Consider the following 72,089-nt stretch of genomic DNA (forward strand, 5'->3'; position numbering starts at 1 on the left):
CGCCCTGATACGGTTTCAGGCGATCTGCATGGACAACCATCATCTTCCCCTGGGGTTTTGCTTGAAGTCTGTAAGTGACATCTGATAACTTGTGGATGATAAGGTAAGGTCCTTGCCATTTCCTCTGGAGTTTTGGTGACAAGCCCTTAGTTTTGGCTGCGTTAAAACACCAGACGAATGTCCCCACCTTTAGGTCTCTCTTACCAGCAGTCTTATCGTAAGTCATCTTTTGGTGTCTAGCGCTCTTTTGCAGATTCTTCCTTGCCCTTGCATGAGCTAAGCCCATGCGTCTTCGAAGATTTTCCGCATAGTCCGTCTGCAGTTCGTCCTCGGTCTGCTCGTCTTGAAGTACCTCTGTCGTGAGGTCTATCGGCAGACGTGTCTCACGCCCAAGCATCAGCATGTTGGGCGTCTCGCCTGTAGAGTCCTGAGGGGCAGACCTGTAAGCAAGAAGAGCTAATGGCAATTTTTCATCCCAGTCACGCTGCCTCTGAAGTGGATTGATCATCAACGATACCATGGTTATTAGAGTTCGATTGAATCTCTCAATCAAGCCGTCAGACTTCGGATTGTAAGGTGTCGTACGGGTCTTTTCGATGCCTAGAATCCGACACATCTCCTTGAACACTCGGGACTCAAAATTTCGGCCCTGATCAGAGTGTAACGTCAAGGGAACTCCAAATCGGCACACAAACTCTTGCACGAACTTGTTTGCTACCGTCTCTGCTGATTGGTCTGCTATTGGGTAAGCCTCCATCCACTTACTAAAGTAATCCCCAACGACAAGGATGTATCTATTCCCCCGTTCCGTCTCCGGGAGAGGTCCGACTATGTCCAGAGCAACTCTTTCCATTGGCATTCCTACTGGCCTTTGTTGTAGCGGTGCTTTCTTGTGAGCATTGGGAGCTTTCTTGCTGGCACACATGTTGCATGTTCTAACCACTGACCTGATGTCCGCATCCATACTGGGCCAGTAGAATCTCATGCGCACCTTTGCGATGGTTTTATTCATGCCGAGATGGCCTCCTGTGGCACCACCATGCAGTTCTCTGACAACTGCTTTGCGATGACTTTCCGGTAGGACTCTGTGCCATCTCACCTCGCCTCCATCGTCTGATTCCCATCTTCTGCACAATACACCACTCTTCAACTCCAGCTGATCCCATATTCGCCAATATGTCTTCTCAGTTCCAGGTTTGCCTATCATCTCTGACCAGTCTGGTCTTGGGTCAGATTTCTCCTTACGTTCTATGATCCACTTCATGGATGAGTCTTCCAACTGTGCAGCTTTTATGTCTGCGGTGGTAACATTCGGCTGAGCAGTCACAGCCTTTACTTCTACTGCAGGAACGTAGTTGCTGTCAGATACACCATCGGCTCTCAAGCTCGATTCAGGTTCTGAAGAACTATGACCCGCTTGTCCTTTGTCACTTTCCGGTAAAGGGGGTGCTCTCAAGTGTGAAACTAGTCCAGTCGAGCCCTCGAGATTACATTGCCGGCAAGTCCCACATGGACGTCTGGAGAGACTATCAGCATTCGCGTGGGAGCGACCTGCCCTATGGACAATGGTTAAATCGTATTCAGCTATGACCTGAAGCCAACGGGCCATCTGTCCTTGTGGATCACGGAAGTTGAGAAGCCATTTCAGTGCCCCGTGATCAGTCCTGACTGTGATCTTACTGCCGTACAGATATTGGCGGAATTGCTTAAGAAAGACAACTATGGCAAGCAACTCCCTCCTCGTCACACAGTAGTTTCTTTCTGCTTTTGTCAGAGTCTTGCTCGCGTATGCGATCACCCTTTCCTTCCCATCCACCTCTTGGGATAAGACCGCACCAATGCCGACATTGCTTGCGTCCGTATCAAGGATGTACTCCTTTCCAGGGTCTGGATACGCCAAGATTGGAGCCGACACAAGGTGGTCTTGAAGGATCCTGAAGGCTTGCTCACAGTCATCTGTCCAAATGAAATCTCGTCCCTTCTCTGTCAACTGATGTAGAGGGCGTGCAATAGACGAGAATCCCTTGATGAATCTCCTATAGTACGAGGCAAGGCCAAGGAAACTCTGCACCTCTTTCACACAGGTAGGGGTTGGCCAATCCTTGATGACTCTTATCTTGTCTGGGTCTGTCGATACCCCTTCTGATGACACGGTATGCCCAAGATATAGAACACTTCGACGGAAGAGGAAACACTTCTTTGGTTTCAGTTTCAGACCAGCATCCCGCAATCTTTGAAACACTGTGGCCAGACGTGCTAGCTCTTCATCAATTGTTCTCGCAAAGACTATGATGTCATCTAGATACACTAGTAAGATGTTCCAATGGAGTCCAGAGAGAACACGTTCCATGAGGCGTTCAAAGGTTGAAGGTGCATTACACAAACCAAACGGCATGACTCGCCAAGAGTACAGCCCTCCTCTGACAACAAATGAAGATTTCTTCCTCGCGTCATCGTCCATACCAACTTGCCAGTATCCTGAAGCAAGATCCAAGGTTGAGAACCATGTTGAACCTGCCAAAGAATCTAGGGAGTCGTCAATGCGTGGGATAGGATACGCATCTTTGATTGTCACATTGTTAAGTTTGCGATAATCCACGCAAAACCTCTTAGTCCCATCTTTCTTCCGCACTAGGACAATGTTCGATGCCCAGGGACTATCTGATGGTTCAATCCGACCTGTCTTTAGCAGATTCTGCACTTGTCGATCCACCTCATCTTGCTCCTTGGGAGGAAACCGTCTTGGGCGTTGTCGAATAGGTGATGTGGTGCCCGTTTCAATGTGGTGCTGAATTAGGTTTGTGTACCCGATGTCTTCGTCAGACTTGGAGAAAATGTCTTGGTAATCACTCAACAGCTTCGCGATCTTAGAGTGAAATAGTGGATCAACCCCTTCCAAACTTTGTTTCAACAAATCGCTCAAGTGTTCAGGGACTTCGACTTCCTGTTGTCTCTCAAAACAGTCTGTGTTGACTTCCTCCACATCACTTGCTTCTAAAGGAGTGAAGTACCCAGCAGCTGTTCCCTTTCTGACCACACACACTCTCTCTCCTGGGTTGAAGACTCTAACAGGTACGATATTACCTTGTGCCGATGCTACTACCCGTGCCACAATTACTCCCTTGCTTACTATCTCACTCTTCTCATTTGGTTCCACCAGTCCGAGACCAAGCTCCTCAGGTCGCCCTCTCACTAACCCCGAAATCAAAGCTTCATGGCCAGGAGGTATGCTTGTCGTAGAACTAACAACCACTCTCCTGCAAATTCTGTCGCCATACCTGCTCTTGCACTGGATCTTCTCACCATTAAGTTCCAGATGCATATCTCGGAGGTCTACGCGGGCTTGTGTTTCCAACAGGAAATCCATCCCAAGGATTCCTTCTAGATTCCCTGTATCACCAAACACAACACGTGATGTACAAACACTGTGCCCCACTTTCACTTCCATGATGGCACTGCCCATGGTTTCCATTTCACTCCCATCGGCATTCCGTACATCAGCTTCAAATGAGCTCAAATTCGGCCTCTGTCCATGTGGTATCCTATAGTACATAGATGAGGAGAGAATTGTGTCAGTTGCCCCAGTATCGACCAGGAGTAATGCTTTAACTCCTCGTACCTGTACGTCGACATAGAGTCCACCTTTCGCACACCCTCTTGGAAGAAATATTGTGTGATCACCTCCTTTAGATGTCGTGGTATTCCTTTGTCCCGTTCTGATTGGCTGGAACCCTGTACCTCCTACTGCCTCCTCTCGGGTTCCAGAGTTGGCTGGTTGTCGTTTCCCGAGGAGGTTTTCTCAGCAGCCCGTTTAGGACAGTTTCTAGCAAAGTGTCCAAACTCGTGGCAGTTGTAACACTCTTGACTTCGACCTGAGTTCTTCTGTCCACTACGGTTGCTACCTTCCGATTTTTTCTCTGCGTGTTCTCTTGCTTGCTTTCCTATTGCGTCTTTTAGCTTCTTCATTTCCTCCCAAATCAGGGACATCGAATCCTTCTCCTTGTCATCTGCAACTCGTGCATGCTTCAAATAACTTCGACCCCTGCCATTGCGTTGCTCCTCTAACCTCAAGAAGTTTTCTGTCGCTAATGCAGCTTGAATGGCTTCGTCCATGGACACGGGCCTGGCCCGGAACACACCTTCTCTGATCGCCTGGTCCTCAATAGCCTCTGTGAAATGTGTTCTAGCCAGACGGTCCTGTGCTTCTTCAGAGAGCTCTGGGTAAGCTAAAGTTGACATTTCCCGTATCACTTGTCCGAGTTCTTGCAGTGATTCCTTAGGTCCTTGACGCTTGAACCGTAATTCGAGCAGATAATTTTCTGCTAACTGCCCTGGTCCAAATCGTTTGTCCAGAAGCCGCACCAACTCCTTGTACTGCAAGGAAGAATCATCCCCAAGTACCTTCACTGCCTGACCTCGAAGACTCGCCGCCAAGAACACCTTAGCTTCCGCATCTTGCCAATTATTGGCTTCTTTGCACGCCTCAAAATGTTTGAAATAGTCCCTCCAAGATGTCTTCCCGTCGAATTTCTCTGGTAGAATATTTGGCTTGGAGAGATTCCTCAGTGGCATGCAATTCTGTCTGAATTGAGGTGATTCGGAACCATGTCTAGTATTATCTTTTCGAGTGGTTGTGACAACATCGAGGTTCATTTCTTCCGTTGCTTTACCAAGCTCTGGGAATCCTCCCTGACCGACTCGCACTCCTCCATCTACATTTACCCTTCTCCGTGAACGATTATCTGTCGTTGAAGTTGCTTTAGGCATCCATCCTGAAAGCTGAATATCAGCGAGATCGTCTGTTACCCTTTTCACCTTGTTCTGAGAATCAGGTACGGAGAATGCCGATTGCGGCAAAGAGGTTGGGGGTGTCACTTTGCCATCTGCGGCCACTCCTAGTGTCAATTGTTCAATCTGCAGTCTGAGCAAACGGTTCTGTTCTAGCAACAAATCGTTTTCCTCCTTCGACTGTTGTAGGTTGTCTTCACTTTGCTTCAACTCCGTTGTGAGAACGTCAAGCTCATCCTCAGCTGAGACTTTTCCTGTCGCCATTTTCTTCCACTTAGATTGTCGTATAGAAACTAAACTCAACTATTATTCTGTAGGCGCTGTAGAGTGATACAATAGCCGCTTGGTAGGCGCAGTATCAAAAGGTATACCTATATGTAGGCGTCATGTAAATGCTATATACTGAAGAACCATTTAACACGCTCTATCTATCAGTATCTATGGAAGTAAAAAGCTATAGTCGTATGTACGTTATACTGTATCTAAATGACGTAGGCGCATAAGTCCTTCATTTGAGTACACATTGATGTATTCGGTATTTGAATACTGTTGAATTGCACTTTAAGGCGCTCTGGTTACAGGCGCTACTGAAACTGAGGCACCCACATCCGAAAATCTTTATGTGGAACTTTATGTAACGCTATGCTACTATACCTTGAAGGCGCATTAACAAATTTAGTGTCTTTTTTTTTATAGCTTGCCTTAAGAGCCGTTCACATTATTTAACAATACAGTAGGCGCTTATCTCTCGACATGTCCAATATGGCTGCTCTTCATATAGAAGGCGCCCTATTTCTCTTCAACCTGCATTCTATAGGCGCCACATAACTATGCAACACACTATAGAGAGCCAGAACGAGGACTTACAAGAAGCCGTGGGGGCCTATAGCGCTCTACACAAAAGGCGCACTAAACTGAGAAGGCGTATGTAGCGCTCTACATAGGCGCTCTATATACCTCACTGGAATATACAAATATATGCGTGGCGAATATATCGTACATATACTACAGTAGTATAGGCGTAACCTACTTCCACAGGCGCTCCTGCAGAAGGTGACACATGCGCTCTACTGGTAAGGCGCAATATAACCTATGCCAACACGTCACAATACTGGCAGGCGCACGTAACTAGGCGCCGTGTCATCTAGGCGCGTCTGCCAGGCGCCGTGTTGTACTCGCACTCTCCCGTTGTTAGGCGCTACTAGGCGCACTCTGTGTACATTGAGATATGGTAGGCGTCAGTGTTACTGCGGGCGACACAGGCGTCGATGTAGGCGATGTTGCCGACGTCTTTCTGACATCTTCGGCCGTAATCGTAGACTAATATAGATAATGAGTATCTGTATACCGTTGTTGCATCCCACCGCTGCCACCAAAATGTAACGTAACCGTATCTTCTAGTTTCTCTCTCTCTGAACAGTCAGTAGACAGTATCTTATATACGATGTATTCTATGTAGGCTCTACGGTCACGGCCTTTACGTTAAAAATCACGCCAACACACCACGCCACATCATATTCGCAGAATTGATCACACTAAATCACGCGAATCATAACGAGTTCATGAAGATAAAGAACTTTATTACCGTATAATGACGATCCAGTCGACACAAAGTGGGTGTGAAGCCGACGCCTAGCACCTAACACCTACACACGTAACCCTATGGTAACTCGTAGGTGACGATTAGTCTGCCGGAGAGAATTCAGACAGCACGTCCGTCCGCTGTAGTGAGCGCTCAGCAACTCTCTCAACTACGCGGACGCGCTCGCAGATATACCCATAGCATACTACGAGCGCTAAGCGCGTCCGCCCTTTACACATGTACTATAATTAGTTGCCGAGCGCGCACGCCCTTCCAATACACGTACACGTAAGCTATATACACAACATACTTGTACGCAATCTACTTAATCGTCATTTCATTACAGTATTATAATAGGGAGAGAATTCCTATTTCGTCATAAATGATTATGATGGCAGCTATATAATGGCAACACTTAATGCTATACCGTTTATCAACATTGCCATGACGTGTACTGATAGGCTTATCCGTATGCGAATGGAAACAGACAGGATCATACTGAGTTCATATAGTCAGACAACTACGTAATACTATTTTATGCGCCAATGCAGGCCTACATACGCTTGTGTGTTCGTAAATAATGTCCACAATATATATATATATTTTTCAACAACCCCGTTACATGGTAGACCTTTAATAGGTCTGGAAAAGTCTATCTTCCTCACGAGGTGAATGCAATAGTGTGCCTATATTAAGAACGATATAGATGAGTACCACCATTATGATAGGGCCTTTCAGAAATTATTCTTTATCTGTCAGTGGTGGATCCTGAGGGATCGACGCGCGCTCGGTGCGTCCCCTCTTTATTTTTTGTTAAAACAGAAGAAATAAAAAGAAAAATATGGGGCGCTTGCGCCTCCTTTAATTGCTTTAAAGGCGCCTCCCTTTACGGAATTTCTGGATCCGCCCCTGTTTATAGTAGGTCTTTATGTACATAAAATTGTAGGTATAATAATAGGTCTATCATCACATGATCATATTGCGAATTATCATGCGCCATGCAGTGATGACTAAAGTGGGGCATAATAATTTAAGCAGTATATAGGCCCTGATAAAGTCATAGGCCTATCCTGTCATTTATCTATCAATATCATAATTTATTATTTCTACCTGGCACGTACGAAAATTTATCCTCTTTTGGCATTTAATAGATTAGCCTGGTTTTGCTCCTTTTTTTTTTCTTTTTTTCTTTTTTTTTTTTGGTTGCGCCAAATTGAGGACAATGTTCATATTCTATCATATAGACGCGCGTGTAGTAAGGTGATCCAGGAATTCCGTAAAGAGGAGGCGCCTTTAGAAAATTAAAGGGTGCATCATACCCCCTTTTTTATATCTTTAAAATATATATAGGGGGGGCTATTGTTTAAAAAGATAATAAAGCGGTACCAATGTAATCAAAAGAAATGGTTTTGGCAGTGAGATATGAGGGTTCAGATATGTCACCTTTTGTGAAACAATTACACCATGAAATTTAAACGAGCATGTCATTTCAAGAGGAGTGATTAGAATAAGTTTATTTGACGAAAATTGTCTTCGAGATTGCTGAAATGTTTTCAAAGCGAGACAAAGTGGCCCCATAAAGGCGAGTCCCATCTTTTATTCGAACGTAGCAGTTGGTTTTGGGTAGATCTATCTTAGCCAGAATTGTGACAGTTTTTATCAAACTTTGAATTCCTTTTAGAATGGTAGATCTATAGGCCTGCATGGTCTTTTTGCATACTTCATTTTTATATATAAGTGGTTTCTTTCTCGCAAACACCGTTGAAAACCTGAAGCCCAATCTCAACCAAAACTAGTAAGACAAAGGTAATAACATTACAGCAAATTGAAAATAACAAAGAAAGAGATTGTATTTACTTTTATATACCGTGTAAAGATTCTCTAGGAATCCTATGTGAAGAAAAAAAGTGTTAAATGCCAATGGTGAACGTATGAAGAAGAGAATTCTACATAATTTTGATTTGAATGATCGTGGAGTGTGTATGATCGAGACCTCGCCCCGCCTAATCAAGATGATTTTGACCTTCGGCAGAGCTGAATGTGTGGGGTCCAGTCGGGTCGATTCGGGGATTTTGCATGCCGCTTGTGCGGCGCTCTCATACATACACGTTGGGCATCGTGTTGTACGTGCACTGTAACGCCATGAGTCGATTTAGCTTAGGTAGGATTGTGCGTCTAGAGTAGCTCCCCCTGCAACACGTATGTGGAGAGGAAACCCACAAGGCGTGCATCTGTGAGTAGTAAACCACTTGTGGCCTATCATCTTTCCAAGATGGCAGCGAGCAGCAAACCCAGCAGCGATGTGGGCTGGTCGAAATGGCAGATTTGCCTGGCTGTTGGAGCCCCGATAGCTGTTGCTGGCTTGGCTTACGGAGCCTACTATCTCAGTAAGGGAAAGCCGAAAAGCTCAGACGATTCCAAGGAAAATGAAGGGAAGAAAGCTGATGGAAAGGTTGCCAGTGGCGGCGAGGGAGATGCGGGACAGAACAGCGTGGAACAGGTACGAAACCCCGTCGGCCCAGAGTTGCATCATGTGTAGTGGGCATGGCCGGTCTATCGAAAGTGGGCTAGACCAATACTAGTATGCTAGTGATAATGCTTGACATGATAATGACCCATTTATGCCTAATTCTAACGTAATTCTACCAGTTGCCTCTGAGCTCACCAGCTTTAGGCAAGGCTAAGATGAGGGCTCTTTCTGACTTAACGACTGCACTGTGTGCCAGATTGTATTTCAGTCCGGGAAACCCGCTCACGAGGCCTGCCTGCTCCCCCGTACGAGCACTCCTCCGCCTCACGAGGCACCCGGAGAGCCTCATAACGCTCCCGGGGAGATTAATTGAGAGATACTCATGTCATGAAGCTCGACCTGTTCACTTTTTATTCATCTCACACCTGACATAAATTGTCGCAACTTTTCATGGTGATTTTTTGTTACACACATGTCCACTATCGATGATGAAAAGAAGAAAAATTCTTTTTTTCTTTACAACAATCGAGTTTTTATCAACCAATGCACAGCAATCCATCGAAACACGAGCACCAGCGGGTTCGCTCAATGCAAGGCTGCCGCACCTACATTGTAGTGGCCTGATCTGACTAAATATTTTCGGTGCTTTTTTCTGCGGCTCTCGCCTCTCCGTGCACAAATCGTCCTCGTGACGCTGAAGTCTGACATCTTTTTACAAAAATTTGTGACGAGAAAAATAAAATCAGTAACATTGTTAGGAGTAACCTGATCAACATACATGTATGGGTCAATCCACATCAAATCAATGTTGTTAACCCGACCCCCTTCAATTTTCTTTAAACAATTATTGTCTTTGCATTATTTTTTTTTGGGGGGGGGGGGGGCAAGAATAAAGTGTAATGATGTTGGTAAATGTTACATTATAAATGTCTGAATGTCTGCGACATTTGTTTTTATTATTTGATGAAAATAGTGATTCGCCCACAGCCTGTCGTTGTGAATATTTTTTTGTTCCGGAAACAAGTTTTACAACAGATGAGACCATTTCCTGTGAGGATCTTTGATTACCTTTTCATATTTGTTTTCATTTGTTTAATACATTTTTTACATGTATTACATGTGCGTTTCACCCAATGCAGACCCCAGAGGAGCAAGCCCAGTCTGCCAAGCTGCGAGGGAACAAGTACTTCAAGGCAGGCCACTACGAGCAGGCCATCAAGCTCTACACCCAGGCCATCGACATCTGCCCCAAGGACAAGACCAAGGAGATCGCCACATTTTACCAGAACAAGGCGGCTGCCCAGGAACAGATGGTAAGGGGGTGGGGGGACTTTGCGGTAGGAAGGGAATGCAAGCAATGAGTGCCATGTGCAACAACATTCATTCACAGGACGTTTTGTTAAATGTCGAATATTAAGGTGGGCCTCATCAATTTGGTGTTAAACGTTTCCTTGACATGTGCTATGTGACAATTGCTCCTGGGCAATACGTGAACACCAAGCGAAACACAAATTCTACCCACAAACATAAACGTACTCCTATAATCCTAATCCTCATATCAAGCTAAACATAAATCCCTATCACAACCCTAACACTAAGTCCTTGGATAAAAAAAGACTGAAGCAATTGTCATGTTCCCTTGTAGAAGTTAGAACCCTGCATTGCTCACATGGTATGGCATAATAATCATATGGATGTTAATGCAAATTTTAGGGATAATCAAGATTTCCAATGAGATACTGATGTCACTCACTTCACATCACTCAAACACTTCAGAAATATCAATGCTTACGTATTAACCTGTCTTCCCATTTGTTATGACGTTTCCAGCAAATTTGTACAAAGGCTAAAACTATGAGGACCTCCAAATTCCAAATGCCGATAACAATGTGCTCAGCTAGTATGAATACATAGTGGTAGCAGATACTGCACAGATTTCTTCATGCATCTTATACATTGAATTGTCCGAAGTTTTCAGTTTGAGTGGAAAGAAGTGCATTTGATGTTATAACTCCAAGATATTTCATGGATGCAAAACCCAACACCCTGATACAAATAGTGCGTACAGTACCATGTTATTGTCATTATTATTTATCCATCCATAGAGAGAGCTCCTTTGCTACATGTACTTCCTTCCTCTCCTACAACTTTTTAGGAGCTTAAAGATAATGACTTCATTTCCTAAGTAAACATTCCTTTGTTGTAGCAGTAAGATTGGTGATGAAAATTCATGCATTCTTTTTGTAAGTTTCCTTTGTACTAAAACAGACCCCCCCCCCCCCCCAATCAAAAAAGAAGAAGGTCAACATGTGTCAAATGTTAGGCCTACTGACGGTACAGATATGTTTTGAGCAATGCTGTAAGATATCCTGTCTTTCCCTTACATTGTATGTGTTCCTTTCCCCATCATGTGTACAGGGTAATAGAATGAAAAAGGCATAGAAATGTTGGGCAAAGTAGTTAATACAATATATACAGCATTTATATATGTATGGTATTTGACAACATTGTCAGTGATCATAAGAGCAAAGGTCTTTTTTCTCCTCATCCTGAAGATAACAGTGAGCTTTAAATCTGCAGTATGAATGCTACATTGTAGGACAATGTCTCTTCCTTCATTAGACTGTGGAAACAACTGTCTTGCACATGTGAAGAACACCATTCACAATCGTATGCCTACTGTAAAAATGGGAATTTTTGCAGTGTTGAAATTTTTTGCGCATTTTAAGCAACAAAAAGAAAATAGTGCGAAAATAAAAGCTGAGCTCGCAAATATTTCTGCTTGCCACTTGTTCCTGTAGTTGATGTGTTGATTGCGTGGAATTAAAAACACGCAAAACTCTTCTTGCCTGGCCGAGCCCATAAGATTAGTCATGCAAAAATATCCACTTTTACAGTATTTGTGTATTAGTGTCTTTGGTGTTTGTGTTGCAGATCTATACAAGTAGCTTGCTATTGTGTTTTTTAGGGAGCAAGCTGCTAAGCATGATGCTATTAAGAAATGATAGTTACCTAGCTACTTATTTATTGTAATTTTCTTCTCTCACACAGAAAAATTATGCACAGGTGGTGGATGACTGCAACCAAGCCTTACAGTTGAACAACAGATACGTCAAGGCCCTGTTCAGACGGGCCAAGGCATTCGAGATGATGAACCAGAAGATACAGTGTCTTGAAGGTAAGCTCACATGGCTAAACTTTAACCAATTCCATACTGAATTTTGAAATGCTGTATGACTGGTGGGCTGTATTGACTCGTGACCTGTATAATAAGTGGAAGTCAATAAGCCCCGTTTACAGAGCGAGGCTCGGCCGTGGCTTGGCCGCAGCCGAGCCCGCCTTCATTTCAGTGTAAATGCAAACTGGGCCAAATGCGCAGCCAATTTTAGTCTGGCTTCCAAACCCTCTGCCCGTACTATTTTGTTATTCAGGATATTAACCCCCTCAACGTCGAAAACTAGTATAGTTTAAGGTGATTTTGTCCTGTAAAGGATTTTTCCTTCGGCAAAGGCCTTTGCCCGAACGGCGACTTCGTCGACACGGAATCCAGTTGGCAAAGGGTCTAAAAAACAGACTATACCAAATTGCGTTTGTTTACAAGCAGAGTGCCACTACGACAAAATATTGAAAGGTTTGAATTAAAAGCGCGGCCGAGCTCGGCAGTGTAAAGGGACAAAATTGCAGGGCTTGGCCCAGCAATTGAGGCTGGGCTCGGCCGCGGCTCGGCCCAGCCCTGCACTGTAAACGGGGTCTAAGTTTGATGTGCACCCTTTTGAGGTGCTGTTTCAGTCTTTGCGAGTGTCTGCTTTCTCAACATAAGAATTTGTTGATTTGAAGAAACAACACTGATACCAACCATCAACATCTCTTGTCAATGATTACTGCTAACATGTCTTCCTACTTACACATTTTGCGAGATCTGTGGAATGTATTGCACAGAAAGTGGGATACAAAGAGACTGTTATCATTTCTTCCTGTTGCTTTCCCTGTTATCACAAACTGCAGATGCCACGGCAGTGTGCCTCCTAGAAGGGTTCACCCACCAGCAAGGCATGATGTTGGCTGACAAGATGCTGAAGGAGATTGGCAAGGAGAAGGCTCATGAGAAATACCAGGTTAGTATCTTCCAGTGGTTAGACTGAAGTGTAGAAGCTGTTTGCGAACAATAAAGCTCTTGAGAAGTACCAGGTCGGTATCTTCCAACGGTTAGACTAAAGTGTGAAAGCTGTTATTTTTCCATACAGTTATGGCTTATGCAAATGAAGAGGTCACAAACATTTTTGTGAGATTTTTTTTTCACGATTTTACACTGAGGCTATCGTAATTGCATTGATGCCTGTCCATAAATTTTATGTGATCAAGATCTGGTGTCAAAATTAGGGATGTTTTGATTTCATCTCCTGGAGGTGGATGTCACAGTAATGATGTCATTTAAGGAACTGCACATGCTCCAGGTTCTGCAGCATGTCCAACCCCAGAATTGCTACTACGTCTTCCAGGGATTACACGGCCACCTAGATTCAGCACGTGAGTTACGTCATCACTTGACCCACCAATCGCCAGCCCGCTGGAGGGGACGGGGCCGTGATATCATCAATGGCAGATCCAGAGGGGGGGCGCAGCTGGCGCACGCCCCCCCCTTATTTTTCTTTAAAAACAAATGAAATAAAAGAAAAAAAGAAAGAAATGAAACCGAAAGTGGCACCAGAAATATAGTTACGCCCATCCTTTACAGAATTCTTGGATCTGCCCCTGCATCATAGCAGTAGTGTACGTTGTATGAACGGCGTGCACTGAAAATCGAAATAGGTGATAACACCGTGGATGTGACCAGTGGACTGCAGCAATTTGGAACTACTCTTGTATGATAAAGGTGGCCACGTCCACACAATCGAAAAGTCCTTAATATTGGGTGTGGCCAAATTAGATGCCCAACAGTGTTTTGCAAAATTCAAGAAAATAACAGCCTTGGAAAAAATATTAAAAAACATTTTTTACAGTGTTGTAGTCTTACATCCTGTCACAGCTGTAAATCAGTCAGTATATCTGGCCAAGTACAGCGTAAAGGGGATGTGGGAGATAATGCGAGTGTGAAAATGTTTACTTGTTTCTTACATTCGTCGAATACCAACGTCCATGACAGCCAATAAAGGAAGGACAAATGGTTTGTCAGCCATTGCTCTGTAAACAAAGCTGTGATATTTAGGGACTTTCAATGTTTAAAAACTGGAGTACATTTGGCAATTGAATGTTTGAAGGATGGCTTAGCAGGTTGTATGTGATGCTACTATAGTACCTGAATATCATTGATTTTAATCTCTGACCCTCAAAACTGGCCTTCAACCATCTTCCCATGAAAAAATAGATACTTCACAATTTATTTTTCTGCTTCACATGAAATAACATATCCTCAATGAACTGTCTAAGTAGAATTATGACCAGGAATTGTCATTTATGTAAAAACTTTCAGTGATTTTTTACCTAATGGAACTTATACTATGATCATCATGAGTTGGCTTGGTAATACACTTGTATCTTAAAATGTGAATCTCGTGGTTGGTACTGCCCATGTTGTAGGAGAGGGTTCCATGTCTGCCTTCCGGACAGTTCATCCGGTCTTACTTCTCCTCCTTCTCCAACGATGGCATTTCAAACACCACGGACGAGGACTACTGCTCCTCCGAAGACTTCTCAAGGTGAGTGATGTTTTAGCATCGTCCTCTCGTGCCATTTTGAAGACTTTCTGGAGGAAAGCTATGAGGGTAGGTCAGGTTTGGCTGGAAAATTAGTACTTGATGAACCAAAATACCTATCTGATCATTCAGTAAATATAACACACATACATGTTCACTTTTAACAGACCACTCCAGTTTTGATGAAATCCTTGGGACCATCAATTTTCTTTTATGTCAAAATTGTGTTATAGCCTGACAATACACACATAATGTAAGCATAGAGTCCGAACTCTGTTATCTGGCCATGTCGGGACTGGCGGCCGTCAGGATTGAAGTGATCTGGCCATATGGGAGAAACACTGTTTATGTAGAAATGGCATTTTCACAAGCATAGGTCTTGGTGTCTCACTCCCAAAGAATGCTGGCTGCTATCCTGTTTTCAAATATTGGTAGCTTCCTTTTGGATGTGACATGCATCCAACGTCCTCGCCAGGCGTTTTACGCGTGGCGGGCGCGCCACGCGTAAATTGTGGCAGCCAAGTTTGCGCCACGCGTAAATTGTGGCGACCAATTTTGCTCCACGCGTAAATTTGGACTACCACGCGTAATTTTCTGAGTTTTTGTTATCTTCCTTCCCCTTTTTGTAATGTTTCCCATTTAAAACAAATATATCTTATGCAGTTTCCTTCGAACACATGCTCGACAGTTACTTGCTCGGCGCTCGCTTTAGCGGCAAGATCGTCGATCGTGTGCGATGTACCCGCATCGCACGCGGTCCATTACCGATTCCACTTTGCTTGCCAGCATACGCAGGTGCACAGTGAGCGCAGTATCATACCACGTTTGCCGAGATTCCGGTGCAGAAAATTTACGGGCGCTTCTCTCCGATCACTGTGAGTTGCCACTGTTACTACTAGGTGTTTCAAAAAACATTTCCCACTTTTGATCATTAATAGTGCAAAACCTATTCATCCGATAAAACTGTCATTAATATGAGTAATAGTTGAATAGTGTACAATTTTGTTGAAGGTAATTTGAATGTGAAAGCATAAATCAGTTTCATTAGATCTGAGATTGATTTTGAAGTAAGGTTTCAGATTTTGGTCAAATTTTAACCCTCTGTACAAAAATTGAACTTTGCACAGGAACCAATGATGTGTATATGAGTGTGTGCTGACAATGGCCCTGAACAATGGACATGCCTGAACCACCTGTTGACTAGGCGTCAGTCTCGCGCTCCCTGGCACATAATGCTTAATCAATAATTCATGTGGATTGCCCTGGGCACTGCTAGTCTGAATTCATGCACGGTAAAGGGTAAAATGTATGCACATGGAAAAAGTAAGCACATGTTTCCATGTGCTTGCAAACACCACATTTCATTCCAGCTGGCTATCATTTTCAAATTTTGCTTCACATATCACTAAATTTGGGATATAAATAAGCATAAATGATCTAAAGTTCCTCATTTTAATACAATTGTCTACTAATTAGATAGTTGACAAATTTTTCGCTTTTTTTGATAAAAAGATATTATTTTTGGTAAAGAGTTCAGCAGCATTTATCATTGGGGCGATTTGTTTCACAGAGATTTATTTAAGGCTCCATATACACAAGTGTATAGTCCAATTGATTTCTTTGCTTCGTGTCACCATGTTTACGATAGAACAGAAGGTATTCATTGTAATTTCGTTTTTCAGAAGTAAGGAGAGCACTGTCGCGACTCAACGACAGTATTGGCAGGCGTTTGACTTTACACAGATACTGCTAGAGGCTGAATAAAGACTAGTTGTGATAGTGGAATTTCTCATGAATGAATAATGAAGCATTCAAACCCTGGCCATTGTTCAGGACCATTGTCAGGGTGTTAACCACACACTCCCATACACACCCATTGACCCCTGTGCAAAGTGAAATTTTGTACAGAGGGTTGAAAATAGAGCAAAATCTGGAACCTAAACTGTGAAATTAATCATGAATTTCATGAAACTGATTCATGCTTTCATATTTAAACCACCTCCAACCAAACTGTACACTATTCAGCTATCACTCATATCAATGACAGTGTTATCTGATAAATAGTTTTTGAATTATTAAGAATCAAAAGTGGGAAATGTTTTTTGAAACACCTAGTACACGTGTACGTGCGCAATCCCCGGAGCGGCAGATCGCAGATCGAGCCATTTGCGAGTGATCCAGCAACCAAAGCTGCCAATGTTTGGAAGCACAAACTAGAATTGTACTCAGCAGCTCTAAAATTCGTTTTTTTTTTTCGTACGTTTCAACCTCCTTTTTTTCGGATGTTTGCCTTTACTTTTGGAAATGAACAGCTTTATCAAACAATCGGCTCAATAAAAGATGCTAAATTAATTAATGTCGGATGACCTCTTTGACGTTCAGAAATGAATAACAATAATACTCAACTCCGTACGATGATTAAACAAATGTCTGATGTTTGCTCTTATGGCTCGAAAGTAGATAGCAATAACATTCAGCTCCGGAAGATGCTAAAATAAATGTCGAATGTTTGCTTTGACGTTCAGAAATGAATAAAAATTATATTCAACTCCGTACGATGATGAAATAAATGCCGGATGTTTGCTTTTACGTTCGAAAGTAAATAGCAAGAACATTCAGCTCCAGAAGATGCTAAAATAAATGTCGAATAATCCCTTTGACGTTCGGAAATGAATAGCAATGATATTTAACTCCGTATGATGATTAAATAAATGTCGGGTGTTTGCTTTCACTTTCGAAAGTAAATAGCAATAACATTCGGATCCGGAAGATGCCAAAATAAATGTCAGATGACTGCTTTTACGTTTGGAAGTGAATAGCAGTAACATTTGGCTCTGTACGATGCTGAAATAATTGTCAGATGATTCATTTCACTTTCGGATGTGGGCAACAGTAACATTCGGCTCCGTACGATAATAAAATAAAATAATGTCGGATGTTTGCTTTTAAATTTGAAAATGATTAACGGTATCAATCGGCTTAGTTAGACGCTAAAATAAATAACGGATGTTTCCTTTCACGTTCGGAACTGAATAAGGATAACATTCTGCTCTGTAAGAAGCTAGAATGAATGTCGGTTGTTTGCTTTTACATTTGAAAATGATTAACGGTATAACATTCGGCTCTGTGAGGTGCTAAAATACTTGTAAATATTGGATGATTGCTTTTACAATCAGAAATGAACAACGGTAACTTTGGGTTATTTACAATGCTAAAACAGATGTCGGATGTTTACATGTTAATGTCTACAAAATAATGCTCCCACTTTCTCATTTCAAACGTAAGTTTTGACCACCTAAATAGGCATCAACTTTTATAACAATCTATAAACCTATGTTAAATCTTAGAACTCAGAATAAGCCATACGTTTTTATATATAGGCTTTATTTTATTTCATTTGATTTTAAACATCATCATTTTCCCAAGTATTCCAGTTTCTTTTCCCATGATTGAAATCAGACTGTCTGCCATAACGATGATTGCTAAATGTCTCGCTGTGTGTCGATGTGCCGATGTGCGAGACACGTGCCATGTGCTCTTGCCTTGTTTGAGGCTACTTCAAGTTCAATGAATCGAATGCGCCGCAGCTGCGCTTTATGGCTTGATTGCGGTAACAGTTTACATTCGATACGAAGAAATCGTCATGTCTTGTACACGAGCAAAAAACAAAACCAAACAAGCAAGCAAACAAACAGACAAGACATAACAAAACAAGAAACAAACGAATGTTGATAGCCAAATCATCTCCGTATATAGTGGACCGTCACAGTTCATAGGTGAAATTCTTTCGAACTTTGAAAAGTAATACACAGTTTTAATGAGCCTGAAATTGTGATTTTACTGTCTAATCGGGTAGTGGCTGCATATCACATACTCGTAGTGAATTTCTGTCTGCAATCGAGACGTGTCCTTTCATAATTATTGTCTTTCTGTGATTCAATAAATCGAGTGATTAATCAATCCCTTTCTATAGTTCAGGAACATCTAAAATAAGTATACACTATTATCCCGAATTATGATCGACTGTTCGATGCTTCTACTATGGGCCAAAAGAAAGACTAAATTAATAGAATCATGATCCTTGTAATGTTTCCTTTAATTCTACTCACGAGCTAGTTCTTCGATCGATATTTCCAGGCTATATACACTCTGTTTATTAACAGAATTCTAGTGCGCGCATTCTTTCGTCTGGCACCTGCGTCTGGCATGTGGTTTTGTGGAAATTTCTGCAAAGGGGGGGGGGGGGGGGGGGGGGGGGGGGCGGGGGATGTCAAGCGTCTTCGATCAGAAGAGACTGTATGCTTACACAATCTTTCGCTTCTATTTGTTGTCGTATTTCCCCCTTATTGTTTGCTGGCAATCAACAGTTAGATTTAACTTTGCGAAGGTTGCTAGCACGTGGTTCTTGATGTGATGTGAGGGAGACATCTACATAATTTTTATTTTCATCATTCATTGGAGGGGAAATAAAGCAAAAGAGGGAGACAAGAAATAAGACAAAGACGTATACGTTCTCCTAAATTGCGTGATCTTTGAAGTATACTATTATACGATGGAAAAATAGACGAAAGAATAAAATGTGATGCAAACCTACACTTTATTACTTGATAAGTACTAACGATTATAAACGAAATCATAATTTCGGACTCTATGAATGCCACATTTTAGCGTTGATATAGTGCGATGTCACGGACTCTGCGATCAGTTCGTTCCACTCATACTTTCTTCTTTTACATTATTTTCTTTTTTTTTTCTTTTCTCTTAAATTTCGCGATTCTTGAATGATAAAATAAAATAAACTCTAGATAAGTCACATTCTCAGCGACGCAGAAAGCTTTGATAAAACGCAGCCTTCATATAACGGGATGCCGGGCTTCTGTTATCTTGTTGCACCAATATTTTCTTCAAATCAGTGTAATCCTTGAAATAAAAAAAAAGAACTTAATATAGCGCAAAAGAAAGTATGAAAGCAATGCAAACCCTCACTTTATTAAGTGATAAGTATCCACAATATTGTTATAAAAGAATCGATAATTAAAAGTCACATTTAGTGCGAGGCCGCTGACTCTACGCTCAGTTCGTTCCACTAATACTTTCTTCTTTTAATCTTTTCTAGCTGTTATTTTTTCTTCTAAATTGCGCCACTCTTGACATAAAAAAACGCAAAGGAAATTATATAAATGCGATTGAAATATAATGTTTTAGTTACGTGATAAATATCAACAATCATGTCATGAAAGAAAAGAATTTCGGACACTTAAGTCACTTCACAGAGACGTTTAGTTAAACTAAATGCAGAGTTGATAGAGCATGGATGCTGCTTCGTTACGGACAGTTGCACTATTTTTTCTTCTTCATCATCTTCGTTTTCTTTCCACATTCTTCTAAATAGCGTGATTTTTTAAGAACAGAACAAAAAAAAAATGAGACGAAAGGAAATAGTGCAATGATGCAACCTTCACTTTAGTTACATGATGAATAACAACAATTATGTCATTGTATGATGAAAGAAAACATAATTTCGGACACTGGAAGTCACATTTTCAGCACCGCAAAGTTAAGCTATAAACGCAGCTTTGATACCGCGATGCCGTTTTGTTATACTTGCATCAATATTTTCTTCTTTTTCTTTTCTTTTTCAAAACTTCTTCCGTTGCTCATTTTTTCTTCTTAATCATGTGAGACTTGAAATAGAGAAAGAAACGGACAAAAATAAAGGCTGAAAGCGATACAAACTTGCACTTTATTACGTGACAAGTGTCAACAATATTGCATTAAAGGAAAGATAATTACTACGACTTTTAGTCACATTTTCAGCAACGCAAAGTTAACGTAAACGCAGCTTTTATGGTGGGTTGACGCTTCGTTATAGGCTAGTAGCACCAATATTTTCTTCCTTTTTCTTTTTGTCTTCAAATCAGTGCAATCCTTCAAATAAAAAAGAAACGCAAAACAAAGTGTAAAAAATGATGCAAACCGATACTTTATTAAGTTATATACGTATCCACTATTGAATTGTCATAAAAGAAAAGATGACTTCGCAGACTATAAGTCACATTTTCAGCGACGCAGAGCTAAGCTAAACGCAGCGTTGCAGTGTGATGCCGATCCGTTATAAAAATAAAAAGAAAGTGTGACTGAAGTGATATACAGGTACCCATGTCTGAAATAAATGAATAAAAAAATCAATCATCTTACCGTTATTCAGAGTTCTAAGATTTAGCAATTAGGCTTATAGATTACTATAAAAGTTGATGCCTATTTAGGTGATCAAAACTTACGTTTGAAATGAGAAAGTGGGATCATTTGCAGACATTTGTAAACATCCGAGATTTGTTTTAGCATTGTACAATGCCGAATGTTACTGTTATTCATTTCTGATTGTAAAAGCAATCATCCAACATTTACTAATATTTTAGCACCTTACGGAGCTTCATGAATGTTATCCTTATTCAGTTCCGAACGGGAAAGCAAACATCCGCTATTTATTTTAGCATCTAACTGAGCCGATTGATACCGTTAATCATTTCCAAATGTAAAAGCAACAATCTGTTATTTATTCTAGCATCGTACGGAGCAGAATATTAACGTTATTCATTTCTAAATTTAAAAGCAAACATCCGACATTATTTTATTATCGTACTGAGCCGAATGTTACAGCTGTCCACTTCCGAAAGTGAAATGAATCATCTGGAAATCATTTTAGCATCGTACGGAGTGGAATGTTATACTATTTTTCATTTTTCGAACGTCAAGGCAGACATCAGATATTTACTTTATCATCAAACGCAGCTGAACGTTACAGTTATTCATTTCAAAATTTAAAAGCAAACATCCGACAGTTAATTTAGCATCGTATGGAGCAGAATATTACTGCTATTCACTTCCGAACGTAAAAGCACTCATCTGACATTTATTTTAGCTTCTTCCGGAGCTAAATTTTATTGTTATTTATACATTCGAACGTAAAAACAAATTTCCGGCATTCATTTTATCATCGTACGGAGTTGAATACTATTGTTATTCATTTCCGAACGTCAAAGCAAACATCAAACATTAAATTTACCACCGAACGCAACTAAATGTTACTGTTATTCGTTTCGAAATTTAAAAGCAAACATCCGACAGTTATCTTAGCATCGTATGGAGCCGATTGTTACCGCTGTTAATTTCCAAAAGTAAAGGCACTCATCTAACATTTATTTTAGCATCTTCCGGAGCTGAAAGTTATTGTTATTTACTTTCGTACATAAAAGCAAACATCAGACATTTATTTCATCATCGTACGGAGTTCAATAGTATTGTTATTTATTTCCGAACGTCACAGGGATCATTCGACATTTATTTTAGTATCTTCCGGAGCTAAATTTTATTGTTATTTACTTTCGAACGTAAAAACAAACTTCCGGCATTCATTTTATCATCGTACGGAGTTGAATACTATTGTTATTCATTTCCGAATGTCAAAGCAAACGTCAAACATTAAATTTACCATCGAACGCAACTAAATGTTACTGTTATTCATTTCGAAATTTAAAAGCAAACCTCCGACAGTTATCTTAGCATCGTATGGAGCCGATTGTTACCGCTGTTCATTTCCAAAAGTAAAGGCAAACATCCGACATTTATTTTACATGTATTATCGTACGGAGCCGAATGTTACTGCTGTCCACTTCCGGAAGTGAAATGAATCGCCTGTAAATCATTTTAGCATCGTACGGAGCCGAATGTTATACTATTTTTGATTTTTGAACGTCAGGGCAGACATGAGATATTTACTTTATCATCAAACGCAGCTGAACGTTACTGTTATTCATATCGAAATTTAAAAGCAAACATCCGACAGTTGCTTTAGCATCGTATGGAGCAGAATATTACTGCTATTCACTTCCGAACGTAAAAGAAATCATCTGACATTTATTTTAGCATCTTCCGGAGCTGAAAGTTATTGTTATTTACTTTCGAACGTAAGAGCAAACATCAGACATTTATTTCATCATCGGAGTCCAATGGTATTGTTATTCATTTCCGAACGTCAAAGGGATCATTCAACATTTATTTTAGTATCTTCCGGAGCTAAATTTTATTGTTATTTACTTTCGAACGTAAAAACAAACTTCCGGCATTCATTTTATCATCGTACGGAGTTGAATACTATTGTTATTCATTTCTGAATGTCAAAGCAAACATCAAACATTGAATTTACCATCGAACGCAACTAAATGTTACTGTTATTCATTTCGAAATTTAAAAGCAAACATCCGACAGTTATCTTGGCATCGTATGGAGCCGATTGTTACAGCTGTTCATTTCCAAAAGCAAAGGCAAACATCCGACTTTTTTGGTGACCCCGGGCCACCGTTAGTGTCGAGCCCTGCATATATAAGATCTGTTACAAACGGAGGGATGATTTCGGACACTTTTAGTACCATTTTTTTAGCTACGAAGCTGTAACGTTATAACGCAGAGTCGACAGTGCGATATCGCACCAATTTTGTCCCTTTCTCTCTCTCTCTTTGTTTTGTTTTGTTTTTGCATGCTTCTCGCGCACGCGCATGTCTGTGTGTAAGCGCCGTTTCTTCCCCCGACGACCCGACCACGTGTTCAGTTTGAGCCACCATGCGTAAATATTTCAAACTACCTGACGGCACTTTTCCGCCACGCGTACTTCATTTTCTGGCGAGGACGCTGCATGCATCTCTTGCCCTTGCTGAAGAAAATGGAATGTTTTTACATAAAAATGTAAGAATGCAAGGAGGCTGCCGGCCAAATGATAGCTGTCTTGGTAGGGAACACTGCAACAGTTGTGTAATTTATTCTAACCTACCTTTGTACTTAAAATCATAGTCACGAAATTAGAGCTGTTTTAATGTAAATTTCGGAACATGTTTGTGTAGTGAATATCATAGACAAACCTCAGTTTTGCAGTCCGTGTTTTAATTGTTCTTGAAATTACTTTTTTTTTTCACTGCTTGGAGGCATCCAGGTAAATACAGGGAAGTCCAGATAGGAGAGGGCTGTATAATTGAGGTCAGATATAATGAAAGTGATAATGAGTTTAATGCCTGAAATATTTCTTGTATCTACAAATGTATATTTGGTTATACCCTAGTTGTTTATAATGGGAGTACACTGTAAGTCAATTCTGTGCAATACCTAATAGAGGGGTACCCAATCCTGCAGAGAACACTGCATTGCTATTTAGCTGTTCATTTTTCTGTTAGTATTGACAAATACCAGGCTTGGTTTAACCCTAATCAGGCTGGGGGGGGGGGGGGGGGGGGGGGGGGGGCGGAATCCGCCCCCCCCCCCCTCGACGTTTCGCGCAATATCTTCGCAACGCGATAAGCTCCCGCCACGATGTTTCATGACTTTTTTCTTTCAAGTATCACGCAACTTTTGAGACCAAAATTGTTGCGCCCGCGCGTACCGTTTTGACGCGACGCCCGTTCGAAAAAAATTTGTCAACCCCAAAATTGCTCCAAAACGTGATTTTGTGTACAAATCCAATGTAAATTGTGTTTTTTCAGTTAATTCACTTAAAAATTCATATCTTCACTTAGAATGGCCGAAATTGATTTATTTTAGCATAATAATGCTTCAAAAAATGTCTGTGACAAATTTTGGCCAAAAAACAAACAAAAACAAAAGGTCAAAAAACAGATAAATACATAAGAAATTCAAAAAACAATAAAATACATAAGAAATTAATTTCGATACAGATTTTTTTTTATCCTATGTCTCAGAAGAATGATACAAGAAACAGTTTTAAAAAGAAATTAGCTTAATTGGAGCATTGATAAGTGATTTAGAGCCCAAAACTGATTTTATGCATAAATTACAATAATTAATTAATATAAAATATAAGAAAAATTTTTCACAGAAAGCAACCATACATTTTGATAGAATACGTCGTGGGCGTCGCGTGTGCCGATTTTCAGCGCGATCGCGCGTTCCATAGGCGAGATCTGAAGGGGGGGGGGGGGCGGAATCCGCCCCCCCCCCCCCAGATATAGCATAGCCAAAAAAGCCCAGCCTGATTAGGGTTAAGGCATATGATCTGGCAAGCACCATCTAGATGGATTACTGTAAACATTGATATTTTCGTGTGATTAATCTTTCATGCTAGGTGGCTCAACTTACTCGCGGATTTTTGAATTCGTGCTGTGCTATTGCCAACCCTTGCAAAGCTTGTGGCTAAAATTGTGAAGATATTTTCACGGATTTTAGAATTCGCGCTAGCCAAGAAGTAGCGCAAAATATATGAAAATGAATGTACCATGAAAATTTCTGCATTCACAGTACATGAATAATCGTGGTATCACAGAGTCGTACCTCAGTGAAATTTAAATCTAAGATGTCTGTTAGTACAAATGACCTTTTTCCGCTCATTTGCAAACTTGTATTCGGAACTGGCTTTGATATTACACTCCCTCTCTCTCCCCCATTGTATCACCAGTACTGGATACGCCAAAGCCAAATACTGCTTCAAGGAGGGCCACTTTGATTCTATCATCGACGCCTGCACAGACGAAATCAACAGTGGGGGGTCAAAGGCGCCGGAGGCACTGCTCATGAGGGCGACCTTTTACCTCCTCAAAGGTCAAGGGTTGCTAGCCAGGCCTGACCTGGATAAAGTCATCAGGCTGCCAGAGGCAGATAAGAAGGTAAGTGTTGGATAGTGATGCATCAGATCATGTGTGATTGCTTCTCACTTGGAGCAAGTTTGTGGTTTATGTGTAGGAATATTACAAATATAATTTCAGTCTTTAATTTTGCAAGAACAACCCTTGCCTCCCCCTTTAAAAAGAACAAAGAAACAAACAAAAAGAAAATGAAATCTTTGTTGCTGCAAATATTTCAATGGAATGAAAAATGTATTGTGAAGTGTGATTTTTTTTTTTCTTTTTATTTTAGTATGATAGTTCTTATTTTCACTTCTAAAGGTACTGTTTACTGTTAGGAGCATGGATTTAAAGAAAATATTTGAGTAATCACATTTGATGCATTTGTTTAGATCAGTTGTGTCACAAAACATCCTACCGCACAAAAATATCGCAATACAGTCTAAAATATAAGGAGTTGTATTCACTAATTTTAACAATAAACAGCAACTGTAAACTGTTTATTGTAGAAGCAATTTCATTATAACTATTGTTCACATTTTGTATATTTAAGAATACTTAACATTGATTACACTAATAAACGTTTTTACCTTGGTTGTGTCTATCCCAACTCACATTTGAAAACTATTTTGAAGCACTAAAGCTGGGTTGTTGTTTCATTTGCAAATGGATAATGCCTTTCAGTTGAAAACATCTGAGTACATGTCCTCAATTGTCTTGGGAGGCTTTGACATCATCACCACAATCTGGTGATAGGAAAGTTGTTGCCACAATTATCACTCTTTTATGGAAATAAACTTTTTACTTCTCCTCATGGAGCAATTTTTGCTGGTTGATATATTGTGCTGATGATTGCCTGTCACCGGTAGAAAGCCAGGAGGATCGGCATCATTAGCCTGTTTTCAGGTTTGTATGTGGTGGAGTGGACCTTAACAGCGAGTTAGCACCCTGCTCTTTGTGATGAATAAGTGAAGTGGGATCTTTTTACGCGTGTGAGCTGTGGTTCACTCTAACACATGTCCTCCATTTAATGTCCTTTCTGAGGAACAGAGTGTTTTTCCTCTTAAATATTAGAGCGGACAGTATGCTAAATACAACATTGCTCAGCAAGACTCAACCACCAAGTACATGAATGAATGTACCTGTGAAATTCCAACATACACATTGTATATTTTCTGCTGTTTTGATTGTATATGTGTTTGTTGATGATGCTAGGGCAGCGAGAGTCTGAACTGACTGCACCGTACAAAAATGTTTTAGAGTTATCGGTGTGGTAACTTTGAAGGGCAGACCAGGGAGGTAGGGTTAAGTTTGCAAGCCTTGGATGAACAGCACACTTTGCAAAGGGCTTGTGTTCATTGTTTAGGGTATTGTTATCTTTTTCCCATCCCAGCTGAAGGCCAATGCGCTCATCAAGCGAGGCAGCATGCACATGCAGGAAGGGAACCAGATGGAGGCCATGACGGACTTTGGCCAAGCCGTCGTCATCGATCCCGACAATGCCGACGTCTACCACCACAGAGGACAGGTGAGATACGAGAGCAACCTTCCCCCCCCCCCCCCCCCCCCCCCTCCTCTTCTCTTCCCTACCAAAAGTGAGATGAGATGACATTTACAAGGACCCATCTAGAAGCCCTGCACTTGAGCAAACCAATTAGGATAGTGACAAGGGTTATATGTTTTTTTAATTTATTTGCTTGTTTATTCATTCATTCATTCAGTCAGTCATTCATTCCGTCAGTCAGTCAGTCAGTCAGTCAGTCAGTCAGTCAGTCAGTCAGTCATCCATTCATTCAGTCATACATACATACATTCATTCATTCATTCATTCATTCATTCATTCATTCATTCATTCATTCATTCATTCATTCATTCATTTAGTTATTTAGTTATTTATTTGCTGTTGATCTAGTGTGTAAGATCATGTTCAGTCTATGTAACATGTATTATGCACACTGAGTGAAAGAGAAGGAACTAGCCTGGCATCCTTTTTTGCTTAGTGTCATAATACAGAACAGGCACACAATCTTTCTCGTGGACAGTAACAGCAAAAAAACAAAAACAAAACAAAACAAAAAACTATTTAAAAAAAGAACAATACCAAAAAAGGAAAACAAAGGAACCCTGAACCTACAGATATACCCTCATGGCAAAACAAATTCTCTTTAGTTGATAATGTTGATTTATATAAATTATGTAATGACTGATTGTTGGTTTGTGCAGTGCTTTTTTTTCAGCTTAGTCTTCTTTTGTATTTTCTTTGTTCTTCATAATGACTCTGTTTTGAAATCTATGTGACAGCTTAAGTTTTTACTCCCAGGTACATGTTTGTCATTACAGGTATAATATTTGTATTTTCTTTACTTGTCGTATTAAAGAACCTGTTTAGGACGAGTCCCAAGTATACTTGGTCAAGTGTCTATGGGAAATGCATGTTGTAGCAAAATCAGTCTGTCCTCAACGGGTTAATTTGCATGGTTGATAAGTGCAAAATTGATCACTTATTTTTTTCCCCTGATTTGTTTAAATTCAGATTAAGTTTAGCAGAGGATTTTTTCAGTATGATTGTATTATCATTAGACTTAATTTTTTTTTGTTATCTCCAGCTTCTGCTGCTGCTAGAGAAGGTGGACAAGGCAGTGGAAGACTTTGAGAAGTGCGGCCAGCTCAGCCCGGACTTTGCCTTGGCCCACGCCCAGCACTGCTACGCCAAGTACCGCCTCTCTGTCCTGGTCCAGAGCCCCATGCAGATGCAGGCGGCCGTGAAGTCATTGGAGGATTGCTGTAAGCAGTTCGCCCAGTGTGCCGAGGCCTTCGCACTCTATGCTCAGGTGAGACATCAGGCTGATGCAATTAGAGATTCAAATTTTCTCACTCCTGCCAAATCCAATGAGACGAGGATATAACCTTGTGTATTAGCAACTGATGGTGATAAAGAGTAATGATATGGTTAAGATTGTGCTCAGATAAGGCAACGTATTAAGTATGAATCTGTTGAAGACGAGTCCCGAGTATACTCGCGCACGTGTCTTTTGGAAATGCGTGTTGTAGCAAAATCAGTCCGTCATCAACTGGTTAAGTTCGGAGATGCAAATATTCTTGATGCTGACAAATTTAGTGAAATGAAGAATTTTACCTCCAGTAGTAGAAACTGAGGACAATGAAGAATTTTTATGGTGATAAAAGATAACACTCGGGTAAGCGAAGCTGTTGCAGTTAAAAGGTGTGTATGTTTTCAGTGTAGCAGGACTTGGTGAGATGAAGAACATTACGTGGAGTAGTAGAAACTGATTCTGATAAATATTGATGTTGATGATGAAGATTACGCTCCTGTGTGCCAGGCTGATGCATTTAAGTAGGATATGCATATGTGACTCTGCACCTCAAAACAAACAAAAAGTCGCCAGATATGAATTTTTAGTTAAGACCATATTCTGAAAGAGCAGACTTTAAGCTTTAAAATGATGTATAACTCAAATCAAATGGACTCTCCTAACCTATCTAAATATTGGAAAGAAAGCACAAACTCAGGAAAAGTGTGAACTGAGAAAAGAGGCTCTGAAGTACAGTGTCTATTCAAGCGCTTAATCTTTACCAAACCGTGCTGGCTGTGCGATGAATGGGACAAAAAGCAGGAAGTAAACCACCAGAGTAACAACAATGAAGGAATTATTAGATTAAACTGAAATTAAGCATGCCTCATTAATACATTCTGTCCATAATTAATCCCACCTTTCAAATCAGTAGCAATATCCTTTCAAAAGTTATTAGAGTTGAAAGTGAAGAGTGTGGACAAGGTTTTTCAGAAATGAAAAAGGGATTCTAAAGACACACCTAATCACCCTATTCTACCAAAAACGTTCCAGATAAACTGCTAAAAAAACACACTTTCCTGCCCGTTTTATGATACCAAATTTTAGCATGATATAAAAGAAGACCCGCTCTTTCAGAAAATATGAAAAAGTTGAGTTCGGCTAGGTTGACCCATTTCACTTATTTTTAGTCCTCACGCAAAATCAGTGTGTGCGACTTTATGTTCGTTTTGAGGTGCACGGTCACATATATTCTCAATTCTGACAAATTTAGTGAGATGAGGAATATTACCTTGAGTAGTAGAAACTGATGAAAATGAAGATTTATGACAATGATTCAGATTATGCACAGGCTGACACAGTTAGGAGAGGTGAATGTCCTCAGTGCTGCAGAATTTAGTGAGATGATAAATATTACCTTGTTTACACTATATGCATGGAATGTTAGAGGCAACTCACAAAAATTTCATGCCACAAAAAAGGCTGTTGGCTCCAATTCGCGAAAATTTCATGCTGCAAAAATATCGTGATTTACAGTATGTTGTGATAATGGTAGTAATAGTGACGAATTCCACTGTATCCTACGTGAAATGTGTGTTTGTTTTTTTGTCCATGTTAGTCTCTGAATGATCAAGGACAGTTCCAGCAGGCAGATGAAAATTACCTGAAAGCGATAGCACTAGAGCCAGACAATCCTACAGCGTATGTCCATCGTGGGTGAGTGCATTATTCTCCCATTACAAGATTACCCTCAAATTGGAAATTTTCACATGATTGATCATCTGTGATATATCAGTTTGTAATGACTGAGACATATATCACCCAAAGTAGATGGTCTGTCTCCTGGCAAATTGTTAATCGGTATCACAATATGTGCTATGAAATCACATGGACATGATGTGTGGTGAAGAAAATATTTCCACAATGTATAACACCAAGTGTTATATTTTCCAACAGCAAAATATGTGACATCAAGGTACGTGTAGGTTTTATGCATGCTGAAGAGAAGATGTCAAAATAGAGGTACAGTGTACTAGAATCTTTTCAAATCAATTTGCTGAATTTTTTTGACAATTGACTTTTTATGTGCCATTGTGTAAACCACCTGTGTGCCACATTATTCTGAGACAGCAACGTGTTTATGCTTTGGGAAAAACATTCTGTTTTTCAAATCTAAATAATTTTTACATATTTTTGTTACCCTGGACATGCAATATTATACAAAGTTGTAGAGAGAATGCCAAGTATTGCTTTGATTTAAACTGTATGGCAAATCAATGAGGACATTTCTTTTAAATGACTGGTGTAGCTACATTATTGTAGAGGCGTGACTTTTGCACACAAATAGTAACAAGCACTCGCAAATCCAATGGGGAACGGCGCTTGATAGTCAATCATCAAAATGCAACCTACATGCGACAGGAATGGAATCGCATGAAGCGCTTTTGTTGTACTGTGGCATTTGCCGATTTGTCAAATGGTTTGGGTGGGTTTTTGCATTTGAGCAGAATATGCAGAGTTGGCAGGCGTGCTAACATGGCAAATGAAGAGGTAAGTTTGTGGTCAATGGAGAATGCTATTTTTATCATTATTTAGTCAAACCTGTCTAAGTGGCCACCTGTCTATAGTAGACAGCAGCCACCTGATATGTTATGTTGGCAGTTGTTGTTAAAAAGTGTGATAGAGATATGGCCCTGTGAACATCTACTCCTAATCAAAGATTGATATAACTCTTTATTTACTGTATGGGATAATATGATGTGGTTTGCTTTCATATTCCTACTTCTTTATTTGTGTCTACGTTTTTTATACTAATTTTAGCATGGAGATGTATTACAACTGTAGATGTGTTAGTAAACATTTTTATAAGATTCTTGCTATTTAGTTTTTGGTATCATATTCTCATGTATAATTATTTATTCATGTTTATAATCACTAGGCTGCTGTATCTAGCATGGAAGAAGGACCCTGACCAAGCCATACGAATGATCCAGAAAGCTCTTGAGATTGACAGTAGATGTGACTTTGCCTACGAGACGCTGGGGACCATTGAAGTTCAGAGGTAAGAGAACACATGTTGCGGAGAGTTGGCTCAGTTGGTAGCACGTCTGCCTTCGACCCAAGTGACCCAGGTTCGATACCCGAGTCTCACTGAGAAATGTGTGTAATCATACCGTCCCCTCTAGTTAGAGGCAAAACTCTCTGTCCCTGGGATAGGACATAGAATGGAGTCACAACTCACTTTAATACTCACTTTAATATACAGTTGAAACTCGGTATAATGGGATCCTTGAGACCAAGACAATTTGTTCTTTATATCACATATTTTGTTATATTAGTATACAAATCAAAGAAAATAAATTCAATGGGACTAGCGAAATTAGTTTGTTATAATCAGGTATTGTGTTATATCAGATCTCTTTATATCGACTTTCCCCTGTATATCCAAACTAGGCCCACCTTCCCACTCTATGATGCCAAATGCTATGGGGCATTCATGTAATGGCACTTCCCTGTTGAAGTCTGATGGCAGTTACTTTAAGCCTGTGTCTCGTTCTTCATGTTCTTCCAAACCCACCCCACACCACCCCCACCTTCTTCCCTCCCCCCAACTCTGCAGGGGACAGATGACGTCAGCTCAGGAGTACTTCAACAAGGCCATCGAGCTGGCCCGCACGGAAATGGAGATGGCGCACCTCTACTCCCTGAGCGTAGCGGCCCAGGCCCAGAGCAACGTGACCAAGAAATACGGCATCACCCCGCCCTCAGCGCTGGGCTCGTGAGATGGCAGGCAGTGCGCGGCGAGAGGGAGCGGCCGTCTCCAACGACAATAGCAGCTCTTCAAAAGAGAATTATAACGATTAGAAGTTCTCCTGTATCGAATTCCTGCATTTGTTATCGCAAGGAGGAGATCTGTGATACCAAATTGTGTTTGTTAATCACCTCTCCTCATTGTTCATATGTTTGCCTTGGAGGGGGGGAGACATAAGAGTCGAGTCTTCATGTTATACAGAATTAGGACAATGATGGCACTAATGGCTTGGCTTCTGTCGCATCACCTGCATATTGCCATGGCAACTGAAAGTCCTGGTATGTGTTCTTGAGTGGTAAAAGGGCCCAAAATCAATATCCCTCCCGTCCCCCTCCTCCTCCACTTTATAGCTTTCTTGTTGGTGAGAATGAGAAATAAAAAAGGAATGATGTGAGTTTGAAAATGTTTTTTCATCATCCTACATCACCTTCTAACTATCCCCAGTGTTAGTCTAAGTCTTTGAACATAAAGAGAGTACATGTATATGAAATTATAATAAAAGATGGTTAAATGTCTAACAAACACTGAAAGCCCAATTGTGCTGTGTGATTTTTGTTACCATTAATTCTTCCAACAAGGAGAACATGTTCTTTCATAATTACTAGCCCTGTAACACTTACTGTCTGTCTTTTGTTGGAGATTCCCAGCCACTTGCTATCAAAATAATTTTTGTTCCCTATTGTATTCCCAAATCAGTGTGTAACCCATGAAACATCAGAGGTGATAGGTGACGTTACTGTGTGTGAAAAAATGGAATTTTGCATGACGCTTTCTGTGTACTGTGGCATATTGCAGTTTATCAATTAATGGGGTATGTGTAAGGTTTGGTATTTGAGCGAAACAATCAAAGTTTACGTGGCGCTGACTGAGTCAGGCAGGCATCCAAAGTAAGACAGAATATTCACCTTGTCATTGCTTGAATACTTCTGTGATCAAGATTTTGCCCACACTATGCAGCACACAAGCTGGCAGCACATGCATACAATTTAAGCTGAACTTTGGGATTGTGCACAAATCAACAAGAAGTGCTGTTTTGATGTTATTTAATCATTTATTGTATTTTTTTTTTTATCAGCACTGAACAATTTAAACCCCTCACCCATTAGAAAAAGAAAGGTTTTTTTTTTTTTAATGCAAACACAAGAGATGTATTTTACACCAGGAATAGAATCCAAATCCAATATCTATGACATACTTTATTGCTCTATGTTATATGATCTCATGTCCAAATTATTGCTTTATCTCTTCCACTTTGTTGGACAGAGTAACTGTGTGTATATTTTGGTTTTATATACAGTGAGCATCATGAAAGGCATGCTACATGTAGTCTTCATTTCAGGCTGGAGCTTTTCAAGATTTCTGAAGGAGCAAGGTTGTGGTTCTCTCTACAACCCTTTGGCTTTCTGGCTTGTTCTTTGAGCAAAATGGTTGCTCATTTGTCATTCTTGTTGAGAAGGGAAATCATCAAATTTTTGTTTATTTGTTTGTTTATTTTTTAGCTCAGCTGTCGGTGTCTGTGTTTGACACTGGGTGAATCATGTGCCTCTCTCAACTTGTTACTGTATTGTTTATTTGTTCTTTTGCTGAAAATAGGATTTTTTGGTTGCCATGAGTGACTGCCTTTGCATTGCAGCATGGTTGGTATGGATGTCTGTTCCCATCACAAGTGCAGTCTTTGTTTTACAAATTAATGTTAACTGTCAAGGGAGTTGGGGTACAGTGTACTCCCATTATAACGAGATCCTCGGGACCAGCAGTTTTCTTTCATTATATCAAAATTTTGTCATAACCAAACAAGTAAACAATAAAAACACATAGAGGGAATAATGTTTCGGCCTGAATTTTTACTTTGTTGAAACCGGAATTTCATTGAAACGGGGTTCATTATAACGGGAGTGCACTGTATATTGTCGCTGGGGCGACAAGACCTTGTATCTACAAAATGTCAAATGTTCAGGAGAGCCAAAAAACATGGCAGCCAAAGCACAGCATCGAATTGGAGAGCCTTTCATTTGACATGCCATGGTGGCTTTATATTTGAGGTAAGACAGCTAGGATTTGGACAGGACATCACTTAATTGATTATCTGATCATTAATCCAAAAAAGTCATTTTCACCAAAATTTCAGATTCGAGGTCTTGTCGCCCCAGCAACAATGTGAAAGTGACGGTTATTGAGCTGTGATACTCAAAGGATTCTCTGCATCTGTGTGTATGTGTATGTGTGTGTGTGCGCGCGCGTGCACCACCTTCCTCTTGTAGATTTTAGTGGGATTTCTCTTATTTCATACCCAGTGCTGCTATTTTATGTGTCATTGTTTTAGCACCATTAAGGCATTGAAACTGGATTATGTAAACACCTCTTTCTTTTTTATTATATTTCTTTTTCTCACTCATGGCCAAGACTTCAGATTGTTTCTCTGTTAAACCAGCTTGTGACATAATATCTTACTTTGCCTTCCAATTTAAATGCAGAATTTGCCAAGTTTTGACCAGTGAATGATACTAGAAATATGCATGAGATTACTTTGATCCAATGTAAGACTCACCTACACCCCTTCAACATGATGGAATACTGTGTGTGTGTACTGATGTGTAGTATATGCAGTTATGATAAATCTATGCCCTCTATAATGATATAATCACTGAGGAGAAACATTCAGTTCTGTGAGTTCTTGCGTCCATTGTGCCCTGCCCTATCCCTATATTATAAAGAATATTATTCAAACCAAAATAAAACAAAGTTACTAAAATAGAGTTATGATTTGTGTATGTGAGTAACAATGCTAAACATTCCTAAGGTACTAATCCTGCTGACTGGAAGGGTAGATAAAACATTTATTATTTGATGTACGATATAATGAAGAGATGGTAAATTACTTTTGTTTGCTACTGTTCTGTATGAAACAGTGGATCATCAGTGTATCCCATGTTAAAACATTTCTTATGGAATGAATTGTGTTACCATTGTCAGTGGGTATAGGTATGCAGTGCAACACTAAAGAGGTCTGGTAAAACACCCCTCAAACCTTCGTATCACTAGGTGATTTTGCATGTCCAAACACTATATATTTCTTTTTCTTTAAAGGGATAGTACAGTATTGGTGGAGATGAGAATTGGGCTTTTAACTTTTTGCGAAATACCAAGAAAACACTCATGATGTAGTACAGAACATACCATTTTAAGAGGAATTCAAGGTTTATTTGATGAAAATCGGGTTTGGAATGACTGAAGCATCCAAAAACAAAGTAAAACAAAGTGATCGTAATAATTTGAATCACTCCTTTTTTGATATCTCAGCCATTTCAAAACCAGTTTTCATCGAATAAATATTGAATTCGTCATAGAATTACATGCTCTTTCATATTTCATGAGGTTTCTCATTATCTTACCAAAAAATGTTAGAAACCTGAAATTGGGTCTTAACCAAAACTTTATTATCCCTTTAATCGTGCCCTGATGTATTGAGAAACCAGACTCTATGAGGTAATTGTTATGATTTTTAGGTCCTTGTTATAACAAGGTTCTCCTACATTTAACCAGGGTTCAGATTTTCACTCTGTGTCGAGGCAGGATGATATTGCTCCACGTAAGCGCAATATGATGAACCATTGAAACTACAGTGGACTCCCGTTATAACGAAGTCCTTTGGACCGGCAGTTTCCTTTCGTTACTACAAAATTTCGTTGTAACCGAACAATAAAGAACAAAGAGCGGATCATTTTTTGGCCTGAATTTTCACTTCGTTGTAACCGAAATTTCGTCATAGAAAACCGTGTTTGTTATAACGGGAGTGCACTGTAGTGTGAGGACGTTTGACTTGTAGCACTTTTACGAGGATCCACAGGGGGTTGTGCAGTGCGAGAGATGTATGAATTGTTTTCTCCGGTATGATACTTCATAACTGTGAATACAAATCCTCAATTACTCTGTAAGACGTGTAGCAATATTCACTGTGCAGAGTATTAACACCGTAGCATTCCTTCTGAATCAGACATAGTTTAGCTACGTGATACAAAGCCTTTCCCACCGCCTTGCAGCTGTCACCCTATGTCATACTGTAAAACATGATATATTCGCGGCACGAAATTTTCACGAATTGGAGCCGACGGCCTTTTTCGTGGCAAGAAATTTTCGCGAATTGCCTCTTGCGTTCAATGCATATAGTGTAGATAAGAAATTTCGCGTGCATTTTAATTTTGCGAATCTTGGCGCTCGCGAAATTCGCGAAATTAAAATGCACGCGAACATTTCTCGTTTTAGAGTAGTTTACTGCTCACCTTCCCTTAGGAGCATTTAGCAGAGAAAAGATCCGGTAGTGTTCTCTTATTTTCATTCGATGCTTATGGCGAGCTTCTACATGTTTTGAGGAAAATAATTTATGCTTTTACTTTAAAAGTAACATGACTTGGGAGCCAGTGGTGGTCGTGTAATGGGACTTTTGCTTCAGTAGAGGGTGTAAGATACAATGATTGATAAGCTCACCACCTCATGCATAATCCCATTTCCAACTCCTATGCGTTAATCTGTACCCCAATCAGCGCCCCATCTCTTACAAAACCAAAACCAAAACATTTCTTGGCAATTTGAGAGCTAGTGATGTCAAAATTCTATTGGGGCATTACTCATCGTTCAATTTTGTCTTATGTTAATGTTCATCATAATTTATGACTCGCGTCAGCTCTTGTACTATCTTTTGTGAAGGTTAGTCTCTATTCGTGTGCACGCCCCTACATCTAACACCAGAGAAGCTGTATTGTAATTTTCTCTCTCCTATTCAAACCATCCACAACTGAAAAAAAACTTTTGCTCTAAATCTTTGCAGGTTGAGATATTTCAAATCTACTTCTATTTCAGTTGGATTCATAATTGCAGATTAGCTTTGATATCAAGAAATGGAAGAAAGTGACTTGTGATGAATATGAGCATGATGATATATCGATGTATACCAGAGGTAGATCCGATGACAATATTATTATTGTGAGAGTTGGTATATGCGGGATTATACAATGTGTTTTGAATGTGGTTACATATCACAGTGGTGGATGTCTAATGAGCTCCACTCCATAAATGGAATAAATTGTTGTTTTTTTCTAAATGAACTGTGTAATATTTGGTCTGACTCGTTCAATTTCGTCTCAAAGTGTAACTACCCATTACGCCTGAACTCATGCATGGTTAAAAAGTCGATTTATATTACAGCTGGAATTAATATTTTGAGCCATCAAGATTCCTATTACAAATAGATAAATATATATATATATATATATATATATATATATATATATATATATATACGATGAAGACAAACAAGTTGACATAATGCATTAGATCCCAACTTCATTTATTTGTAAACCAAATTTTCGACCCTTGCACGGATCTTCCTCAGGGTAACAGATCCGTGCAAGGGTCGAAAATTTGGTTTACAAATAAATGAAGTGGAAACCTAATGCATTATGTCAACTTGTTTGTCTTCATCGTCTTCATGCTCTTATTCCAACACGCGGATAATAATACCATTATATATATATATATATAATTATATGTATAACATGTATAAATTCAATAGTTAAAAAAGGGCGCACTTTTGTCACCATGGTAACAAATGATTTTGCTTTATCTTTGAAGGGGCTGATCAAATCGTAACAAACACGACAAAACTGTCTGGCAAACATACTCTGATTGATGAGTGAATCTGATGTATGTATCTCTGTTGTGTGTATGTGTGTGTTAGGGGTATGGCATTCCGTCGCATGTGTTTCTTGGAATTTCAGGTAAAGTACAACCCCTCCGAGGGTAATTAGATTTAAATTTTCCACATACACATACAGTTGACTCGCGCCTTAACGAATCCCTCTGGACCGGCAATATTCTTTCGTTACATCGAAATTTCGTTATAACTAAACAAATGAAAAAAAAAGACAAAATTATGTTACGGTCTGAATTTTTATTTCTTTGTTACCGGAGATTCGTTATAATCCAGGCCTATTCTTTATCACGGAAATGCACTGTACAACATTGTTTAGTTATAGATGATGGTGATGACGATGACGACGACGACGATGATGATGATGATGATGATGAAACGGCATTTATATGGCGCCATTTATCTGTAGAAACATTCAAAGGCGTCCGGCTCCCATGGGGTGAGTGTGTCTGACATCACTCACAAAGCGTTCCATATGTCGCCGTGGAAACTCTAGAACAATCCATGATTATGATGTCAGCGTAACAGAATGATATTTGGAAATTCAGCATGATTTAATAATTAACCAATAAATCAAGTCAAATCGAATCAAAATTTCACAAAATCAATTTTCTAAAACTTATCAATAGACTTTAAGTCATAGACAAATGGACCACGATGATATCGTTTACTATAATTTTAAGCAATATATCAAGGGAATGTATACTCTGCTGAAGTACGAAGAATTTTGGTAATGAAATGAAATAGACAAATAAGACAAATAAGATAATAATTCTATAACCTGAAAAAAGAAAATAGATACATAAATACAACTTGGAGAGAGAGAGAGAGAGAGGGCTCAATCAAATAGTATATTCGACTCTCTCATTCAAAGATAGAACCTTTGTGTAACCTTTATCTTTTGTTTACATTGTGAAATCAAAGGGCATTATTAATACTGCAACAATAGCAGGTTGCCAATTCTTTTGTTTGTTTGTCGTTTGTGTTTTTGTTTTTGTTTTGCTTTTGAACGTTGACGTTGAATTCGTTCATATTTTGCAGACTTCATAAAACTGCTATTTGAAATCAGAGAGTCATTATGGTTGCAAAACTATCTCCACTGACATCTTGCGCTTTCAACGTTCGCAGTTGGGTTGCAGGTCACGAATCTCCGTTCATGTGATTTGGTTAATATGAAGTGGGTCCCCATCCATTTGCAGTTGCTAATCGAAAGCGCCTTTAACCTCTGATGAGATATTGTTACATACTTGCACCTTTTTAGAAATAAGTTTATTCTTCTTAGTTGAATTAAATTGTTCGTATTTGGCATTGTATAACATTTCGACGCTGTACAAAATATGGAATACTTATGGTAGCAATACTTGCTGAAAAAAGAGGAAAAAATGAAAAGATCAGAAATGGTGAAATACATCGTGTGCAGTTTATTTCATTTATGTCATTCAATCAATTTATTGCAACTAAGTTTGTTTTGACAAATACACTGCCAAAAAATACCAACAGGCCAATAAACACATACACTGTATATATCATATATCATGATTAGAATTCAAGTGAAAATTAGCACAGCAAACATGGCAAACATTGTCAAACGACAAATTCACAAAACTGAGCAGTCACTTAATCATTATACAATCTCTTCAGAATACGAGATATAAATGAACTTCATCTTTACTACAAAAAGCATCTTACATGATTTAGAAGAGACATTTGATTGTTCCCGTCCGCTCGTGGTCGTTGAGAATTACCCCTGCCGCAAGTGGCGGGAGCACATTTGTCTCGCCCAACAAAATCTTCTATAAAGTCGAATGTATACTACCGAACAGAGAGAAATACCTCCTTGATAAGAATGCAGGCTGGAAAAAAAACTAAATGTCGCCTGGATGTTTCTGGTTGGACCACGGAAACGTTAGAATTTACATCGCATTGTCGCTTGCAATGATCCTAATGTTATACTGAAACAAACGAACAAACAAACAAACAAAGTCGTCATGTGTCCAAACGACTTCTAGACAAACACTTATTACATAAAAACATATATTGTGCGACGCATATCTTTGAAATAAAAGGGTCAAAATCAATGCAGGTCTACATGTCAAATGATTCAGTCAAGTCAAAAAAGTATATTTATGTTAAAACATGTTGAAAATAACTTTATGTGTATGTGTGTATGTGTGTATGTGTGTGCATGTTTGTTTGTGTTGGATTTCGTCTGCCTGCACTCTATGTGTGCTCGTGTGCACTCTATGTATATACCCTCTAGGAACTCTAGGGTGTCCATCTCTCAGAAGATTTCATCCAACTTGCCAAATTCTTTTGTACATCTATTCCTGGCTCTCTCCCTAGGTACTATTATTTTGAAAGGTACGTCGTGTATTACCAGCAAACTCAGATTAAGACTGTTCAGTGCATGCAGCTTTAACTGGCGATCGCTCGCGAAAAGCGATTGTTTTGAGCGACAAAAATGTAGTTGACGTCGATATGAACACGGAACTGTTCGTAAAAAAAAAAAAATTGGTACAAATTTATGTGGGTAATTTGAAAAGTTTTGGAGTTGTGGAATTCGAGATCTCTTCATGGATACAAAAATACATTAGAGCCGCTGCTCGCTTTTCTGAGACTTGATTATTGTTGCAATTCGATACGGTTTTATTTTTTCATAAAATCTGATTTTCTTGCAGTCACCGCAGACTCCCCGTCTATTGTGCAGCCATGAGCAACACAACTCTGTACCCTGATTATACTTAAAACTTTTAAATGATATGTATAACAAGTCAACATCTAGCACAACTGCTTTGTTGTTTCCAGACTTCTTGCAAGATCTAGTGTTAGCGATCTGCAATTTCATATACGAGCTAGTGGTATTTGTACCTCGTAATATACATACTCGCCTGCTTGTGACGTGGGAAGCTAAACGCTTTTAATACGCGCTTGCCCTGCATACTAAGTAAGCAGTCTTTGCCCCTCAGTACTTGAGCCACGGTTTGATGACGTCATTTGAACATCGGGCCACTCATGGAAATTTCTGTGTTGCCGACTACTGCGTGAAGATCAATTGGATCACTGAATGAAATTGAATTTATGAACGAATTATACATTACATTCTTGCATATACTTTGGAGGGGACTACTAAAGAAGCAACGCTCGTATTAAAAATGTAGACTCCTATACGGAGTAAAGACAAATGTAAGATAGTTATACCACTTCGAAAGAAAAAGCCAGGTGCTAGCAATGAAAATCTACATTAATATGTACAGAATCGTAATTGAGTATATGAATATAAGAACGACCCAAGTCCATGGAAGACCATTTCGAGTAAACTAAAAAAAACTTCATATCTTTTTTCTTTGTCCAATAATATTCTATTTAACTGTGATGGGAAGGCAACATTGTATATACAAATTAGAACATATATTATTATGACAATTAACATTAACATTAATTGTGGAGAGGCCATTTTGTGTGATGGACTTGGGTTGTTCTTTGATTCATATGGACTTGGGTCGTTCTTTGATTCATATACATGATATTCTGCTATAGAGATGAGAGAAGGACGAGAGAGGGCGCTATAATATGAATGTAAGAATGACCCAAGTCCTCCATTCTTACATTCATATAAGATTTAACTCATTTATTTCAGGCACTTCCGGGGGTAATTAGGATTTATCATTTATACACAAGATGAGTCCATGCATAAGCTACAATTTCCCATGTCAAACTGAATTTGGCCAAAAATTGGACTTGGGTCGTTCTTATATTCATATACTCAATTTTATGTATTCTTAACGGCGTACTTTGCCATACACTATTAAAGATAATAACATAAATGACTACAATCAAATTAATATAAGTTTCAGAAAAAAGGACTTCGGCAAGTATAGGCTATAACATACACAATTATTTTGCTACCACGATACCAGATAATGCAATGTACCTTCCGAGAAACGTTAGGCCCTATTTGGTGAAAGTTAGTATCTAGGTGCCTATACAGTAGGTAATTGAAAGTTTCGACTTATCAAGGGGACGACCATCACAGTCTCGTATGAGTTGTAAAATATTGAATTGACATAATTGGAACCTTAATGGCACAACCCAAAATGTGTTGAGTGTTTGAACATTCCTTGAACCAGAATTCATTTGCATGACTAAATTGCTTCAGAGAGCAGATATTCGAGAATTTGAGAATTTTCATTTAACCCCATGACCCAAATCTTTCCCTTCGAATAATTGTAGAGTAATGCATAAAATATTATAATTATACGATTAGTGCTAGTTTAGATACAGTGGACGCGAGTTATAACGAAGTCTTCTGGACCGGCAATTTTCTTTCGTTTCATCGAAATTTCGCTACTACCGAAGAAATAAACAAAAACAAAAAAGCTTGGATAACGTTACGGCCCAAATTTTTACTTCGTTGTAACCGGGATGTTAATCATTCTGTTGACCTTCAGTCGATGTCATCTGCTCACAGGTCAGCAAGGCCCTTTGTCAGGTCGCTGATGAACATATCCAAACCAGCATCGCTCAGACCCCGTCCGCCTTCGGTGTACAAGCTTGGATTATTCCGAGTGATGTCAAGGTGACCGATAGCCTTGCCGCCGCTTTCCTTGGCCACTTTCTCCGCATTTTTATTAAGTGCGTTTCGTCGACTCAAATCTATGTCATCATGGTCCAGTATGTCGGACCACAAGAATTTGATATTCGGGTGATCACTGATGAGGTCCTCTAATATTTTGACAAAGGCTCCCGTTGTAGGTTCAAGTTGGTTTACGTGTATCACCACATGCGTGGGCTTATCGTTTATATCTTTTAGCCACCGACTTATCTCGCCGATGCCCTTCTCCTCCCAATAAACGGTAGCGTCGCTCAGGCCAAGATTGGTCTCCGCTCGTTTCTTTGCCTGGACCACAGTCGAGTCCCCGACAATCCATACGGTCTTTGCTGTTCACAGAAATAAAATCAGTTCAGAGATTGGAAATACTCTATACTCAGAAATACGAGCGCATGCAGGTGTACTATGACTCAATACGCTTGTATCCGACTCGTAAATTATTCCCAAATTGCCTGACATTTTCGTAATAGGCCTACTTGCTACCATCGCCCCATTAATTTTAGTCTCTTATTTTTTTTTCATCATGGAGCTTATCGACTGTTTTTGTTTTTACCTCTTTATTCATGATTCCTTTCATTATTTCTTTTTCACTATTTATCATTATCATCATTATCATCCAGACTCGAATATCAATGTTCAATCCTTGCATTCCCGACCAAAGTGCAACAATATCCGGCTTTGTATTAACTTAATTGAAGAGTTTGTTCGCAAAAACAGATAAGTCCATTTTTGAAGATTTTGAAGTCGGTCTCTGTCATAAAATACAAAATAATACCTTTTCAATGATATATTGGTCACTACATATAAAGGTACAGTTTTTAAAGTTATGGTCAAAAGAAGCAAACATTTTCTTAGTATTCTCTTTATTTTTTCTTGACCTTTAATCGCAAATATCTCCACTTGGCAAATATGGACTTATCGGTTTTTGCGAACAAACTTGTCTTATGTTTACATGTCTTTCCTTGTAATTGAAATGTAGGAGTATGTTTTTGGTCATGTTAGAGTTATAGGGAAATAAATCTTGAACGGAAAACACTTTTACGTATAATCGCGTCATTAATCTTATACCGTAATAATTCTCTTGAAATCCATGTGTTTCACTATATAACACTTCGACACTGAATATACCCGTTGACTTGAATTTAGTGATCGACCTTGCAACTTCAAAGATTACAATATCTTATCGAGCCATCTGTACAATTGGGACATCCAAAATGCCCGCCATTGCCTCTCTTGTTGATTAATTGATTTTATTTCTAGATTTCTCTTTCAGAAATAAATGTAATACAACTTTAATTGAACAAACTAACTCAGTGCAGTATTATTTGAATCTAACAGCTGAAACAGGTTGCCAATTAAATCAAGTATACATGTGTACTTATATTCCATGATAATGCAAAATGAAGAGGAGAAGATTTTATATTATACATATTATGCAAACTTCAGAGTCATAGATCTTATCAACACATAGTTAAAGTCGTTTAGGGTGTTAGTATCAACTATTTGGTTTAGATAATAAAAGACACTTGCAATTGCATGTCGTCTGTAAAATAATGATAGTCTGGTGTGATGACGAATGTTTCCTATTATCTATTTATCTGTGCATCTATTCATTCTGCCATACTTAAATATAGTTCCCTCAGTTTCTCAACTGTTTTCAAGAGAAATCTCTTCCTCACAGTAGACAAAACAGAAATAGTTTGATAGTTAGCAGGATCTGTTTTTGTACTGTTTTTATGAAAGGGAAATTTTTTGCTATTTTAGAATCAGCTGGTGACTTTCCAGCTTGTATAGAGCAGTTGAAATAGATACAAATTAAAAGTTTTATAATCGATTTAGCGGGCTGCTTTAAGCAATCTTGGGTGCATTTCATCAATACTGTATTCTTAAGATTTTGATCAAATGATTCAAGTTCACTCAAAAGAAAGATTTTCATTACTTCCGGTGGAACTATGATTTTGCCGTAGAATATAACCTTACCTTTCCCTGTATTTCTTCACAAGTGCAGTTGAAATATTATATAACGTACTTACATTTATCTTCTGTTATTATACAATCAATATCTAATTCAGTAAATTACTTTCTATTTTACGTACCTTCTTACATTTACCTTTAAAATACTTATTACCGTATTTTTAGGTATCATTTAAAATATTCTTTCTTCAAGATTGTATTCAATTGTTAACTATAATAAGCACCTGTTCATACTCTTTCCATAATAATTCTGATACAATCTTATTAGAATTTGATTTCCCATGTTCATGTTGACTTGCAATCAGTAATTACTCACCATTCATGCAAGGGGCCGCATAAAAAAAAATCAATATTTGTTTCTTCTTCCAAACATTGCCGTTGTAAAATTTCAATTTCATTTAGGATTGATATATCGTTTAGCGTTGTTATTAATTTCAAGGGTGATGCACCCGTAAACAGTAGATCACATGTTCTAATCACGCTTGGTTCGCTCCCGACATGTCTGATAAAATTGTAGAACACACGTGCAGAGGGTGGCAAATCACACCAGCTTCGTACAACATTCTCATGGGCATCAATATTCTCTTCCTATAACATGATATTGATATATTGATACATTCTTCAGGAAATATGAGTGATGTTTGAGGTATGAACCGATACATTTTGTCAAGTATAACTTTTTTTTTGTATTGTCATTCAAGTGTACTAGTGACCCTTCCCTTCCGCAACTCGCAAGAACTGGCAATACACATTTTGTTGAATCCCAAAGATTTTACATTCCCCAGCTAAACCTGGCAAACAAATTATTGCACTGCGTGTTTAATTTTGTCTGTTCATGCGATAATAAGCTTGTTCGGAGTTCCACTCTACACATGAGCAGAAAAAAAAAAAAAGGTCATTCGGACCAACAGGCACGTTGGTTTTTAAAGTCACTGGGATAAGCGTCTGTGATGTATTATTGTGTATAATGATTATTCATGTAATCCTTATACTGCTTGCCAGCACATCCACCTGACAGCAAAAGTGGTATTAGGCAATATCGATAGAAAGAGGTTGTTCTTACATTCAACGTAAGATAATGAAATGGATGCTTTCCCAAGTGTTAATTGATGGATCATTCTGGCCATCTGGTTTATGCGAGTTCATTCTTTGTTTAAGCAGGATTGATGAATACCATAAATCGTTGCGCAAGGCTTATGCATTATGTCGCTCTGAAAACTAGTGAAGAGCCCCTTAACCGACTGAGGAAAAAAGAAAGGTCATTCGGACCAATGTGCCCATGAGCAAACTCCGAACTGGCTTATTATCCTTTTATTGTCAATCGTGGAGTAATTCCAGCAAGATATGATTTCGAAGAAACATGACTAGATAATGTGTCATGTATCATATTCCAAACAACTTAGTACAGATTTCAGCATTTTCTCTGAAAAAAAAAACCCAAAGCAAAACATGTTCTTAAATTTGTTGAAATATTAGCCTCTTCTTCTGTAGTCAATGGAAGAGCGACTTGGAGTACTGTCATGGACATTAAAAGTCAGTGGAAAGTTAGGCATTATTACCCTATAGAACCTACGCTTAAATCCTCACAAATTTATCTATTATTTTTTTTAATCCTTCTTAGTCTTTTATTCCCTCAGATATTTTCCCACTTAACTCCTCATCAACAACAAAGTCCTTAAGTAGTCATAGGCTCATATATACAACGAAGAACAGTGCTCAAAGCAAATTCTATCGGAATGAACAAAATGGCCGAGGTTTGTACAATTTGAAAAAAAAAATACAAAAAAATACCAAACATGAAAATACACACAAGTAAAATGTAACTGAGATAAAAGTAACATTGAATTTTGTATTAATTTTATTTATCATGAAATCACTTCTCTCTTTCAGGTACGATCGCACTGCTGCGTCAAAGACGCCAAGCTGTAAAGTACCACCAAATGCACTGGTGATCCCATAGTGGTCTCACGAGAGTGACTGTGTGCCGTATGTTGCTATAGGATCCGATAACCACATACTTGACTACATTCGATAAAAAGAAAGACGCTAACAACAATTGCGATTTGTCTTTTTTTTCGGTACAAAAAGAAATACAATTTACCATAAGATGGACATAATTTCTGCGATCAGTACATGTGTCAAGTAGGCGATGTACTTGTGTTTATAATACTTCAATTCGAGTGCAACGAACCTTACTTACAACCACAGACATTAGAGCGGATAGTGGCATAATTGTAAATGCCTAACAACCCCCCCCCCCCAAAAAAAAAATAATAATAGATAGATAAGTAAATAAATAAATAAATAAATAACCAATTCGGCACATTATCAGCTAATGTCACATGTAACCAATCTGTAATAATTGCTAGAAATCAGGTGTGTAGAATTGCAGATACCTAAAGCCTAGCTCACACCTTTGCGTTTCGAGCTTGCGTTCAGCTGCGTATTGCCCGAACGCAGTCTAACGCAGACCAACGCAGCACTACGCAATGAAACGAGCTAATACGAGGTTAATACGCAGACTAACGCAGAGGCTTTGCGTTCTAGCTCGCTAGTTTGAAATTTTTTCAAACATCCGCAACTGAAAGCAAGATCAAAATCCATACGAGCTAAGACGAGGGACAACCAGCTAATGCGAGCAAGGACGAGCAAGGGCGAGCGACAACGAGCTGCTTAACGCAGGCCAACGCAGCTTTACTTTGAACTGCGTTTCACTGCGTATGGTTACGATACCTGCTCGCTTCACCTCGACTTACCTCGCTTTAGTTCGCGTTACCTCGCTTTACCTCGCATCACCTCACTCTACTCCTAGTACTCTGCGCGCATTAGCAAGGACCGTTGCGGATGTAACTCGCTTCATTGCGAATCTAGCTCGTCCGTCGCTCGCTCCCCCTCGTTCATCCTCGACTTACCTCGTTCCTCCTCGATCCTGTTCGATGCTGCTCGCTTTAGCTCGCTATGACTGCGTATACATCTGTTCATACAAAATCTAGTCAGATTTAATTAAAATTCACTTAGTTGACTAAGAAACACAATATTATGCTTATTAAATCATGAAGCTTTTGTAATGATTGTGTGCTTTCAGCAACATCAGATTCAAAATTATCAGTTTTAAAAACACCTCAAACTGAGTTTCCCGCTGTTATTGTAGGTTTTGTGGAATATCTTTTTTTCTCAGAATTGTATTACCACACAATGTATATTGCTGAAAAGTAATTTTTTTTTAACACAGTAATATGCTCTGTTCAGTCCTCAACAAGTGCAGGTAATGAGCAAGGTTGTCATTCCTGTTATAGTGACCGTAAGCAAGCCATTTTGCAATAACCTGTAGTGAAAATAATGTCCTGACCCAAAGCGACATTAAGGGTGACCCTAAAGGAAAAGTTGACTTCAGACCATGAAAACAACATTCAGAATCGATTTCATTGACCCAGAAAACCTATGATACAGATTTTGAAAATTATTGTGAAATGTTTACCTTTTTAAACAGTGGAAGTGACTTTTAAATTTCAGATGGCGGCCATATTGGATTTGGCCAATATGGCCTCAGGGCACCCTTCTTGGCGCCCATCAAAAATTGAAATAGTATGGTTTTGGCAACACGTGTACCAAATTTAGTGCTTTTTGAAGAATTTGAACCAAAAAGTCCTTGTGCCTCCCCCCCCCCCCCGTAACTATAAAATGTCAAAAATTATATACCAGTGAAGCTCTCTACGAGCTTATACGCAGCAGGGCAAACTGATACGCAACGGAACGAGCCGGAACGAGCAACAGTCGAGTGGATGAGCAGTGAAACGAGGAGAAGCGAGTTCATGCGAGCTGCTACGAGCTAGTGCGAGATACTACGAGCTAGTGCGAGATGCCAGCGAGCAACGAACGAGTGGCGAACGAGGTACACGCGCAACGGGGCGAGCAATCTTCGTACTGAATCGTACTGTTACGAGCAAAAGCGAGCTGGAGCGAGGTGAAAAGCAAGCTAAGGCAACCGTAGGCAACCATTTTGTAGAAAATATACGAGCTACAACGCAACAATGTGACTGCTACAAAATATTTTGCCGCAGAGTGCTGCGTTAGGCTGCTTTAAGGCTGCGTTCGACTGACGCAGCTATACGCAGCTAAAACCGCAAAGGTGTGAGCTGGGCTTAAGGGTGGGATTTCACGGAGCACGCGAACGATTTGCGAAGGACGCGAATGACAAAATCCAACATTCGGAAAAGTTTTTCTCCGAATGTTTTCCGACAATGAAGCTGAAAACTATTCTTGCGCAATTTGTGCGAACTTTCCACGACGTATGTGCGAATGTCGTGTGTATCATTGCTAAAGTACAGCATGTTACGTTCACGAAGAACACGCGACGGAAATGCGAACAACGAAACATTTTCAATAATCATGGGAGAAAATGTACCCAAGGAGAGGTGGAAGCTGTCTTGAGTCGATTTTTTCCTTTCTTCTATTTCTCCTTTCTTTTTCTCTCATTTCTCTATCGTGTGCTTGCCTACATTTTTTTTCCTACAGTTTTGTAGGACGTATCTCCACTAGTAAAGCATTTGATCTTTTTTATTTTATTTTTGCAGTTCCTCCAGCACATAATCTCTATGCTTCAAATAAAATTTTACATACTTTAGATTAATTTCAAGTGTATTCTGCGATTTGTTATATCGAACATTTCTTTCTCTTTGCTAGTCTTTAATTTCTTTTGTTACTATAGTTGTTAATAATTGTTTGATGTTTAGGTGTATGCTACGATTTTTATTTGTAGAAAACGTATAGGTCATACATCCCCCAAACGTGCGCTAAACGTTCGCGAGAATGTCTCAAAAGGTACGCGAACAGTTTGCGATTACGTCGTAAAATGATCGGAAAAACTTCGCAGATTTCGCGTAACATACGCGAGACATTCTCCAAAGTTTCGGAGTCTGTTTGGGGTTTAACGAACATTTTGCGAACATCGCGCGTGTCTTGCGAAGGTCTTGCGCATATGACGAGGCTTTAAAGACACTTTCGAGAACAATTCACGAGCAATTCACGACCAAGTGTGCGGAAAAGGTTCGCAGAAAATTTCAAACTTTTTTGACATTCTCGCCGAAGTAAAAACGACATTCGCGAACAATTGACGACGCTTCCGAACCCTCACGTTCGTTTGGCGATCTTTTGCAGACCAAAATGCGAACGCTGGATTTTGCCATTCGCGTCCTTCGCAAATCGTTCGCGTGCCCCGTGAAATCCCACTCTAACGAAAGTGTGTTCCGTGCTCGTATAACTTACCTTGGTTGGCCATTGATTGTTCCACAGATGAGCAGCTTTCCAGTTAAAAGTTTTGCACTCTGCGTGTGATGCACAAAATTCTCCAGCACGTCAGTCTCCTTTGAGTTGCCAAGACGTTGTGCTCGCTTATGACCTATTTTTTGTTTTTTATCCATTTTATTACAGACGGCATATCAACAGAGCGTGCCAAATTTTAGGCATTGGTAGGCGCAAGCACTAATTTTATTATTTTTTTCTTTCACACAATATTTCGCCTAAACAAAATGTTATGGAAGGGGTCGAGAAAAAATATACGATCTCATTGGTGGAGAGCTGTGCGTTGATTTCGTATTGAGGTGTGGCTTAGCTCATGTATCTAGGTTAGCCAATTATTTTGTTTGTTTGTTAGTCTCATATTCTTGATATGCTGACCACGCAATTTTTCGCGCTTAACAAAATATACCACCTATTGCGTCCAGGCACCGCGTCAGGACGCCATCAGCTGATGCTAAACCAAGGTTACAGTTAGTTATTAAAAAGGTTCGTTGTTCCGAAGATTCGTTACTTCAAAGATTAGTTATTACGAGGAGTATAGCATTTGCTTTCGGACTTTGCTAGTTGTAAAAGCAATGAAACCGGAAAGAAGATAAATGAATGGTTTAATTTCCATGTTTCTTACATGTTTCTGACCAGCAGCAAATCTCTTTGCAGAAACATTGTAAAATGAGAAAAAAAAAGAAAATAAGCGAAAAAACAAGTTTCACTTACCGAACCTATCTTAAGACTAGCCTACAGCAAAAGTGCATGGACAATCTAAAGTACATGAATTTTGCAACGGATTGACAAATTGCCCTATACATTGAGGTAGATAAGCAGTGAATCAATCAATATAAAGTAGTAGCCATGATGAAAAATCATAGGCATACATACTCAAGGAGGATTCGAACCTGCGACCTCCTGATCATATCATGCAGCATATTCTGCGTGTGTAAATAAATCAATGAAATAATTTAATGGACCAGGTACTTCTTGAGCTACATCATGGTGATAAGACACAAGAGTCAACCTTTGATAAGTTAATTGCACACAACTTCAGCACAATGAGAGATGACCCGTCACCCCCATAGGAAAAGTAACAATAAACACAGGAAACTGAAATTCCATGAAAGTATGAAAGAATTAACATCCCCAGACATAGAAGGTCTGAAATTCATCAAAGCAAAGGCTGGGGGAGGATATCCCCAAATGGGGAATTGGGTCATGCACTCAAGCACTCAAATAAAGGAACATGTGGTATGTCTCTCCATTATTCACACTGTATGAGTCATTATTGCCAAAAATATTCTTTGATGACGTAAATTCATGTTCTATCAAAATTGCATTGTATGATTTATGCTTAAGAACTACCGTAAAGTTTGATTTATTCAACAGTATGCCATAATATATGTTGCATTCTCATGTACAGCAAATATGCCTTAATCCCACAAACTGCAGGCATCAAATTGAAGGCATGTGTTCATTTCTGTCACCAGATTTGTAAACATTATTTTTCTGAATTCATGGCTATTCTGATAATACCTACCAGTACTGGAAAGAGAAAACTCAGCGTAAGCAAGAATGCCCTTTTGTAATTGTACACTGTATATTTCTGGTCAATTGTGTGACATACTAATCGCTGCACAATGATTCAGCAATGATTGAACATTATGCTTTTGCTGAATTTTTAGATGAGTAAGAAACAAAATTTACTGAATGGCTAATTCTCCCAAACAAGACAAGTTTCATGCTGCGATATCCCACAACCTATGTACACTCTAAAATGCAGACTTGGCCTTTGACTTATTTCTTTGGCAAAAGACACCAAAAGCTGGTTGACAAAAAAGTCATCTCACATGCCAAATTTTTACTTAGCTGCTGCTCTAAACAGAATCATGTCCTCCCATGTGACATGTACGAGAACCCCTGAACCTAATGTGAATCCATGGTTTAACTACTGCTGCGCAATTCTATCATAAATGGTTTAATGCATTATAACAGTTAATGTAGTCAATGAAACACTCACTACTTAGCTCCTTGTTTTTCTAGTTACTAATGAGCAAAATGAACATCAAGAAGAGCGGCATTGTCTGGTTGAAGCATGGACTGACAGTCTTCCTCTCAATTCACGTCAATTCACAGGCTCGGGCACTTCTTGAGCTACATCATGGTGATAAGACGCAAGAAGCAACCTTTTATAATTATCAAACTTGATTGCACACAACTATGGCACAGTGAGGGATGGCATATCACAGCCCTTCCCCCAAACAAAATGTAACGATAAGCACTGGAAACTGAAATTCACTGCAAGTGTGAAATAGTTAACACCCCAAAACAGCTATGACTTTTAGTCCTGAAATCCATCAAAGCTGAGGATTTGGAGGGGTTTAGTGATTAATAATTAAGGGTACTAGTATAAGATCTAGATTTTCTTTGTGGCCTCATCTGACAAAATTAGTCACGCAAAAAAAAAAAATTAAATTGTCATATAAAAGTATGTATTAGTGATACATACTTGCGAGTAAGAAGACTGGCTTTGAAATCCTATGTGGCTCCAGATGGCGAAAATGCACATCAAATTGCAAGAAGATAACTCAGAGCGAGGAATGTTCGCGCTATTTATAATAGTGAGAATATACAATATTACATACTGGTCACTAATATGAAGGTGATTATATTCAGGGAAAATCTCTTGATAATGTGATTCCGCATCCCAAGTGTCCATTCTCTCACAGGATCAATCTCTCTTGCTGAAACAGAAAACATAATAATTATACGCGGGTTCTCCAATTCGCGGTGCACGATTGTCGCCCCATTCAAAATTTGCCAAGAAAATAGTCGTGAAGCAGATATTTTCGTGGGTTTAAGAATTCGGGCTAGCCAAAGGTAGCACGAAATGGGCGAAACTTGATGCACCGCGAAAAATTGTGTATATAGTAGAAGGAATTGCAAAGCTTAAGAAACAAAAATAATTTGACAAAGATAACAAGTATAGCAAATACCTAGTGGATGTTCGAAAGAAAAAAAAAATCACAACCTATTCAACGACAAATATTCCTCCCTCCTGGAGAGATGAAAGAAACTGAATATTTAAAGCATAACAGCTTACAGTCACGACACGGTTAGCAGTATGTATGAGTATAATGAAACGATATAAAGGTAATACACAGTGCATATTATATATTCTTCAGTCGTGAAAGCGGGTAAGCTATGATAAATCATACGGCATGTACCTATTAGATTTCGTTATTATTCTTTAATTATTTCTTCAATTTAAGGTGAAATTTCTTATAGTATCTGGATATATTCTTTAAGTCAGAAATTATCAGTTTACAGTATATATAGAAAAAAGTGTTTGTTTGTGTTTTTATTTTAATTATCTTGGTATTGCTTTTGTTCATCTTATAACCAGAATGGGCCACTGTAATTCATGAATGAATGATTTGAATGTAATCGATAAACATCTAGGTAAACCGTAATTATATAAGTGTGTGTATGTGTGTGTGTGTGTGTGTGTGTGTGTGTGTGTGTGTGTGTGTGAAAAGCGCCTATTTAACAATCGATTTGTATATTTCCATCTTCGGGTTAAATCAAGTAGTATCGATTCAACTACCACTTCGGGTTTGGCTATTTTTGTAACATAATATTACGAGGGAATCAAATCGGTCAAGCAAAAAAAAAAAAAAAGATATAGATAATTATACGTACGTACATGGATTAGTGATATGATGATATTTATAAGACATATTATACAAGTAATACTTACAAGGAAGAAGAAATGACAGTTAGTAACCACAGAATAAATTAGGTAAACACTGTATAAAATATAGGTGCCAGCTTTAATGTGATGAGAAATAATGTACGTTAATTTTTAAGGAGAAAAGTCTACCTGCCCAGGACTTTTCTCGTATTTCGAACGTTAGACAGATTACTGGAGCTCAAACCATAAAACAAAAGCGCACACGTTGTGCACATTTCGTTCAAACCGTACTTGCCCGGCATCATACGGGTATTAGATGGACTAATTAAAAACCATGCAGTAATATCTCTGGACATAGAATACCAAGCTTCGCAAGTAACGTATACATGAGATCTCTGACTGCACCATAAGCTCTATACCCTTTATGTATTTCATGATACATAATTTTACCCAAAATGGCAAATTTTGGCAAATTTTGGTGGAGTGATAACATCATTGGTTTTCACGGTGGAATTGTGTTTCTATAATCCAGGAGATACAAGTTCAATCCTATTAAGAAAGGACGTTGGAAACCAAGCGCAAATCGTCGCCCACCACATTAACATCGTTAGGTTTATCAAACGCTTTATAGATTATACACGACAGATAAGGAGTTTTTGCGTTTAGTCCAATCACTTTTAAGAAAAAAGGACTTTGCAAAATAAATGCCACACATGTGACATTAGCTGATAATGTGCCGAAACGTTAACAAGACAGTATAATTTGCTCCTGAGCCAATTGCTCCGGTCTTAGTTTCTCCAAGGACTCGAGTCTACAGGGTTCCGTAAGGGTGATAGAGCTTTGGGTTTAGTTTGTAACCGCTGAAACATTGGCATGCTCGGAAATGTTTATTCATTTATTTTTATTTATTTCACATATTTAAAAAGGATAGCCCAAGTCAGCACTGGCTGGTTTTCATCGGGGCCCTTTAAAAACACAACACATAAAACATTCCAGAATTACATTTACAAACAAACATAGAAAAAGAAAAAAAATATTATTATTTTACATTCAATACAATCAAAATCAACATATAACGCTTATAGAACAATTTCAAAGACATGTAAATACTACAACGTTTCTAAATGAACAAAAATGAATTGGGAAAAACTACAGCAATAGCATTCATTGCACAATTCAAACAACCGATAAAACTGTGAAAGACCGTGTTAGTCATTGAAAAAAAAAAAAATCTCGATAATAAAACCCACATATATCATAGGCTCCTTTTGAACTATTCTAAGTTGGGGGAACATCGTGTTACTTAAATGTAATAGGGACAGTCATTACAGACGGCTTCGAAACAAAGTTAGAGAAGAGAGACTGCAATGCCAGGTTCCAGCCTTAGACAAGAAAGAAAGTAACAGGCCATATTATGACAAACGGGTCTGTAGGGTCTGGGACTTTTTTATTGTCGGTTGCATTTCGCCGATCCACTTTTTTTCCTTAAAAGCGGCGAAAGGAGCTAGGAATATTGACATTTATCTCACCAGTTGAACCAACCAAATCTCGTGTGTCTACAGAGTAATAATGATAATAATAATAGTAATAATAATAACAATAATAGAGAGACTCTTATAAAGCGCTTATTCTACCTAAAAAGATACTTATGGCGCTGTAGAACAGAGTACAGAATCACGTTACAACAGAGTATCACACAAGAATAAGAATAAACAAACAAACAATACGTATAGGCCTTCATGCAGGTAAATAGTTGCCAATTTAAATTGGGTAGGTATAGGTCTTGATGTTCTTTTTAAACGCATCGATAGAAGATGCTTGTCGAAGAGATTTTGGCAGGCTATTCTAAACTTTTGGACCCATGTATGAAAAAGCACGATCCCACCAACTATGCTTGATTCGAGTTCGATAAACGGAGATTTCGTGGTGGTTGGTGAAGATGGAGGGTATTTTGAAAGTAGGCAGGGCAAATTTGTGCAAAGCAGAAGACAAGTAGTGGACAAGAAGAAGAATCCTGAAGTTAATATATTTTTCTACAGGGAGCCAGTGTAGGGACCGAAGTATTGGGGTAGTATGCGTAGTTTTCTTCGTGAAGTAAGTAATCTATATAGCGGCACAATATTCTGAAGACGTTGCAGTTTACTAAGTTCTTTTTGTGGAAGGCTGTAAAAAGAGCAACGGTAAACATTATTGTTGTGGAAATTCGAGGGGTTGGGAGATCCAGTAAGCAGGACTGGTGCCGTCACTGTGCGACGGGGAGATACTAACAAGATTTAGAGTTGCGTCACGTAAAACGCTTAGACAACGTAACCTTCCTGGTTGAAGAATTGAAACAGCTGTCCCGCGCATGTGCAGAACGCCATTTTAGCCTAATAGCGTCATCTCTGGTGTTCGTGTCGCAGATCTGAAAGTTCGCTAATGTAACAGGAAGTCAGTCACTATCGAGCTCCGCCGGGAATGGAAGCAAAATAATGGACAGAAGGATGTCAAACAGAGGAAAATCTGATTGAGGAACAGTTAACCGGCCTACTGAGTGTCTTGCATCTAGACCCAAAATTGTCGCGCTCAAACCATCGATATATAGTATTTTGATATAATTTATATCGATGGCCGGAGATTGGAGGAGTAGTAAGAGAAGCTTTAAATGAGGCACACAAATTAGGGGTAATGTCATCTTCACAGAAGCAAGCAGTAATTAGGTTAATTGTTAAGGATGGGAAAGATCCTTTTTTTATTGAAGAATTATAGACCGATATCTCTTCTTAATGTAGATTATAAGATTTTAACAAAGATTTTAGCTAAACGGATAACGGAAGTTTTAAATGAAGTTATTTTGGGAGATCAAGTAGGTTATACTGGGGGAAGAAATATTGGGGAAGCTACTCAAATTATAAATGATATCGGATATTTCACACATCTTATTATGATTTACCAGGGCTTTTATATGCTATAGATTTTGAAAAGGCTTTTGATTCTGTTTCCTATCATTTTCTTCAAAAGGTTTTGCTTTCTTTTGGATTGGATATCAATTTTGGAGAAACAGTTGATTTTGTGAAAATACTTGGGGTTTTCATTTCTTTAGATGAGGGAACGAAGGAAAATATGAATTACAAAGAAATTTTGAGTAAAATAAAATCTCTTTTAAATGTCTGGAAGCAAAGAGATTTAACTTTGATGGGAAAGAGTCAATTACTGAAAGCACATATTCATTCAAAACTTATATATCGAGCTTTTCTCCCTATAGTCCCCAGATGGGTTTTGGATTCATTAGATAAACTAGTTTTTGATTTTGCATGGAAAGGAAAAAGATATAAAATTAGAAAAAAATATAATGTTTCTACATTATAAACAAGGCGGGTTGAAAATGATGAATCTTGTTGATTAAGTTAAATCACAGCGAGTTATGTGGATTAAGAAACTTCTTAATAAAGATGAAAATATGAAATGGAAGCAATATTTTAATTTTGTTACGAGAGACATAGACGGAGAATTTATATTTTTGTGTGATTATTTACTAGTGTTGCTGAAAGTGTAAGACCCACAATTTTATAGGGATTTATTAGAAGTGTGGGTAAATACGAGAAAAATAAGAAGTAATGTAAGTAATAGTTTGTATATTGGTAATGTTATGATATCTAAATGTATACGATTTATGATGAAAATATGCATAAAAAGGGAGTTTATAGATTAAAACATATACAGTATTAAGAAATAACGGTGAATTGAAATGTGATAGATATTTTAGAGATTTAGCCCTTAGGAGTAAACGGTTTTTTTTTTTTTTTTTTTTTTAAATATGTATTCATGAAAATGTGCCGGTGGTTTGTTGGTTTGGAGGAGACATATGAGAGAAAAAGAAAAAGATATTTTGGAAACTGATTTTATTATAGGAGGGAAAATAAATGATATTAGCAATTTAAGATCAAAACAAATGTATTTGCGATTTCTTAAGGAAAAAGAAAGTGCAGTACCGATTTTTAATAGAATTAAACGAAATTATGGGTTTTCTGTCAAGGAGATAGAAAATATGTTTTTAAGGCCAAGACAATGTACATTAAATAGCCGATTACGAGAGTTTCAATTTAAACTGGAGAAAATTATTTTTAAGGCCAAGACAATGTACATTAAATAGCCGATTACTCATGGTATTGTTTATACAAACCATCATCTTTTCCGGTTCGGTTTTGTTGCAAGTAACTAATGCTCTTTTTGTGATAAAGAAGAAGAAATTTACAAACATTTATTTTTTTTTTACACTTGTGAGCATGTGAAATTAATCTGGGAATTATGTGAGAGCATGGTAGAGGAGTTGCTTTAAAAAAATGTACTTGGGAAAAAATTCTGTTCGGGAGGAAGGAGGGCAATTCTGTAATACTAGAAATCAGGTGTGTAGAACTATGCAGATACTTGAAGAAAGTGTGTCCTCTGTTTTTACAACTTACCTTGGTTTGCCATTGATTGTTGCACAGATGAGCAACTTTCCAGTTAAAAGTTTTTCACTCTGTGTTTGATGCACAAAATTCTCCAGTACAATGCACGTCAGTCCTCTTTAAGGTGCCAAGACGTTATGCTCGCTTATGACCTATTTTTTGTTTTTATCCTTTTCGGCATATCAGCAGAATGTGCCAAACTTGTAGGCATTAGCAGGCTCAAGGCATTTGGGTTATTTGTCGTTGGTTTTTTTTTTTTTTTTTTTTTTTGGTCACACAATATTTCGCGCAAAACAAAATGTATAATGGAGAGGGGTGAGAAAAAAAAAATAAGCGATCTCATTAGTCGAGAGCTGTGCATTGATTTCGTATTGAGGCGTGTCTTAATTCATGTATCTTGGTTAGCCAAGTATGTTGTTTGTTTGTTATGCTCATATACTGGATATGCTGACCACGCACTTTTTCTCGCAAAAAAAAAAAAAAAATTGTACCACCTATCTCTTCCAGGCACCCCGTCAGGACGCCATCAGATGATAAACCAATTGGTTACAGCTCGTTTTTCAGAAATATCGTTGTTCCGAAGATTCGTTACTTCAAAAATTAGTTATTGCGAGGAGTGGCATTTGCTTTCGGACTTTGTTGGTTGTAAAAACAATCAAACCAGAACTTAGATAAATGAACGGCTTGAGTTCAAGGTCTCTTATATAGTTATATCGGACCAGGGGCAAATATTTTTTTCAGAAACAATGTAAATGAGAGGGAAAAAAATAAAATAAGCGAAAAACAAGTTTTACTTCCGAATAATATTAAGAATAGGCCTACAGCAAAAGTGCATAGACAATCACTAAAGTACATGAATTTTGCAGCAGATCCACAAATTGCCCTTATACATCGAGGTAGATAAGCACTGAATTGATCACTCTCGAGTAGTACCCATGATATCAAATCAGGGGCATACATACTCAAGCATAACAGGATTCGAACCTGCAACCTTCTGATCACAGCATGCAACAGGTTCTGCGTGTGTATATAAATTAATTAGATAATTTAATGAATGGTGGTCTAGTCGAGAAGACGCATGTCCGATTATCAGGAGGTCGCAGCTTCGAATCCTGCGCGAGTATGTGTCCAGGTTTCCGTATAGAACAGACGTGTGTATATATATATGTCACCGACGGGACAAATAGGCGTCCACTCGGTATTTAAGTAAATACAAAAGAAATATGAATATCAAAGTGGGAGAGCAATTCTCTAAATCTGTTGTTCAAATAAGAAGACTGGGGGAGAAAGAACGACGCATTATTAGCAATTGTTTTAAATTGAATAATAAATTTATTTATTCATTTACTTTTTAGATCTGAATAACAATTACAAAACAATATATTTTGGAATACATGAATACAAAGAATGAAATTAAAATTTAAACCTAAAACAACGCAACACTGTGTTCAAGGTAGAGAGCTAAACCATCTCCATCGTGATCCACTCAGGCGTTAAAACAGGAGACAGACAACAAAGTCCTGACAAACTCCGTGATGGAGAGAGTATGCCTCAGCCACCGATATTAACTGGTGTTAAATGTGGATAAATTATCCACAAAACAAGCGAGAGTGCGGGGTGTCCGGTAACGTTGGACTCGGATCAGCTCAGTGGATGAAAGCGTTCTTTTGTTATGATTTCTTCTATGACAACAACAAACAATTGCGCATGCGCATTAACAAAAATACACAGAAATAAGCAGTAATAAAGGGGGCATACGTGTTGAAATATTTTGTATCATAACACTCACCCGCGCTTTAAAATTATTGTTGTCCTCAACAATAAGTGAAATTAGACCAATATGAATTAGATGAACAAAGTTATTACATTAATGTGACAAACATACTAGCCTGCATTAGACACTGAGGTGGAGTGCTCGTTTCCATAGCGTTGTGGTTTCCTCCTCGTTTTTCTAGAGTCTGTGCCGCTTCCTCGACCACAAGTTCCTCTTCCTCGTCATCACTTGAGAACGTGCAGGCAGTAAGTAGATTTCGATGGACCGTTTTGCAATTGCCTTCGTCGTTACGTATGACATAAACGTCCTGTTGTGGCATTCTACTTTCTACAGTCCATGGAGTTGCCAGCCACCTGTCTGCGAGTTTCTGCCTACCAATAATGGCTTTATTGGCTAATAAAACTCTGTCGCCTTTGCAAAACGGTGCTTCTCTCGCTGCAGTGTCGTAGATCCCTTTCATTTTCTTGCGGGCAGTGTCCGCTTGTTTCTCGGCAGTGCGATAAGCTTCCCGTAGCGTGTTGTGTAGATCGCCAACATAGGCTGATACTTCCTGGGGCTCGTCTTCATCAACATCGTCGTTTCCAGCCATGAGATCGAGAGGAATGCGAGGCTCACGCCCAAACATCAGGAAGAATGGCGAGTAACCGGTACATGAATGCCTTGTGGAATTGTAGGCATGTGTCATTGACTCCACATATTCTTTCCAGTTAGGCTTCTGTGAAGGTTCTAGTGTTCCAAGCATGTTTAGGAGAGTTCCGTTGAACCTCTCAGTCATTCCATTCCCCTGGGGATGATATGGAGTGGTTCTGCTCTTCTCCATGCCAAGGACTTCGCAAAGTTCCTTAATTACAGCTGCCTCGAAACACCTGCCCTGGTCGCTGTGAATGCGTTCTGGTATGCCATAATGTACAATGTATCTACTCCAAAGTGTCTTTGCAACAGTTGATGCCGTCTGATCCCTGGTGGGGAAGGCTTGTGCGTGTCGGGTGAAGTGATCAGTTATCACCAAGATGTTTTCTAGTCCACCTCTTGACGACTCCACGCTTAGGAAATCAAGGCAAACCAGTTCAAGTGGTCTCGTACTTTTGATCGGCATCAGTGGGGCTCTCGATTTGCATTCCTTAGTCTTCCTGACAGTGCATCGTCGACATCGTGAGATATATTGTTGGACAACAGATTTCATACCTGGATAGAAGAATCTGTCTTGCATGAGAGCCAGTGTCCGCTCAACACCAAGGTGGCCCATATCTCGGTGTGCTTTATGCAGTGTCTTCTTCCTCATGCCCTTCGGCAGAACCAACAGCTTGCGGTCATCCGGCCTGACATACCATAGTACTCCCTCTTCACAAATCTCTAGACGATTCCAATGACGAACCAGCATCCTCACAGGGACCTTTTCCTCCTTCAGTTCCCGTGATTTGGGTTTGTTGCGCGTCTGAAGCAGCTCAATGACGCGCTGAATAGTCGTATCTTGTCTTTGACATTGGGCGATTTCACAGAGGGACATGCCTGGAACCACCGTTGAAGCCTCTTCCTCTGCATCACGCACTTCCATGGCATTGACTTGAACAACTTTTACTGGCGACGGGTCCTCTTCTGTGCGAGTGGTTCCTGAACAAGAGAGATCCAGCGTCCTTCTAACATCCTCTGACGAGAGTCTTGAAAGACTGTCAGCATTATCATTTGACTTTCCTGGTCGGTACTTAATATCGAGGTTACATTGAGCCAGATCATTCACCCAGCGTTGACCGTGCGCATCAAGGTGTGCCTTTCCGAGCACATACGTTAGAGGATTATTGTCTGTCACTGCAGTCACCTTCCTACCAAGAACGTAGTCTCGAAACTTCACGGTTGCCGCCCAATGTAGCGCTTTGAATTCCAGCTTGTGTGCTGGATACCTTGCCTCTCCGGGTGATAAGCTTCTGCTGGCGTAAGCAATTACTCGCTCCTTCCCGTCCTGTTCCTGCGCTAATACTGCTCCTAGACCAGATATGGATGCATCAGTCTGTAGAATAAAAGGCAGTTCAAAGTCAGGGTATGCAAGAATTGGAGCCGATATCAAAGTCTCCTTCAGACATTGAAACGCTTCTTGACATTGCGGGGTCCAGATATCTGCTACGGCTGATCGTTTGCCTGGTTTCACCTTGCTTCCAACCAGAGCGAACAATGGATTAGCCTTCTTAGCATAATCTCGAATGAAGCGTCTGTAGTATCCTGTAAAGCCGAGGAAACTTCTAACTTCCTTCTTCGTCTTGGGAATAGGCCAGTTTTTCACGGCTGCGATCTTTTCCGGGTCGGTAGCTACGCCTCCCTCTGAAACGACATGCCCGAGGTACTTCACTTCTTTCCTTAGAAAGTGACATTTACTTGGTTTCAGTTTGAGGCCATGCTGCCGCAACCGGGTGAAGACGTGTTCCAGTCTTTTCAAATGTTCCTCCAGAGTAGAACTAAAGATGATTACATCATCTAGGTATATCAATAACTCGCTGAGATGCATGTCACCGAATACCGTATTCATCAAACGCTGAAAAGTCGCTGGGGCGTTCATCAGTCCAAAAGGCATTCTTGTGTATTCATACAGTCCCATTGGAGTAGTAAAGGCCGTCTTCTGCCGGTCCTTTTGTGCCACTTGGACTTGGAGATATCCTGACATCAGATCAAGGCTTGTGAAGTATTTAGCTTTGTGCAGCGCATCCAGGGATTCATCAATTCTGGGGAGGGGAAAGGCATCGCGAACTGTACGGGTATTCAACTTCCTGTAATCCACACAGAGCCGAATTCTACCGTCTTTCTTCCTGACGATAACGATCGGCGATGCAAAGGGACTTTTACTTGGTTTGATGATCCCGGCTGCTTGAAGCTCCTTCAAATGGTCCTTCACTTCACTGAAGTCAGATGGGGGAATTCGTCTGTAAGGCATACGAAAGGGGGTCGGATCAATAAGAGGGATGTCATGTACTATTGTGTCAGTACATCCAAAGTCTTCCGGGCCCTTGGAAAAGACATCTTCGTTTCTCTGCAACAGTTCCTCCAGTGCCTTCATTTCGGGAGGCGTCAGCTCACCAGTCGGTAGGTTCAAATCAGGAATCTGTGTCTTGACTTCTTGACTGAAAATATTCACCAATATCTCTTGAGGGGAGGCATAGTCTTCCAACTCAATTTCTTTGCCATCAGCTTCATTTTGGATCTCCGGCATTTGAGTTACAATTTCTAACTTCCCAAGTGGTGTATTTCTGTTCAAAGACATTGTGTTTGCAGACATGTTGGACACTGTTACCGTCACCTTCTCGTTTTCGACAGGAGAGAATGTAGCATCTACTTTGATACCGTGCGAATCATAGCCTTCGACCAGAGCCATAAAACTGCGCCCACGTGTGCACTCTGGAGTACTGGCCCTGATTTCCATGCGCTGTCCTGGATTTATTGTTAGCGGTTTCTTTCCCTCAAACCGTATATCTCCAACGTATCCAGTCTCGTCAGCAAGATCAAGGCCATCACAGTTCAATACCTGGAACGCCAAGAAGTAGGGAGTCGACATCTCCTTTACTTTTCCCATGAAGTCCTTTCCGTACATCGTGTGAATTCTGTCACGGGATGCACGTAGAGCATTGGTGCCTAACAAGCAAGATACTTGTCCATCCTGTCCAATTCCTGGGACTACCAAAGCCGGCACCGATTTCACTTCAGTCCCGAGCATTTGAATGTCTAATAGGATGATACCGTCATGAGGAATGTCTTGACCTCCGGCTCCTTCTATTCTTACAGGACTTAACTGGATTTCTTGCTTCTGGAGGTGGGGGTTGCTTAAGACAAAGTCTTTTGTGATCGTCGTTACCTGAGAACCAGTGTCTAAGATAGCCGTACACGGTTGACCACAAATCATCACCGTAGTGCTGTTCACTGGTCCTATTAACGATTCACCATGGCCATGCTTCACCTCTCCTCCTTTAGGGCTGCGTTGCTCATATACTCCTACACCCACAGATTGCCCTTCATCTGTGGGTCGTCCTAGTTTGACTGTGTATGAAGGGTCGGGCAGGAGCTGGCGATGTGTCCAGGTTGTCTGCATCTGTAACAGATCAACAGTTGTCGGCGGGTCCGTCTTTCTCCTTTGTTAACCTGTTCCTTTTCTTGAAGCCGCTGTTCAAGACTCTTGATGTGACGGTGCTGTTCCTCTATCGTTTGATGGAACAGGTCCATCTGTCTCTCCTGAGTAGCGGCCAGCTCGTTCACCATCTTCACAACTGTATCCAGATCTTGGGTGTTTCCCTCTTTCCCTTCCTTCGGCCTGGTCTGCTGTCTGTACACTTGGGCAGAGGCATGTTTCTCTTCCGCACCGATGACCCGTAATTCTTTCCGAAGCTCCCGGAATGACATGTCTCTTGGCCTCATTGGTGCCACACGGGCTCTCACCTTCTGATCGCGTAAGCCGTACATGAACTGTGTGGTCAGCATAGCGTCACGGACCGACTCTCCACAGAGGGCTGCCTGGTCACCACGATCTCGTGCAGTCCTTAGTTTAGCCTCTAAAGCCACTGCATACTCCGACGGCGTCTCATTGGCTTGTTGCGTGCGTGAGTAGAAGTTTGCCATGGGTGATGATGTGACATCACTATCCCCATACTCATCGAGCAGTTCTCTGAATGCCCTCTCGGCCGACAGTTCTCCTCCCTGAAGCTCTAGATTCAGGACCAGGGGCCGTATTCTGAGAGCTAATTAAGTGTCTGATTAGCACTTAATTACCGAATTGGTATTCTGAGAGCATGATTAAGTAGGGGGTATATTAACTACCATAGCAACAAGCGTTTTGGCGGGAAGGACCTACGCGTTTGCGCGTATCAATGCGCGTGCACCTCTGAGAGGACTTAATCACAGAGATAATTACGAATCGGTATTCTGAGGGTGTAATTAAGTATGAAAGTTAATGGAAAACTTAATGATACCAAAGAGTGTCATTAACTTCTCCGATATCACGCATTACATCGTGTTTTCTCGGCCACAACGATGCTTACCGTCTTCGGTAACCGAGGAGCGGTTGAATCTTGTTATCTTGGTATCCGTAGAATTCAGAGAAAAAAAGAAATATAGCCGATCTTCGAGGAATTTTGTCATTTTATGTGAGCAAAGAGGTTGTGATCTTCGCGTGCGTAGGTGAGGGGTTGTAATCAAATACCGGAGTGTGCGCATGGAGCTCTTGGGTTGTAGTTACAAATAGTACCTCATTTTTTCACGTATAGATTGAAGCCAGACATTTCTACCCACATATTTCACTTCATAGTTTCAAAATGTTTTTGAACCCATAACTTTAAATTTTTAAAGAAAGTCACTAATCTTTTTTAATTTATAACTGGTAGATGGTTCTTTTAAACCTCCCACACTTTTTGGTATTGAACTCCGATTTTTTTTATCATTATTATTATTTTTAGTACAGCACATCCCTCACTGCTTTGGCAGATATTTATCCTCCTGTGAACTGTCCGGGAAAAAAAAAATCCCTTTGTTCTACGAATCACCTGTTGAAACTCCGAACCCATTGATAAGACGTCCGTATACATGTACAGTAAGCAGTTTCCATGAATGTATAATCGTTCACATGTTGTGTGTCGACACGAGGCGTGGCTGCTTTTTCGCGCCACGGCCGACTGATCTCCAATGGTAATTAAGCCACTGCAAGTAGCACCTGCGTTTGACGCATGTTAAACGGGTTGCTATTAACACCCTGATTTCCATTCAGTATTTGTACTGTTTTTTTTTCTCTGATACGTGTGTTAATGGGTGCATGGTTAAAAGTCCCACATTCAATAGCCAATACAGATGTTGCAAGAAATGTACCTTTACTGTTTACTCCCCTTTACTCCCCCCCCCCCCCTGTATACGGGAAAGTCTCCCTGAACTTTAACTGGGCAAGTGTCACGGTCCTTGAATTCTCTGTCTGTACGTGTTTTAAAACACAACACCTTTATACTGAGTGGTCCGGCTATCCCCTGGTGATCTGTTGTAATTGCGTACTAGTAATTATTGTAAGTGTGACCAAGATGGGTCTAATTGTACCAAATTTTGTATTGTATATTGAAACCCCACACACATTTGCACTTTGCACACACACCTGCACAGAAGTATGCACTTGCAAAATGCACATTAGCACCTATGCAGTTGTTGTCTCTCAAATCTCCGGTAATTTACATCTCTGTATTACGGAATGGCGTCGTCACATGTGAATACCCCCGATATTCCTGCTGACATTATGCCTATGCGCGACAGTAAATATTACACACCCCTTGAATTCAATGATATTGTATCGTATAGTTCAGATAATATTTCACTTCTTCATATAAACTCTAGGAGTTTGAATAAAAATTTTGAATATATGGAAAATCTTTTGCACTCTTTAAACAATTTTGAATTTTCTGTTATTGGAATAAGTGAAACTTGGTTACATCAAAACTCCCCAGATATCTTTAATTTACCCAATCATAAATTAGTTAGGGCTGATCGTCAAGGAAAAAGGGGTGGCGGTGTTGCGTTTTATATTGCGCAAAATTTACAGTTCAAAATCCGTTCTGAAATCACGTTAAGATATGCAGAAACGTTATTTATTGAAATTGAGAACCCAATCTCTAAAAACGTTATTATAGGTTTAATTTATCGACCTCCTGATCTGAATTGTGAATTATTTTGTGATGAATTGGATTTATATCTCCATAAGATAGGTAATGAAAGCAAACATGTTTTTATTTTTGGTGATTTCAACATTAACTTTTCCCCCACATCCGATAACAATAATTCCCTTAATTTTATGCATTTAATGTATTCATATGGTTTTATGTCGATTATCAATAAACCCACCAGGATAAATCCACACTCGTCAACTCAGATTGATAATATATTTTCGAATGTGTATAATAATACAATTATGGGGGGTATATTATGTTCTGAAGTTTCTGATCATTTACCAATATTTTCAATTTGTGAATGTAAAGTGGGTCGCAATAAATTACATGATAAAATATGGTACTATAAAGAGTCAAAACGTAATGTGGAATTATTGAAACAGAATTTATTTTTAGAGGAATGGACAGATATTTATAGTATTAACAATGTTAATTTGGTATATAAATGTTTTAATGATAAATTGTTGTATTATTATGAAAATAATATTCCTTTATGCAGAATAAAAAGTAACCGAAATAAACCAAGAAATCCTTGGATTACAAAAGGTATTTTGAAATCCATAAACACTCGTAATTTTTTGTATAAGTTACATATTCGTAACCCAACTGAATCTAATTTGAATATGTATAAAGTTTATCGAAATAAATTGACAAAATTGATTCGTTTATCCCGCAGATTATATTTTTCTGATAGAATGAAAAAGGTTTCTTCGAATATTAATGCAACATGGAAAATTATTAAAGAGGTCCTAGGTAAAAAGCCTGATTCTCCGCCAACGGATGATATCACATTAAACGGTATTAAAATAAATGATCCTAATATGTATGCTAATTCATTTAACTCATTTTTCGTTAATATCGGTCCGGAACTTGCTACTAAAATTAGCAATACTTCTGCTCATTTTACAGATTATCTTTTTGACCAAAATCAAGAGTCTATTTATTTTAACCCAACAAGTCCCAGTGAAATCATTAGTATCACTAAATCTTTAAATAGCTCTAAATCTTGTGGTTCTGATAAAATAAGTATGATGTTATTGAAAGAAATAGTTTATCCACTCGCAGAACCGTTAAGTTATATATTTAATCTTTCTTTATCACAAGGTATTTTCCCTGACCTGCTGAAAATAGCGAAAGTTAATCCTGTACATAAAAAAGATGATCCTCATGAAATTAGCAATTATCGTCCTATTTCTTTATTGCCTAGTATATCCAAAATCTTAGAAAAAATTGTTTATAATAGACTTCTTAAATTTATTAATAAGTATGATTTACTTATTCCCAATCAATATGGTTTCAGAAAAAATTATTCAACTGATTTAGCACTAATACAAATTTATGACAAAATCACGAGTGCTTTTGCAAACAAAGAACATGTTGCAGGTATATTTTGCGATTTGAGTAAAGCATTCGATACTCTTGATCATTCTATTTTACTCACCAAACTTAGTCATTACGGTATTCGAGGACAAGCACTTTTATGGCTTAAAGATTATCTAACTAATAGAAGACAATATGTTATTTTTAATGGTTGTGAATCTGACCCCCTTTTAATTAAATGTGGTGTTCCTCAAGGCTCAATTTTAGGCCCATTATTATTCCTTCTTTATGTTAATGATATCATAAATACATCCTCTCTTCTCTCTTTTGTTCTATTTGCTGATGATACGAATATATTTTATTCTCATAAAGATCTTAAGATTTTAAATGACACTTTAAATATTGAAATTAGTAAAGTATCAAATTGGTTTAAGTCTAATAAACTTTCTTTGAATATAAAAAAGACTCATTTTATTCATTTCAAACTTCATTCTCATAATGAAGATACGTTGATACATATTAACATTGATGATATCCCATTAGAAAAGAAAATGAATTCAAAATTTCTAGGAGTATATATAGATGAAAGTTTGACTTGGAATGAGCATTTACATTATGTTGCAACGTGTATTTCTAGAAATATAGGGATAATTTCCAAGCTGAAGTTCTTTCTTCCTCGTTCAACTTTATTTCTATTATATAATTCCTTAATTCTCCCATATATAAGTTATTGCAATGTTGTATGGGGCACTTGCGGCTCTACCAAAATAAATTCTATATTTAAATTACAAAAGAAAGTTATACGTATTTGTACAGGATCGCATTTTCTGGCTCATACTGATTCTTTATTTCATGAGCTTAAAACATTGAAGGTTTTTGATTTGAATATTATTCAAGTAGCAGTAATTATGTTCAAATATATACATCATCAACTTCCATCATCGTTTGATAACATGTTTAGGTTCAATACTTCTGTCCATTCGTACCCTACTCGTATATGTAGAAATTTCCACCTTTTGAATCCCAAATTATTAGTGACACACAAATCTATAAGACATTCGGGTCCGGATATTTGGAATAATCTCCCGGATAATATAAAGTCTTGTTCAAGTATTTATTCTTTGAAAGCTTCACTTAAACGATATTTGATACAATTATATTCTCCAAACCAATTGAGCTAACAAATATTTATAGTATAGATTGTCATCTTATTGTCAATCTCAATTTTCTTCCTACAACTGCATCTTGCACTCTCACCTGCAACTGCACTGCACTCACCTGATCACCTTCCTCCAAGAGAGTTATGTCGTTGGATAGTCATTTTATGAGGCCTCCATCCATTTCAAGCTTAATCGCTTATGATGGTGGTCTCCTGCATTCAATTATCTCTGCTGTTTACTGAAAAATACTGTATATTTTATTTTATGTTTCTGTGTATCTACATTGCTCAATGCAATCACCTATGTGAATCTATTTATGTACTGTTATCGATTTATTTCACTGCACTTGTTATTCTTTGTCTTTGTACTTTTTGAAGTTTGCATTCAAATTGCATCTGATTGAATGCAGAAATAAAAGCAAACAAACAAACAAACAAAGGGCATGGAGGAGCGCGCATGGAGGGCATATTTGCGCGTGTAATCATCATTTTGGCTTCTAACAACGCGTCTGATTGGATGGAATAACAATTAGATGGGAGGGACCTAAGATAATTACAGGGGACTTAATCATACCTTAATTACGTCCTCAGAATACCGATTTTGCCCTTGATTAAGGGCCTATTAACTTCACGACTTAATCACGAAGTTAATTACAGACTTAATTACGACCTCAGAATACCACCCCAGGTCACGAGCCCTACCACCCGTGTGTCTGACGACTTCGTTAAAACTCGCGCGGGGAGAGATGTTTCCTCTAGAATCAAGAAGGTAACGCATGTCACGCACCCAGTCATCAACACTCATACCCCCTTTACCTGTGAACATATTAACACTTTTCAACTGCTGTGATACAAGGAGCGTCGGGGTAGAGCTGGAGTAGCGTCCATGATGAACTTCTGGGGCAGGCATCGGGTCGAATCCGGCCAGCTGTAGGGGTGATAGACTTGCTGTCGTCATGCTGGGTGTACGTTGAGAAACGGGGGTGTCACATGGTGATCCATTCGGCGTGATGGGAGACGGATGCGGTGGTCCTGGTGTATCCATCGTGGTCAGGTAGTCGTCGGTCCACAGTCCACAGTGTTGCGTTGGTTTTGTTTAAATCTTTATGAATTTAGTTATAATATCGCTAAAACACAAATTGCGGTGATCGTTCTTTCATTCAATCTTCCCGGGTTTCGGCACCAAAAATTATGTCACCGACGGGACAAATAGGCGTCCACTCGGTATTTAAGTAAATACAAAAGAAATATGAATATCAAAGTGGGAGAGCAATTCTCTAAATCTGTTGTTCAAATAAGAAGACTGGGGGAGAAAGAACGACGCATTATTAGCAATTGTTTTAAATTGAATAATAAATTTATTTATTCATTTACTTTTTAGATCTGAATAACAATTACAAAACAATATATTTTGGAATACATGAATACAAAGAATGAAATTAAAATTTAAACCTAAAACAACGCAACACTGTGTTCAAGGTAGAGAGCTAAACCATCTCCATCGTGATCCACTCAGGCGTTAAAACAGGAGACAGACAACAAAGTCCTGACAAACTCCGTGATGGAGAGAGTATGCCTCAGCCACCGATATTAACTGGTGTTAAATGTGGATAAATTATCCACAAAACAAGCGAGAGTGCGGGGTGTCCGGTAACGTTGGACTCGGATCAGCTCAGTGGATGAAAGCGTTCTTTTGTTATGATTTCTTCTATGACAACAACAAACAATTGCGCATGCGCATTAACAAAAATACACAGAAATAAGCAGTAATAAAGGGGGCATACGTGTTGAAATATTTTGTATCATAACATATATATATATATATATATGTGTGTATATATATATATATATATATGTGTGTGTGTATATATATATATATATATATATATATATGGTAATGTGAATGATTTTCACAAATCTAAACAAGACAATTTCATGAATGGTTGATTGATTTTGCCATCCAGGAGTATAAGTAACAGAATGACAAATTTGTTTTATCTCTCATTAAGGAGAAATGATGGTTATATCCTGGGGAAGATATAATTGTGAGTTGTATTCATGTTAATGGAAGCATAGTGTGCTCTTCATTTCTACACCTATATCAGATGACTACTGAATTTGTGTGATAATATGAAATGCATGAATATTCATCATCCTCATGAATATGCATGACTCCCAGGGTAGTAATTCAAGTGTGCACATAAATGTTCATACATCACAAAAACTAAGTTCTTTGGTTGTGTGTTCATAAGTTTGTAGAATTATTGTTTTGTAAACAATGATTCATCTGTATATAATAGTTGATTTATATTACAGAGTTTAAATGAAACAGTGGAGTTTTAGAGTACAATGCAAAGAAGTTTAATTGTACAAGATGAACTGTTCACTCTGTGGAGTAATATGGAACACTGGGAGAGCTCCAGTAGTAGCCAAGTACTGAGAGGTGGAACCTCCCAGGAGCTCAGGAGAGCTGAGTAAGTTTTGTAAATATTTCTTTTATTACTTCCACTACATGTGTGACTTGTATAAGAAATTAAGCACAGACACATCCTGTGTGTAGTAGCCACATACCCAGAGAAAGGTACCTAGGCATGTAGCAATTTGTTTTTGTTGTTTACAGCAGGTTCAGCTCCGTTGTGTGTGTAAGCGTAAAATGTGCATAGTGTATACACACGCACACACAGGAATGTCGTTCACTGCACAGCAGTTAGAGTGCATTGGCATAAATGTATCAATTTGAAATGTATCATTTTTAGAGCTAGGCATTCTTGCAGCATGTGTGTATGAAGTTTGCAATACACTATGTATACACTATATTCATAATCACAGAGAGTATGTGAAGTTATGAATGAAAAGTGCAATGACAGTGTGGGAAAGAATTTGTGGCAATGTTTATGTTGACAAAAAGGGGAAAGACCTATTGCAATGTTTATAGTATCATAGTGCATTGTTGCTACTGAGTATGTTAGGATGTATGTATGCATAATAGTTATACAACTTGCACATTGCTAGATACGATTGTCAATATCTATATGTGATATGTGAATAATTTCTCAATATATTCTGTATAGATTTAGATGAGAAATTAATGTAAAAAATGTAAACACGAGAAATATGTGTTTTGTAATATTGTATAGATTTTACATATAGACTTATATATGTAAATTGTTATCTTTGTGTAGATGAAGGACTTGGTTACTCAGCTGGTTGGAAAACCAGAGCGATGAGGAGACAGTTGGGTGAGTCAGGATGGCTCGATGGTTCATATGTATAGAAATTACAATGTACTTTCTTGACAGAATACAGTTTATGCTTTTGTGTTTCACAAAATGAATATGACAGAATGTTAAAGCATGTTATTGTGAAATTTTGTACAGTGTTGATGCATTGAATATCTCACAGAGAAGAAAGAATAAGTTCCATATTGTTTTATTGAAATTGTACACTGTATGAACAAAGAAATCAATACTCTTAGCATATCGTCATGCTGTTTCTTTGCCCTGTTTCTGATTTCTTTAAATCTCACAGGGGTCTATTGTAAGGACAAGGTCTCTTCTCTTGTTTAGAGGCCATCTCTTTTACGAGTGAACAAGGTCTCTTTTAGATGATCATCTCCTTTAGTGGACGTGGTCTCTTCTAGTGATCGTTGTCTTATATTCGTCTTTTAGTGGACGAGAACTTTG

The 72,089-nt window shown here is 39.0% G+C and overlaps 1 protein-coding gene across 1 annotated transcript; it reads left to right on the plus strand.

The window, feature by feature from the left end:
* The first annotated feature begins 8,642 nt into the window (after positions 1–8,642).
* On the plus strand, positions 8,643–32,718 carry LOC139733435 (mitochondrial import receptor subunit TOM70-like). The gene is made up of 11 exons (XM_071644253.1): positions 8,643–8,870; positions 9,980–10,153; positions 11,892–12,018; positions 12,846–12,955; positions 14,418–14,536; positions 24,993–25,200; positions 26,552–26,686; positions 27,765–27,989; positions 29,590–29,687; positions 30,910–31,032; positions 31,591–32,718. Exons 1-11 carry the CDS (start codon positions 8,643–8,645, stop codon positions 31,751–31,753), a joined length of 1,710 nt encoding a protein of 569 aa, XP_071500354.1. The 3' UTR covers positions 31,754–32,718.
* The last annotated feature ends 39,371 nt before the right edge of the window (positions 32,719–72,089 follow it).

Source organism: Diadema antillarum, unplaced genomic scaffold (assembly GCF_040938485.1).
Source record: "Diadema antillarum isolate AM-2024a unplaced genomic scaffold, OU_Dant_1.0 seq00000476_RagTag, whole genome shotgun sequence".
Taxonomy (NCBI): domain Eukaryota; kingdom Metazoa; phylum Echinodermata; class Echinoidea; order Diadematoida; family Diadematidae; genus Diadema; species Diadema antillarum.

What these genes read in the sequence shown, in the direction of transcription:
- LOC139733435 (XM_071644253.1), top strand. Translation starts at nt 8,643, where the DNA reads ATGGCAGCGAGCAGCAAACCCAGCAGCGATGTGGGCTGGTCGAAATGG. An exon ending in CGGCTGCCCAGGAACAGATG is followed by an intron (nt 10,154 to 11,891) that starts GTAAGGGGGTGG and finishes TCTCTCACACAG; the next exon opens with AAAAATTATGCACAGGTGGT. An exon ending in GAAGATACAGTGTCTTGAAG is followed by an intron (nt 12,019 to 12,845) that starts GTAAGCTCACAT and finishes CACAAACTGCAG; the next exon opens with ATGCCACGGCAGTGTGCCTC.